Source organism: Takifugu flavidus, chromosome 2 (assembly GCF_003711565.1).
Source record: "Takifugu flavidus isolate HTHZ2018 chromosome 2, ASM371156v2, whole genome shotgun sequence".
NCBI lineage: Eukaryota > Metazoa > Chordata > Actinopteri > Tetraodontiformes > Tetraodontidae > Takifugu > Takifugu flavidus.
The window spans coordinates 6,839,462-6,911,550 of NC_079521.1; the positions used below are offsets into that span (position 1 = coordinate 6,839,462).

Sequence of the window (72,089 nt, forward strand, 5' to 3'; positions counted from 1 at the left end):
TTGAATAAAATCAAGCCTCCAAAAAACAACAACAGGAAGAGGCCCATTTTTACAATAGCTGTGTTTAAATATGTGCGAGACCTCGGTGATGCCTGTGAGCAGCCAGATACATTGTCAGCAGGCGCTGGTGTAAAACAGAAGTCTGTTTACGCATTAGCATAATTCAGGAGCATAAAAACAATGTCTGTCTTGGACATATATTCTCTCCACAACTGTTAATGAAGTCAGGCCACAAGAAGACTTTATTGTTTAATTGAAGCATGGAAAAAAACCCATCGTTTTGTCATTTTCTTTTTGTGTGTTTTGTTTGTTTTGCCCCAGCACGAGTGCTGAGTGATCGTCCATCCTGCACATGGACACATGAAGCTGGTCAATCATTAGCCAACAGCAGCATCTGCTTCACCTGAGGCACTTTAGCACCTGCAGGTTGTTCTGAGAGTTTGCTTCCCTTCATGGACACATGACCGTTTTCATGACTGTGTTCATGTGTCCATGAAGGAAAAACCAAAACATGTCAATTTATGCCAAAAACTCCCCTTTAAAAAGGGCTGATGCATAAAAAAACGATAAAGAGCATTTAACATTTTTATAAATTAGACTATTTTCCACTTTCATAGTCCCACTCTTGTTTGTGAGCCAGTGACTGATGATGGGAGAAGGAGAAAGCTCCATTTTTATGATGTAATTTATTCTATAAACCAGACAAAAAGCTCAACGTCCTCAGAAGGACGTATCAATCCTCTTGTTTTTGCCATCTCTGATTTCCATTTTACCGTCCTTCATTTATCTTCGGGAAATTCAACTTCAGAGACGAGACTTTGACATGGAAAAAGCTGCAGGTAACTGGGGTAAATAATCCCCGTCAGTCTCCACGCCGCGTTAAACATGTTTAAAAACGTCTCAGCGTCACCCTGAAATGTTTACACGAGCAACTGGGCGCGCAGAATAAATCTGAGGGGCTCACAATTAAGACATTGAGGAATTTCCATCGACATGAGATGAGGCTGGCAACCTCATTCTCCTCGACCAGGAGCCTTGAGAAAATGTGTGTACATAAACGTCCCCGTGGTTACTCAAACGTTGTAAACTGTATAACTAAAGCTTAGGCCTCATTCATAAGCTGTTTACCTTGTCAATAAATCACGACGTCCCTCCAGCGACATGCAACGACAGGAGGCTCAGCTGCAGGCGGAAAGCTGGATACTTTAAGTCAGAGGCAACAAATAAGAATGACCTGTTCAAATAATGAGGACAAAGGTTGAGATACAGGTGCAGCTCCGGATCTGCTGCTGGCAATCAGGAGTGGGTGCTTTAAACAGCAGATTCAAATATTTACTTCACCTTTTTCTGAAAAAAACAAACAAAAAAAAACAGTAACTCCACAACTGATAAAGATGCAAAAATCAAAAAGACCGGAAAAGGATGAAAAGACACAATCATAAAACCAAAACAGATGAAATGTGCTGAAATTTAGTCCTAATCAGCATGAAATTGTTTTATAACACACATTTTCAGACACACACACACACACACACACACACACACACACGCACACACACGTACAGTTGTGTTCAGACAGTGAGGATCTCCTCTCTGCCACACACCACTACAACATTCCTCATAACCGCGATGATGATGTCCGCTTCCAAAGATGCACCTCGGCCACGTGGCACTCCAGTGATGGATGGTCTCAAACATTTTAAATGCACTCAGATGTCTGCAAGTCAATTCCTAAACCAGATCAGAGCTGTGTGTGTGTGTTCTGATTTATGAACCTCGCAGGGAGAGAAATATCTGCGTGCACTGATGGTCAGCAGTATCATGTCTGTGTATGGAGCTGCTTCAGTTTCAGCTGTGAGCAGAAACACCTGCTGCCAGGTGAGGACATGTGTCACATACAGGACGCATTGCACGTCAGCCTGCTATTCACGCCGCCAACTTTATTACAGTGTCTCTCCTTTAATAACAATAAATCATTATTAGTGATAAAATTGCTACGAAATCAAAGCAGGTTAAAACATAACTGCTAAACAATTATTGATAATAATAGAATGAAATTTGTTTTAGAAAAACCTTCATAAATTATTTCAATTGCTGCAGATAAATAACAAATAATCCAAAACCTCTTACTCCCACAGTTATATCTTTCAGCAGTGCTCAGATAAACAACATCCAATATGTTATCACTATTATGTTAATGCTATCAGTATAAATCAATAGAGTCAGGAACAAACCCAACATTCTATCCAATAATACACTGTTAAAAATTAAAGGGTTTGGGTAGAGTGTAAATATGAAATTGCTTGTTTTGTATCAAACTGATAAAATGCGTCACTTAATCAAAAATTAAAATGTAATTATTAATACATACTAATTCATTTGTTACTGTCAGCGGAGAAGAAACCGCGTCCACGTCCACATCGGCATCATTAGCCTTTGATTTTAGTCTGTCTCTAATCTACGACTCAAAAGTAGCTTTGTGAAATACAAGCGTAAGGCTGTTTCCATGGGCATAAAAAGAGATAAAACTTGTTCAGCCACCCAGATTTCAGACTTTAACAGCAGATGTGCTGCACAGCTGCCGCCATGTGTCTTTTACACAGGCAGTAATATTGTTTTCACCTGGTAGGATCACCCTGCAGCCCAGTCTGCCCAGTCTGAAACACCGGACACCTAGGCGGTCCAGTTTACGACAGTTCAGCTCCACAAAGCTGGAGTTAGTCTGCAAGTGGAGGGTGGAATAAGGAGTTTCTCAGCTTCAGGAGGCCCAGCTGAAAGTATTGAGGCCCTGTCGCACTGAGATCCAGTCCTGTGGCCGCACTGCCCAGTTCAACCATAAAATATGTGACACACATCTGCTGCGAAAGAGTCATTTCACTCTTCACATGAATCAAACGTTAGAAAAAGTGTGCTTCAGCATTAATTTTGGATGTATCCAACCATTCCAGTTAGTGTTTACCCATAAACACACATATGGGATCACAGGGATTAGTTAACAAGCAAAAGTGCTTACAGACACGCTTTCATTATGGATGATATCACAGAGAAAGTATGTAAGTGGAAACGACTAGTTTTACATTTTTGGTCATGGAACCGTGTGGTGGCACATGGCCCCTTTGTCAGAGCGGGATTATCATCAGGCCGGCGCTCACAAAAGGAAATGCTTGTGGAGCTACAGTAACAGAAGGATAAAATCAGCCGTGTGATGATTGGGGTGACACATTTGTTTGGCTGTAATGAAAATAAGCCCATTGATGGTGCATTCAGTCATCGTCCAGAGCTCCGTCCCCCAGCCCGCTCCACATCCTGTCTCTTTATCCTACACACGAGTGGCAGACAGATAGCAGCTCGGGGATATTGTGTGTGTGTGTGTGTGTGTGTGTGTGTGTCACTTTTCATATACTGCTGATGTGTATAGCCAAACTGCCTTGACTATTATACACCAGCTAATTTGTGTTAATAAAGACACTTCCTGCATAGTGAACTGAACGACATGAAAATTATAGAATATATTTAAAAAAAAATTGCTTCCCCAATTGAGCTTTTGTTAAATATTGTTTGATTATCTAATTAAACAAAAAGTATTGACTATAAAAGGATGTCAGAGGCTAACATGCTACACACACAGCAAAGTTAAAGGGAAAGGATGCTGTCCAGTTTTTCTGGAGCGTTCTCTCTCACGGATGACCGCAGAGCTGATAAAACATCAGGCCTGCTGGTGAAGTCAGAGCCCGCTCTGTTGACTCACCCCTCTGGGTGTGTGTTTCAGCCACCGAGTGCATGAAAACACAAACGTGCCGAGAAAGTCTCCGCTCCGCGTCTGTCCACCACAGACCTATGCAACACTGATCTCTGGGTGAATGAAGACAGAAAAATATATCATAAATAAACCACATCAATATGTTTGAGAACCATAGAAGCACATCTCCATCGTCCCTTCAACTGTTTACCAGAAGGAGCGGATGGCTTTCTTTGCGGGAACAAGGAGTGATAGTTTGCGGAGTTGATTTTGGGAGCTGAAGTTTGCTTCCACTTCAGGGTCTAAACTGCAACAATAACAAAGTAATTGTACACTAGCTGGTCAATCATGTGACACAACAACGTCTGCTATTTGTTAAAGGCTCTGAGAATTTACATTTAACCACAAACATGTAAATAAAGCAGAACAGTAACGAAGGGAACAATAGCCAAAGTCCAGACAGCAATAAATACACCACCAACCATCGCACACACCACCAGGAGGTCCATTTGGCCCCTTTCAACTACTCGGTGCAAAAGTGACCAGTAAAATCCAAAACCACCTCCAGACCGGCGGCCCCCACCTCTCCCTCCCTGCTCTGACACGGTGCTGGTGGTATTAGGTGTTACACAGGGGCGCATTTCCCTTGCAGTTGTCTGGGGAACACACGCGCTGCGACAGGAACCTCCCTCAGCTCCATCTGCGACAGTAATTTTACACAGCCGGGGCCCTGGGTCCCAGAGGTGGGCTATTACAGTTCAGGTGAGGTTAATTACAGAGAATTGTTCAACTTGCTGCTGTGTGCTGGACGGGTGGGAGGGTCTCGACGCCTCCAGTGATGACACGACCTCACGGCCTCCACGGGTGTTCAGCGGCAAATTTACACACGACACCTACAAGCGCCAATCATTCACTGAAACAGCTTGAAATTAAAGCCCACAGCTCAGCCCCTCAGACATTCGGCAGCTTGTTATTAGCCTTGATGCATGTGCGTGTAATTGTCCACATGCGATAGGCTGACCTGAACTACCTTAACATAAAAAGCTAAGTTTAGGGAAGCCATTTTTAAAATACAGAAAGCAATCTCAAATTTCTCCCAAGAGGCTGCATTTAACGGTGGGACAAGCTAGCCGCAGGAGCTGGAAAACAAGCAGAAAAAGAGTGACGCAGTCTGCTGTGTGAGTAAGGATGAGATTATATTGGATTAAAGGGGATTTTTGCAATGCAAATGAATGCACCTCAAATCAATAAGGCCTGTTCTACTCAATATACAAACTAATTAAGAGGTAATACAATCAAACCCGAATAAAATAGATTGTGCGGCTTTCTAAGAAAGAAATCCAATCAAACCTTTTTATGTGAAAAGATAAAATCTAAAGCGATCTTTCTTTGTACGAATAATGACCTCGGCTTTGTGTCCATTTAATAAGGAAAACTTGTCTTAAGAGGTTACACTCAATGTGCATATTCTAATCAATATGAATTACATAGGGTTTTATCTATGTTATCTGCTCCAGACTGCTAAGCTAATTAATGTTTTATCGAGTGTTTTAACTCAATTATTTCGCAAAGTCAAAGAGGTTCAACGCAATTTTCTATGAGCAGCAGGAACATCTTCAGTGTGGTGAAGGTGGACGAGTTCTTGAGCCTTTAACTAAACTGGATGTTCAAACATTTGATTTGACTGAAGCTCTGGAGGGAAACTCATGTCGTAAATGCATGGTTGATAGGGGTGAACTGACATGCTCTTACATTTTCCTTTGATTCTGCAGTATCATTTCAAAAAGTTTGGGTGCCTCCCTAACACCCCCCCCCCCCCCCCACACACACACACACATTTCATTCCAGCTGATTGCTCATTTTCTAATGCTAATGGTGCTAGTCTCGGGCTTGGGTTTCTCCCCTGTCAGCTGGCCACTGGGGCTGTGGGACGGATCTAATGGGCTCTGACAGGAGGGAACTGATCTCATTCAAAGGGGATTTGATATGTGGCATGAATGTGGTGACCCTCAATAGACATATTAATGACCGTTATCATTCACAGACTTTGTGCCATTCATAAAGCTCCTTTCTGCTGAATGCACTGTTGTCATGACTTATGGATGAGCTGGCCATATATTGTTTTCACTGCCTTTTAGGTAACACGTCAACGTGACTCAGAGCTCAGGCGGAGGCAGGTCAATTGGTTTGAGCAACAGTAAATAATAACATGGTGGGTGTTGTTTACAATTTAATTACGACCACACGCTGGCAGAGACACAGACAAAGGCTTGCAGTCACCGGAGACATCGGTATGGAGTCGCACAGTCAATATTTAACTTTGCCTCTGCTCTTTTATGGTTTCTCTTGATGCACTAAAAGCAGTGTTTGTGTTCACTACTCATTATTACGTCTCAAATCTTGGAGGGGTTCTGTGGCAAATCGTGGCGGCTAGATCAAAATTTAGCATCAAAAGCTAAGAAAGGCGTCCAAAATGATCTAGCCGTGAAAGAAATGATTCTATCATCCATCACAAGATGTTTCATGAACGCCTTCAAAACACAACCGTGCCAGAGGAAGGAAAAATTCAGAGTTACAATCAGCATGTGGATGCTTTTGCATAAACAAGCCTTTAAAAGGCAGAGCGCCGCATGTGCACAAAATGAAACAGCCACAATTAAATGCCTCTGGCCGGATGTTCATCAGAGTGTGGTTTTCTGAAAAATCCTAAACAAATCTAACCGTGCTATAAGTGGGAGAACCAGCAAGAGGAAGTCACATTCGACCATGTGTCCAGTGAGAAAATGGAGGAGAGACACCGTATTATATGCAGAAGCTGGAGCAACACGTGTGTACTGTGCGGCTGCAATCTGAGCTCTGTGTCCTGAAACATGGTTTTGATATTTGTCAGATCACTTAATGAACGCTAGAATCACCAACAATAAGAGAAAATATACTCATTTGTCAGATGAAACATCACATTAATGTTTCTCATTTAACCAATGAAAACAAAGAAAGTTAAATTCTGGTTTGACATGAAAGCATGTGTGTATTCCGAACAATTCTGAATGTTACAAATGGTTGCCATTATAAAAGTGTATCATTAACCTCCGATTTCTGGGTTCCTGTGATTAATTGTGAGCCTATTCCAACAGTTTCCCTCTGATTTCGCCTGCATGCCCTATTAGCAGTGCTGAAGTGCAGATAGCAGCACGGCAGCAGCTGAGAAGTGTTGGTTAGCAGCTGTGCAGGAAGTTCCATCTGTCTGTGCGTAGAGGTGTGACCAGCAGTCTTTCAACATTTCCAGTTTTATCCTCAAAGTTGTTACGTACGTGTCACTTTCATATTAAAGAGGGGGCTGCTTGTGTCCTTGCTGCCTTCTGATGGCACCCTGTTTGCCAACAAACATGTTTGACTCACTGCGTTGTTCTTCTGTTCATTTCCAGTAACTTTTGTAACAATTATTTTGGTGCAGTGCAGCCTCTGAATGAAGCGGTACCGAGACACATGGAAATGCCCCATGGCCATTCACAAACACAGGGCATGTGCCAGCCAGCATAAACAGGAAGATGACCATTAGGCTTATTTTGGGAAAAAAAAAAAAAAAACCCTCAAAAAAACAGACTCCAACTAACAATGACAAACCAAATTTCCCAAGATTTCCTTCGTTTTTGCTGGCGCTCTTATAATAATTGAATAAACAGAAATAAAGCAAAATGAAGTTGCACATAAACAGAGTGTTTTATCTCTGTGCTCGCATTTGCCAAAACTTTAGCATTAATGTAGATTACACAGAAATTTAGCAAATGATGCATTTTAAAACGCAAAAATGTATTGTGGGTGTAGCTATGGGACCTTTTTAACAGCACCCCTGCAGCTGAATTTAATAATAAATAGTTCCACCTTAATTTTTTTTTCTCAGGACTGAAAGATACTTTCCAAGAAATACAGAATAAAAGCAGTCCAAGCAAGGTCCAGCTGATGAACAGTGACACAGAACATCCACCGAGCAGCAATCACTGATTAAACATCCTGAACAAAAGAGCAAAGGGAGCACCATCCGCATTAGCAAAGTGCTGTTCTTCCCTCCGAGGCCGAGGCAGGGGGACATTTTTGCCCAGCTTCCTCCGCAGCCTGGAAAATCCTCCCCACATTACTAACCATTGTGAGAGCAACTTTGCTTTCACAGTCCAAAGATCAAAACAGCAGCCATGTTTCCAGGGAACAAATGTCTTACCATCTGGGCTGGTGTGAACACAGATATAATGCTGACAGGAAGCCGAAGCAGTCACTTGTAGAGCCAATTATGGGCTGAGCCGTGGGGGCAGGTTTACAAACACCGCTTTTTCTGTGTCGCACTACCCCAAGGTGTATGATTAACTTCCTCGCCGACAGTACCCAGGCAGCCAGGAGTCTACCCTCTCTGTAGGTGGCAGAGCTGGCGAGTCGTGGCACCACCAGTCAAAACAGATCCTGGCTGCCACCAGGAGGCTTCCGTTCATCCTTTTTTGCTTTTTTCACACTGACTGTACTTCTAAATTCTTCAGGTTTTTAATGGTCCTTCTTCAGGATATGTTTATGTGTTTGGTTACATTTTATAGTGTCGCCATCACAGGGAGAAGGCGAGTTATTGGACTCTCCTGATGCCACAGAGTCTGTGCCGTCTCCTGTGGAGTCGGGAAGAATTCAGCCAGACCATCTCATAGAAAATACCTTTACTTCTGGAGGACTAATTACAGACCTTTTAAGATGGAAGGAGCAACTTAATTAACCAGCATCCAGATTATATGGCATTATTCCAATTCTTCATCTCCCAATCAAGGGTTTTATTTTTTTCCTCTCCCGTGAAAAAAGATAAACAGAGATGTAATTCCTTGGTGTTCATTCTTTTAAAGGGGTGCCCACAGCTGATTTTTCCACCCATGTGAAACTGCGCGAAGCAGAGTTACCATCAAATAACCATCTTAACAGGGCTCCCTTCTTGCCGAATTTCAACACATCTCCCCCATTTATACTGCCTTTTTTCACCTGGGTTGCTTTATCTTAAAGGTCACTACATTCAACTGGCCCACAAACAGAAGTGAATATAACTGTCCCTAATCTTTACCTCGCAGAAGTCATGCTTCACTTACCCTGAATAAAGAAGGTCCCTGCCAGCAAGAAGAAGGAGCTCCATAGGGGCAGCTCTATAGAAAAGACTCCCTGTATGGCACAGTCCCCCCCTTTACAAGTCTATATTTGCATTTAATGACACCCTACATATTAACCCCGGTCAGCATCCAATTACACAGAATAAGTGAATTTCAAAATGTTTTTCATCAGTCCAGCGTTCTTTAAAGTGTAAGCGTCTGTTATTTCAAATCCATTAACTCTAAATACAGGTGATTCGCGGCCCCCTTTATGCTCAGGACCACTGAGATTCCATGTCATGGGGTGTTATAGGGGGTGTAGAATGACACCAAAACAACTGATTTGATGAGCTTTCCTCCCTAGGCCAGCACTCGACCAAACAAACTGGCCGGGCAACCAACAGCGCTCCATTCATATTTAATTACACCCCACTAACAGAGCTGGAGGATAACGTTACACCCGGGATAAAAAAATAAAAAAACGGTGGGAAGATCTGCTGGTAAATAAAAAAAGAAAAAGTAGGATCACCACGATGCCTCGTAGACCTGCATTCAAAGAAGAATTGTGATTTCTATTTTTTCCTAAATCACACTGATAAGGAGCCTGTTCTTATTTAATGGCATGTAAATAACGCCAGGTGGTGAATATTAAGTATAAAACACAGCAGCCTGCTTCACAGGACCCACCTCTGCTCGTGTGACGTCACCGCTGGCCTCCCAGGCGACAGCCGTGTGTGTTTCTGTGTCTGTGTGCATACACACATAAGAGAGCTATCAGAGATGAGCAGCAGTTAGAAGCCCAGCTACACCCCGTCAGCCAAAAATGCTGTAGGAAAAGTTCCCATTGTCAGGCTGAGACTCCGAACAGGGCTCAGACACAGAAAGATCTACTGTAAAAGCTAATTTTACTTAGCAAAATCAATACAAGACTTTAAACCATATATAAAATATATCACACCGGATGGAAGGGGGGGGGGGGGGGGGGGGGGGACAAAAAGAAAAGACTGTGAAAAAAAACTCTCCAGATGGGAGAACAACCAAACTTAGTATCAACAATAAAAACACTCCTTTTAAAATGGAATCTCAACAAAACGTGTGTGAAAACTTTCTATAAATAATAATCGCTCTCAGCTTCACTCTGCAGCCTGGACAAGGACAAAAGGCTGGGGAGCAGGACAGGACAAGGGAAGACAGAAAAATGCATGAGGGAACTGGTGGAAACAATCAGGAATCAGGAAGACAAGAGGCAGGTGACACATGAGGGTAGAGCAAGTGACCTGAAACAAGAGGAGAGTTGCTTTTCAAAATAAAACAGGAAATGAGGAGACAAAGGACAAAACCTGACAGGTTTTGCTGGGCTTTTACACATAATGTGATATCTGAGTGTGTATTGAACAAAAACAGAAAAAAAAGATCATCATCCTGTTTCTAATATAACCAACAAATTAGGCATTTACCATTCAGCTTTTGGCATTGCTGTGATTGAACAAGCAGATGATGTAACCTCCATTTCCATGGAGACTCTCACCTTTCCTACACTGGACTCTCCTAGCTGAATGTGGAGGAAGTCGTCAAACCAAACAATTCAGTCATCCAGTTTCTGACACTTCATTTCAACTTATCACATATCTCATGTTGCTGAAAATTATGTCAAATGCGGAGATTTTATGTGGATCTTAGGTTTGCAAAAACCCAATGACCCTGATTAGGAACAAGCAGCGGCTAAGCTAAAATGGATTACAGATGATAAGTGTTCACATGGCCACATTGAACTGCACCATGGGATGGATCCTCTCAGCCGCTGGCTGATACCGTTGAATACTTATTAATCATCTTAGAAGACCTGAACACAGACACATGGTAAGGATAGTGCTCAATAACAACCTAACATGCATTACAGACAGACAGACACACACACACACACTGTGTCACTGTCTCTTGGTGCTGGCGCCTGTCACTCAGGGGGGTCCTGGGATATGCACCGGGGCCATCGACAGGCGTCTGTGTCAATGTCTGACAAACCTCAAGGCACCAGGCTGTAATTGGAATGACTGGCTTAATCCTCAGATCAAGACAGACTCATTGACAACCAAAGCGGGTGGCAATCCCAACAGTGCCTTATTAGTGGAGCTGGCCTCTTCGCTGGGGGAGCGCTGATGTCATCACTGCCAACCAGAGGACAGTGTGTGGCCCAGACTGGGCTGCAGAGACACACAGGAGTTGTTGTGGCAATAAAGAGTTGTGTGGAAGTACAGATAGATACAAGCGACACTGTCGTTCACCAACATGAGCACTGAAGTGGTGCGATTATGCAAACTCTGTTCCCTTGGAAGCGCTGCTTATATATTTATGTTTTTTGATGATTACTTTCTTCTCAGTGGAGATGGTGTCTTTTGTGCTAATCAAGACTGTCATTGTTCGACTATTACTTCTGAAAAGAGGAAAGAATCAGGATAAGCTAAGCAGACAGACGAAAAATAGAAATATCCACCATTCTCTCTGTGCTCTGACACCTTTTTGGCACATTAACCGGTGCTGGCTCCTTGTCCCACTCTTTAAAGCCAATATGGTGACAACCTTCTGTAGCGCGTGCTTCTCTGTGGTTTTTCTGGCTGCCTCAACTTTCCTGTCAATGAGTAGGTTTGACACAGTTTACTGAGACAGGCAGGATGTACAGGCAGATCTCTCAATGAAAGTTTAGGCTGGAAAGTACAGTTTCCAAACTGCACATGAGAAAAAGGTCCCTTTTCCTTCACCAGAGATTAAATATCCTCATTCGAACCTGTACTTGACATCAAAACAGGTGTAGAAATGTTCATGCTATACTGAAATTCGTGCAACTCTGTGTGTATTTCTCTCAACATGCGAAGTGGACTTTGGCAGCGCTTGAAAGCTATCGGTCTCATGCAGAGCATGGCATGTGTGTTTCTGGCTATGTGTGTGTGTGTGTGTGTGTGTGAGAGAGAGAGAGAGAGAGAGAGAGAGAGAGAGAAGGAGAGAGAGGGGGAGAGAGCAGTTCCTGGCTTTTGTAAAGGCACTGAGAAGCGTGAGCCATCCACCCAGGCATGCCTGTGCAGTGTAAGCGAGGCTGACTGGCTGACCTCAGACTGTGTGGGCCCTTCAGCAGAAGATGAAGGAGCTTTTTTACTGATGCAGGAACAGGACGTATCGCCTTCCTTCTGTAGCAGCACTCATTCATGCCAGACACAATGTGTTATTATTGGTTTTGAATTGAAATGTAAATTTTGGGAACTGGGTGCCTGCGCTTCCTTCACTGATTTCTCATTTTTCACATGGCCGAGGTGGAACGTTAACCCTTCAATCTCCTTGTGTTACCACACCTTGGAAGCTTAAGTGCAGACCTCTGTCATACGAGAGGTGAAAGTTTAGCAGTGGAACCTGGGAGGCGCCGGTCCTTACCTGGGGAGCTCTCACCATTGATCCAGGGAACAGAGGCAAAGCCGACACTTTCAGGGCAGTTAGTGTGAGCTGGGCAGGTCAGCACTCTGCTGTACAGCCTCACAGAAATGAATGCATCAGCAGACCTGGCAGATCTATATGACAGGAATTAAAAAGAGTGATCAAGTTGTTTGCGCATCCATTTAGCATCTCAATCCCCTCTGCCAGTTTGACGTCAGTATCGCAGTAGGATCATAACTACCTGTGATTAAAGGAATATTGATGGGCTGTAAAATGAGGCTTCCTGCAAAAAATAAGCTATTTTCTCAAACAGCCACAATAATTAAATATATGAGGATCAGTCAAATTTATCTGCTGCTTTTATTTTGATCGATTTTTTCGTTAACTGGCTAAGCCTAAGAGGGCATTATTGCTGACTGGGGTGTTGATTTTGTAGCTCAAGTGGAGGCTCACAAAGTGGCAGCAGATGAGTAACAAATATTGCTAATATAAAACATTGTCCGCAAAAGAGCAGGAGCGTTTTCAGAGCTGAAAATGCTATCAATCTTTTTTGCCCCATGACATCTGGTGAAAATCACCAGTGATTCATAACTGGGAGCAGAAAAAAAGAGTTGCGGCTGCGTAAAAGCTCAAAGCATTAAATGTGATGCTTTGGTTATAAATGAACCAGGCCATTTAGAGCCTTCTGTTCTCTCTTCTTCTTTCCTGGTTGATTGATTAAACATTAACCTGTGGAATCATGGGATATTCCTTATTAATCACAGGTGGCACAAGCTTAACTGAACATGGGGGAGGCACACGGAAAAGGATCACACCCCGACACCCACGAGTGCATGAAGGGACGTAGATGTGAGAGATGTGAGAGAGGCTTTTATTTGATTAGTGACGGAGTTTCTGGGCTGGTGGAGTTAAACCTGGACCCTGGCAGTGAGTTATATGCACATATGTGCACTTAAGTCTCGATATCAAAAGGCAGATTGTGAGAATTGCCATGACCTAACTGCATTCCTTATCTTATGTTTGATTACGCATTTCACAGAGGAAACCGTTGCCAGACAACAACATGTCCAGTGAGAAACTCCAACCTTGTCTGCAGAGGCGAGTATTCGGTGAGTGGGTGGAAGATCTGTGATCTCGACCTGGAAGATACACATTACAAGAGCCCCCGAACTCATGAAAGACTGAACAGTCTCTATCCTGATTTTCCCACAGTCCGTGTGTATTTGAACCTATCACATTCGAATGACATCATTGAATATTCAGCGCTGCAGCAGGACACGGCTTTGATCCAAGACTGACGTGGGTGGCCAGAGCTGCTAGAGTCTTCAGTGTGTCTTTGACAAAGGTGAGACCTGCCCCTGAAATAGCCACATTTTTATTGTGTAGCTATGGGTGACATTTTTGTGCCAAGGAGGCTTTTATGAGAAAATTGACAAAACAAATATCCTTTGAGCTGTTTTCCCGTTGAATAATCTACACAGAGGCTGATGGACTGCTTTCAAAACTGAAAAAAAAATATTCAACAGCTTCAGGGTTGTCCCTGTACATCAGCTGTCATCTTGTGATGTGGGTAGCGGTTCTGGCGTGAGGGCTTACGGCAGCGCACAGGTGCCCTTTTCACTCCCAGGCCGAAAATGACAAATTCAATAAACTCAAGACACCTCTTCAGAGCACCTATGGATCCCAACGCACCTGACAAGCGGCTGAAGGGCTTCTTCCTAGTCGCCCTGACACCCGATGTTGACATTCAATATCAATATCTCGGGAGCCGCGGAATAACTTTCCATCTCACTAGCATGCTTTGATGCTGTGGAAAGGAATAAGAGTGTGTGTCAGAGGTGGTGGGACTGGAGGTGAGGCTGGGATGCTGTGACAAGGAAACCGAATCTCTGAGATGACATTAGCAGAGAGCGTCCCCGACTCTGTTTGTGCTTGAGCCCTCGAGCAGACGAGCCTGGCTAAGGTTACCAACCGTAATTCTGATGGTGAAAAGGGGCCACAATCAGCCTACTTAATCTTAAAGCTGTTCTTTAAAACCCAGGAAAGATGATCTCTCTCCATTCTACTGTATATAACAAGGAAACATGTGATTCACTGTAAAATGGAAATAGACATCAAATTAAATTTGCCCTCGGGGGCAATGAGGACGATGCTTGCCTGCAGGTACTTGTGAGATAACAAAATAGCACTTGTATTCTGTCAAAAGACTTTTTCCAATGAATCCTCCCTGACCCGAATCACATTTTAACAATTACCATGACAATGGCTTAAATGCCCCCCCACCGGTCAAAAGGCCTCACAGTTTGGATGGTGATGATAAACAGGGAGATGAGTTCTGTGCAGCAGACCCTCACTCTAGGTTCATCGGCATCCCTCTAGGTCTCTTTCTAATGAGGGAAACAGTAGAGTATTATGCCTGGTCAGCTTGGGAGCTTCAAGTTTGGCGTGTCTGGTCCATGAGGAGCTCACATCAGGGCTGCCACCTGTTTGTCTGGGTGCTCCTTTGACACAATAGCTCATGAAATGCAATATGGGTCTGGGCCTTTCTTTCTTGCTGCACAAAAGCCAAGGAACGGATGGATCGCAAGATAAGGACCTTCACATTCGGACATTCTAAATTGCTGCGGCGTAAAAATAAGCTAGACAAAGACTATCTCATAAGAGCAAAGCACAACATCATTGTAAAACAGGAGCATTAAGATCAAGAGAACATGTCTGCTTTCAGGCAGGATAGATATTTCCTCGCAGATGGTGAAAGTGCACAGGCCTGTTCCGTGTTTGTACTTACAATCTGGAGGTCATCTCCTTCACTGAGCTGCGTACGCACCGCGGAAAGGACTTCATTTTCCACAGGAAGCCAGAGGGTGAGGGCCATGAGAAGATAAAACCTGCATGAGACAGCAGGGAGAACATGACAAGACCAATTAAAATAAGGCTCATGCATGGCATATAACACAAATGACACATTTTGTACTTTCACAATAAAAGCAGAGGCAGCACAAGTTAAGTGATCAAAATCATTAATGAGATTAAATGAGAGAAACCTCAATTGTCTAGAAAATATTTGTTATTTTACACTTTTAGAGGTAAAGGCCCCAAAGAAAGGAAAAGGCCTTTTGAGCCCGTTTACCACCTGAAAGTGACTGACAGTGATGGGCAGGTGTGGCCGAGTATCTGGGGAAAGTGAACCGTGGATGGCTAAATGAGGCTTGCCATTGTTCTCTGCAGGTCTTTGATCTCCCAGTGGTGGGCCGGAACATCAGTGGGGAGTCCACGCCGGGCCCCAGGCTACAGTTTGTATTGACTCCAGAGGGCTGACAGCGGCAGGCAGAAGAAGTGGGAGGATTTGAATTATTATTTGAATTACCGGTATCTGAACCTGACCTGAAGACTGGAGGAGCAGAGCAACGATGCCCCTCCTGAATGGAAGTGTGTATTGCCTTCTTTTGCTGTTGCTGTCTTTTCTTGTTTTTTTCATACAAATTTGATTAAAAACACACACACACACAAACACACACACACACAGTAACCTTGGACTGTCTGAAATTTACAAATTGAATCAACAAACTTGATTAAGTTCAATCATTAAAGTATGCCAGCCCTTCACAAAGCTCTTAAAATAGGGGGAAAAAAAGGTAAAATGAAGCAATGTCTCGTTCCCAAACAACCAAATAAGCAGGTTCTGGATGATGATGTATGCAGGAACTGCCGTTAATGTGCCTTCAATGTTTAGTTTATAGGTTACAGCTAAGCTGCAATGTTTTGTATGGGTCTCGTCCTCTCTGGACCATGCTGCAATCAGCCATCAAGCCATTTAACTAAGATAAAAGACAAAAATACATAGTAATAATCTAAGAATAAAGCACAAATATCTGAGAGAATGTTTGAAGGTGGACAGACCAAATCTTTCCTGCGAGCATGTTTAGAATATAAGGTGTTCGCTCTGAAAACACACTGTCAATGCAGCTGCAGAACACTGTCAACACGAGACCTGCAGCACTACAACAAATTGTGACAGCAGACAGGACAGACTGGGACAGCGCCTCGATTGTGTTTCAGTGTGTTCTCTGGGCCCTTCCTGTGGTGCTTCTGTGTTGGGGAGCACAGAGCCACTGCTGGAAGCCACAGTGGAAGAGATCAATTGTACACATTCCTGCCACCTGAGATTCAAGTGTTTCTGTAATGCTACACTGCCTGATCGATACCTTCACTGAAGAGACAGGAGGGAAGAGCCCAGGCCATGGTCACACCATGATGGAACATGGATTTAAACACACAGACACAGACACCTACATTTGCTGCAGTTTCTTTAGGTTTTAAACTACGAAATTCAGTAATAGTTTCTCCAATAGGCTGGACTACAGGAATTAAAATATTATTTAAAAGAATCATATCAGTCAGTATAAATTATTGTTGTTACTAATATTTATTATAAATAATAGGAATGTTTTATTTTATTTAGTATGAATAAACACTGAATTAGAAAATAAATACAATCGAGTTAAATGAATTAATTTATTTAAAGATCGCTAAGGCTGGGTATTAATATAATTAAAAAATAATATAATAATTATATAATTCGGCCAAAACGTGTTTGCGCAAATGGAGGAAAAGTACATCATAGGCACTTGGGCAAGGATCATTTAGCAGCGAAATATAAAACCTAAATATTGCGGATTACATCAGGCTTTTGTGGAGAGGAGGGCAGCTCTGCGACGATGCCGAGCAGAAATGAACAGATCCTGTATTGCAGGATGTGCAACGATGTGTTAAATTAAATGCAGCTGTTGAAATACAAAAGAGGACAAATGGAACAAAAAGAAAAAGAAAATGCCGGGCAAATCCGTCAAAGGGTTTATTCGTATAACCGTGATGGTTTTGACGACTTCCTTTAAAGCTTTGTGACAATTAATTATGCTGGATCGTCGCGCTGTTAATGAAAGCCGCTTTTCATGTGCGTCAGTGCGGGCCCACACCTTTCAAGTGTTAATGCAGAATTTAGCCTGCTTTAACAGAGGCGAACATGCCCAATTACAAGAGACTTTTTTTCTCTTTTTTTATCATTGCAGTCTGGTGAACGTGGAAATAAATGCCAGGAGGGAAACTTTGCGCGTAAAAATGCAGCGCTGTTGTGGATCCGCAGAATATGATCGGCGACTCGCAATTCTGCATCGGAGAGCCCGATGTGTAAAAGTGCGATTATAATTTCAATTAAAAGGCAGAAAAGCTGACATCAATGGCTCCATCTCTGTCTCAGCCTCTGCTTAAAAAAATGTATTTAAAACATTTAATCAAAGATACTGGCTTTTCTATTATTATTTCTGCTCGATTTCTATATATAAATATTTTCTTTAAAAAATATGGATTTTTGATGACATTTTGGAGAGCTTTTAAGAAGGAATGATGCAGACAAACACAATAATTCTTTTGGAAAACTGATGTATTTGATTAATAGAGTAAAGAATTACAGTATCTTAGTTGTTAGTAGGTATTAAAGTGTAGAGAAACTGGACCCATAAAGATCTTCCAACTTTCCAAGAAAGTGCATGTAACAGTCCGAAGGTTTTCAAACCCAATATATATTTATATTTATAAAAACACTATCAGTTTGTCCCCTGGCCATTATGGACTTCTCTTGTAGAAGGTACAGTATATGTACATTTACTTCCAAAGGAGTTTGTATTTCCACATCTGAATCTATTTACAGAAGCTTCAACACATAACTTTGTACTCAAATGTCAATAAGAATGCTGGGAGATAGCAGCAATGTGGAAATCCAGCGGCAAATCCAACAACTAAAGGAGATTCCTGCTCATCTGATTGGCTGTCTCGGTTCCAAGAAAACAGGAAACAGGCCAGGCCGAGTGCTCCCTTCTGTCTTGCTTTCAATAATAATAAAGTACGAGCAAAAACAAAAGTGGAAGGAGGGCAAAGAGGAAAATATGAAAGTAAGCAACTAAATACTTCATTCAGAAAAACAGTAACATAATAGTTTAACACTAAAGATCTTAGAAATGTAGCAAACTTCAATTTTTTGTCTTAAATAAAACAAAAGGTAAATAGGAATGGAAAGAAAGGAACTACCACACAGAGTCCCTCTTACACTGTTTTCATTTAGATGAATGGAGAAGGGCGCGAACACAGATGTTAGACTATCTACTAAAGATCAGTGTACATTATTTACAACACGTCTGTTTGCTTATTACAGGGTTAACGCATCACATGAACATCAACAGTTTGGTTATAGCTACAACAGACAGAAAATAACTTAATGCCAAAGTAAGGTTATCTACCCAGTTTCTACTTTTCAAAGCACATTTTAAGCACCCATACATACTCACTGTGGCTTTCAAACCAACAAAAGTCTAACTGTTAATGCTTCAACTTGGTTTCAAGCAAAGTTATACTCACTAATAAATAAGCTCCTTAAAACTATAACATGTACATTGTACAAAAAAGCCATTTGTCTTCACACATAAGTCCGTAAAGATTTTAAGATGCGCAAAGCAGTTCACCACTTTGGCCCTGTCTTGTTCAAAGTCTCTTTCTCTTCTTTTGTGTGTCTACATACAGTTTGTTTATAACATGCCATCAGGCGTCGTCATGAGTCAGAGCACAACGGGGCACATATGTTTTAACTGGTGACTATTTCTTTGTTGTCCTCCATGAAACGTGTGAAGCGGAAGTGGGCCCCATTCTCCGAGTTGGCCATTTTCTCCAAACCAGCTAGGGCGGCGTTGGGCTCCATGCTGTGAAGCTTGTCTAGGCTGCCGGTGAGGCCGCCGATAGGAGAGCTTCCTCCATTTCCCACACTGCCAGAGATGGGTGGCATGCCTCCGTTCTGGATGACGGAGATTTCATTTGTCTTCATTGCCAGGCCATTGGAGAACGCCGCACCGTACTGGTTCCAGAAACTGGATGGGTCCCCGTTGCTTGCTCTCGATGTTAAGTCCTTGTGGAAGATCTCTGGGAATTTGACTGGATTGGTGCCAAGGAAGGCCATTGGTCCGTCTACGGACAGCCTGCGGCCACGTCTGGCAGGGGCACTGTTCCACATGTGTGTGCCCATATGAACCTACAGATAGAGTGAGACAGAGAGAGAGAGAGAGAGAGAGAGAGAGAGGAGGAGAGACAGAGCAATGAAAGGGGTAGAAATTGGTGATGTTTACAAATTTGCCCACAAGAGCTGCACATGAGATGATGCAATGGAAAAAAAAAAAATAATGCTTGACTCCAAATTAAAATAGCTTCACACCCTGTGTACTGCACACCAGTAAGCTGCCTGTGCCGTGAGAAGTACCGGCATGGCGTAAACATCCTATTTTGGCAGGACTGACACATGCTGTTTAATCTAAACCTAAATTTGCTCATCTCACAAGAGGAGCACAAGGCTCTGGATAGAATTGCACTGTCCACTTTCATTCAGCTGGCTGGGATTGCATGTGACATTCCACTTCGGCCAAGACATTTTCTAAGATTTCTTTCCCATGATAAAAGTTGAAAATACTTTCATGTATGTTTATTTCAGACTTTTCTATACTTCAGACTGCTAGGCAACAGTATTACTGGAGAGGCTGAATTTCTTAGTAACAGACTGTATTTTGTGGTCACAGGAAACGGACATCAAGTAAAGCAATTTTGAAAATATTCCAATTTGATCAAGTGCAGAATGATTTATGGCAAATAACAACTCTGTATTATTTTCTTCTTCAAACATTAGCCCACAACAATCTTGTGTGATTGTGCCATTATTCCAAAAGGCTCCCCCACCCACCCAGATATAAAAGATATGACTCCAGGGCCTCTCAGTGACTCGTTTGCTCATGTGACAGTTTTCTGACGTTACAACATTTACCTTGAGGTTTCCTTTGGTGGTGAATGCCCGACCACAGATACTGCAGGCAAAAGGTTTTTCCCCTGTGTGGGTTCTCTCGTGGATCTGTAGAGCACTGGCAGATGAGAAGCACTTCCCACAGGCATTGCAGAAGTGTTGCTTCGGTGTCCTGCGTGTCGGCGCACCCGAGAGCACTGGGGATGTAGAGGCAGATGAAGTGACCAGGCTTGGAGGTGTGTCTTTGATCTCTTGATGGGAGGCATGGAGGAAGCCGTTGATCTCTGATTTGCTAAGAGAGCCCACAGAGATCAGGGAAGGTGCTGGACTGGAGGAGAGGCTTGCATTTGAGGGTTCAAAGAGCTGGGAAGGCAGATCTCTCATTTGATGGGTCAGCATGTGTTGCTTCAGATTGCCCTTAGTGGAGAAACCTCTGTTGCAGGCCGTGCATATGAACGGTCGCTCTTTGGTATGGCTTCGATAGTGAATATCCAAGGCACTCTGACAAGCAAAAGTCTTCCCACAGATTTCACATGATGTATTCTTGATGGTGCTTCGCTCACGGAATGCAAACAATGCGCCCATTGGTTCTTTAGAGGGATTGACAGATGTCAGGTCCAGGGCTCCTATGCTGGATGGGTGAGAGGGGTGCAACAGACTGGTACTGGTGTGCTCAAACGATAAGGCCCTCTGGTGCCTTTCTTCGAGGGTGGGAGATTTATGTGGTTGCGGTAGCAAGTTGATAGGGGATGGCGCCTGCATGGAGGAGGTAGATTCTGACACAGCTGGACTCCCGGCGCTTTGGCTTTCAACATCCCCTCCAAGAGATGAGGAATCATTGGTGAGGCAATCACCCTCAACCAAACCATTCACCATAGCCTTCACTTGCAGCTCCCGTGTCTCGTAAATGTGTGCAATTTCTTGGTCACTTTTCTCTTGTCCCTCCTGGCAAACTATTCTGGCAGGAGATGGTGAGTTACATAGACTGTCATGAGAGGCATCAGCTGACCTGGGTGTGTCAGGCACACTACTATCTGGGCCCTCATCCATTCCTTCCATATTATCATCAGACAAGTTCTCTAGATCGTCAAAGTTTCTCTCCTCGAATGAGCCAGTGTCCGAGGTCATGGATTCTGGGTAACTATCTGGCAGAGGGGTGTTGGGGATGTGCCCACCCATGTGCATGCGGATGTGTTGCTGTAAAACGACAGCATTTGTGAACTTCTTTTGACAAATAGGGCAGGAGTGTTGGACTCTAAGAGGAGGCATCGCTCTGTGCACACTGTAGTGAGTCTTGAGATTTCCCTTGGTGGTGAAGGCCCTGCCACAGATTTTACATTTAAATGGCCTTTCCCCCGTGTGAGTACGATAGTGCATTTTCAAAGCACTTTGGCAGCTCAGCACCCGGTGACAAATGACACATTCATTTGGGTCTGTCACCTTCCTGTCAATGTTCTCAACAAGCTGCTGAAGTTTGGACGTTTCTGACCCTTGGAGAGGATCCAGGATGCCTCCAAAGGGAAATTTAGCCTTGAATTGATCAGACATAAGCGGCATGAGTGGATTGGTCATCATGGGTGGGCTGTTAGATGTTGTGTATTCAGCAATTCTCTCTGAAGCAGAGCTCACATTTGTCACTAAGCATGAGGATTGGCTACCTTCTTCAATTCTCCCATTTGAGGTAGGCAGAGTTGCACTCTCACCCTCTTCAGACATGCCTTCATTACCTTTAGCTGAAGACTCGGCAGCACCCGAGTCACTCTTTGCAGTGACAGAAGGGTTTGTTATGGCAACTGAATGATCCTCCTTTTTGATGAAATGCGGCAGGCTTGGCATGGTTGGTGGCAACAGCATGCCAACCGAAGAGGTCAGAGTGGGCAAAACTGGTTTGCTGTCCAGCCAACTGGTGACAGGTTTCTCAGGAGGAACAGACATGCCATATGGAATGCCAGTGCTTGTTGGTATGTTGTCCAAATGCTCAGGAACTGGGTAGGGATTCATCTGGATGTGTGGATATTTTTCTTTATGACGCTGGAAATGCACCTTCAGATTTCCACGAGTGGAGAAGCGGTTGCCACAGATATTACACTTGTATGGTCTTTCACCAGTGTGAGAGCGCAGGTGGATTTGCAAGGCACTGTCGCTCCCAAAGACCTTGCCACAAAACCTGCACTTATGCTTAAAGAATGCATCGTCAGAGGTGCTCTTATGTTCAAATGATGTAACATTAGGTGGCTTACTTTTTGTCCGCTGGGCCAATGCTGCTAAAGAGTTGAGGTCCTCGACTGTGGTGCCGATGCTGGGCAGAGAGCTGGAAAACATGGAGTTTCCAGATGGGGGCTGAGGTAGAAGGGGATTCACGGCAGAGCTCAACAAGCTACGCATTTCAAATGCAGGTGTGGATGACTTAGCTAGCGAGGAGCTGCTGAGCTGAGAGTGGAGGTTACTCATATGATTGGTCCTCTTTTCAGACTGGGCATTGACTGTCGATGGCCCCAGTGTGCTAATGCTCTGAGATGTCTCACTGCTGCTTGAGTTGGACTGAGGTAGCTGTGCCGCTGCAGCCAGCTGCTTTAGGCTGCTAATACTTGCTGACTGGCTAGCGAGGTTCTGTGCTAGGCCTGCGGCTGCAGCCAGCTGTTGGGAGAGATGTGAGCTGAGTGTGGCCAGTGGGCTGGCTGCAGGCCCCATTGTGCCTGGAGCAGAATTTGGGGGTACCTGCATTTCTGGGGACTGGGAAGCCAGTAGCAATATCTGATGACGTATTTGCTCAATAAGTTGCAACTGATGGATCTGCTGCTGTTGAAGGGCTAGGAGCTGCTCCATCAGAGCTGGAACTGCCACTCTGGTGCCCCCAGTGGAACGGGCCTCTTGGGAGAACTGGGCCACAGCCACTTTGGTGCTCTGAAGATTTTCAATTATAACATTGCTGTTAATCATGGAGAAGTTTCCCAGTTCAGCCAGGCTACTCAGCTGAGGTAGAGGGATAGAGACAGCTGAGGTACCTACTGCAGGGCCGGTGCTCCTGCCGCCATGACCACTGGAGGCATTGATGGGGCTCCCACTCTCTATATGGCTACTTTCCTCCTCATGACCACTACTCATACCAGAAATATCCACATCCATGGACTCTTCTTTGTCAAGACTGCTTGGTTCCAGAAGGTCGCTACACTCTGTTTGATCAATGTTATTAGCCGTGTTATTTATTAGGTCATCTGGATTATGGTGGGGAGACCCCGGTGAGAAAGTTCCAGTGGGGGAAGTGGGATTTTCATTCACGATAAGAACTAGCTGATTCTTAGTGCAATTCTTCTGGTGCTCCTCAAGATCTGATAGTTCAAAGAATTCAGCGCAACATCTGCTACAGACATGAACGTCTGACTCCTTGCAAGGAGGGTTCTCAGAGCAAAGTTCTGCGTCCCCTGAAAAAAGAGGAAACAGGGGATTAGTGATTAGAAATGTTTTGCAGCTGAAGAAGCCGCCTTATCTCCACAAATTCCACTCTTTTTAATCTTAAATTAATCAGGTTTACACTTATCCTCCCTGATGCGTTCACAAAAACAATGATTGAAAAGCAGCAATACGCTAACAAAAATGAGAAAAAAAGCCTCATTTAGTTCTGTGGCCTCTGATACAAGATAAGTCAGGGGAAAAAATCAATTGGAACTACTCAAATATTGCTTAAACGTGATCTTTGAAGATGCACATCTGGGTTTCATCAACACAACCAAAGGCAATCATTTTCCTCAGATAATCCATCATAATATAGAATAGAGCAGAGCTCGGACACTGGGCCTTAATGAAATTTCATAGAAAGGCATTGATTTCCTATATTCCATGCCTTTCAAAGTCTACTTGTCCACTTGGCGCAAACCAGGCATTTGAAGGACTTATTAGACTTTCAATTTGCTGTCAACTTTGCTCATTTTCAGCCGAATATGGACATCTTGGACAGGTTATCTATGTGACTAAACTAATTCATATCCACTAATGCTGCAGCCACAAAGAGACACATAGGCGCTGCAGCCCTCGACATGTTGGCTTTCAACTGTGCCGTAAAGGCAACTTGTTCACAGGAAAAACAAATAAATAAATAAAAAGAAAAATGGGAGTAAGAAATGTAAACTGGGAATTTTCCAAAGTAAATAGTGATACTTTTCTTACATAATTTCAAGAAGGTTGCCGGCAAGTGAATAACAATGCCTTTACAAAGAACTTATTGTGGTGAAAAGTAAGTGTATATATATATATGTGTGTGTGTGTGTGTGTGTGTGTGTGTGTGTGTGTGTGTGTGTGTAAAAACTTAGCAAACTATTTAAAGCACATATTTATTGTTTTACATCACAATTCACGCATCAAAAACTTCACATCCAGTGCTGATGCAGCCAACTGATGTTAAAAAACTCAATGTCCTTTGAAAAGTAAAACTGCATAGTTATTTACTTATTTTTTAATTCTGCAGTCCAGCAAACTGAAAGAGTTAAGCAAGCGGAGAGGTGCGGACAAGCCGCGGCCCCCAGAGCCACTGCTGGGCTCCGAACTTTCTGAATTCTTTGTCTTTGTCTCAGTAAAATCTCGCTGTTTAACATACAAGTTGGTTTACAAATTGCATTTTTCTATGAATGTCTTTCATTGTGGCTATGGCCCTTCCACACTTTCATCATGGCCAAGAATTCATTTGCAAATGAAACCCAGAGAAGGGCAGCCCTGCCCCACAGAGAGACAGGATGCCTTCCCATTGTTCGCGCAGCATGGGAGCGGCGGGGATCGTCGGCACAGCCTGGCCCTGCTCATCTCATTCGACTCAAAGCAGATCCTGTTTAATTCAGGGATTATCTCCCTCAATGTTTCTCTGCTCAGAGACATCAGATAACACAAAGTTGCCATGACAGTAAACCCTGGCCCTCACACCACCAAACCATGCAAACAGGGAAGCTTCAACTTTAATGATAACTTTTCATGTTAAACTCCCCCTTCTACTCACCCGTCTGCTGAAAGCCCTAATTTGGAGGGGGGGGGGGGGGGAGGTTGATTCATCGTGTGAGAAATGTGTGGATTAAATAAACACATTTAACACAGAAATTAGCAAAGGGAATTCTATTTATTTTTAAATATATTCTATTTATTTATCCTGAATTTTAAAAATAGAAAAAAGAAGAAAAGTGTTCGTTCCTGTTGGTAATTTCTTTCCAAAAAATAGGACAGAGTTTTAAAATAAATAATTAAAAAAAATGAACAAACTTCAGCTACTCTCGACATTTGCCTTGTGATGATTATGGAGATTAAATTGAATAAAAATGTGCAGTTCAACGCGCTTCTGCCTGTTTTTCACTAACTCTTATGTTTGGAAACAAAATAGTTCCTGATTATCAGAAGTGACCAATGACTCAACATTTGCTGTTTTAAATCACACAAAAGTATGTTTTAAGCAGAACAGTTACAAAAAAGGATTAAACCAATACATGACCACAAATCCACTCTTCACGTAAGACTGGTACAGCAAACAGGGCAGATCGCAGTATGAGGATTAATTCCCAAAATGGCAAGGATTAACTCAGAATTAAAATTAAGATGAAGTCAAGCAGGAATAAAGATGGAGTCCCTAAAACATCCATCTTTATTAAAAGCACATTGTAAGTGATGCTGAAGGTTAAAGGGCAGCAGAAGAGACAGAAAACAGCGAAACAAAGTCTGAATATGAAAGACAGGAAAGTGAGGGTTAGTCAAAAACAGTTGAGAGCTTTGATAGAGCCTACATTATTTTTTCGCAGGGGCCCTCTGTTAGCCTCTTGACACTTGTAACTTCAGGAGCCTTTCTGCTCTCATCGTCTCCAGCCCACAGGTCTCATCCCACTGAGCACTAGATGGGGTTCCACTAACGTGCCTTGGTCCAGAACAAAAGTCCAGTTGAAGAAGCTCGGCCCTGGTGACATGCTTAAAGCTTAAGGGGAGGGCGGAAAAGCCAAAACAAGTCCTTCAGGCTACACCTTGACTCACAACGCACAAACACTGGCAACAGGACAAGCGAACGCACTGTCTGTTTGCATTGGAACAACGGGACAAAGGGGTGCTGCCCTGCCAATCTGGCCTCTAGGGGGGCCATGCAGATAGGGCAAAGGGGATGGACAGAACATTGATAAGGCCTCATGCTCACACTTAAATAAAAAAGCGGAGGCCTTGCTGGGCCGTCTGCAGCTCTGATCACTAGGGTCACTGGCGAGGCAGAGGGAAACACACTGAGTCCTGAACTCTCTTCACCTCTGCTCAGAGGGACACTTGCAAAGGTTAAAACAGCTCAACATCCCACCCTCTGGGGCTCTCACTCCGACCTCCCAGGAGCCACGGCCCCCTGCATCACCCATTTGCAACTACAAATACAACGATTCTCTTTTTTTCTCCGCGTCCAGCTTGCACAGCTCTATCACACCGCCTCCGCTGAAGAAACATCATCCAGATCCAGAAAAGGACATTCTAAGGCTGCATGACAGAGAAAGTTTGTCCCCTGCAGGCCAGCACTGCTGGTAAAAGCATCTCTTCATTTGCTTGATAAGATTAATGGAAAATACAGGAAAATGAAAAAAGAGAGATGGGAGATGGTTCTTAAAATCATGTCAATTCGACCACAAATGCACAAATGCAATTCTATGACATCCTTCTGAGATGTGTTTAATTCAAATTACCTGCACCTTTTTGTGTTTTTGTTTATTGCAGGAGGCTAACAAACAAAATGGCTTTAAGAAGACTGCATTTATTCAATTTAGAGGCCTTGTTCAACAGGTCAGACCAATGCAACCGAATAAAAACATGTATAAAGATTTTGTTTTAGTTATTGATGGAGTAGAATATTTTTTAAAAAATAGAGCTAAATTCGATCAAACTGCAGGACCAAAGATAAGCCTTATTTTACATCAAATGCTCGTTTTTGTTTCTCCAGAAAAATAAACACACGCTATTTATTTTCCTGGTATTGACTAATGGGTTGGGAAGTCCAAAAGTCGGTCATCAAGAAAATACACGTTACACGCAAAGTCCTTCTACAACCAACATTTACGTCCTACCAACACATCACATTACGTGCTTCGGTTTTTGGTGGATTTCTTCAGTAAAACGACGTTACATCAGATTTAAATTCAGATCAAGTAGTCTGTGAAACCTTGGACGTCTTTATTTTTTACCAACATAATACTGACAATACCGACAACAACATCCTTCACTTCCTTTTTGGTAATTAAAGAACATTTTAACAAAATGTTTTTGCGAGTGTCAGCGGTTCTAAAAGCTCAAAAGTAAAAGCGAACTGTGTTGTATTAAAACGGTTCATTTAAAGAAGAAAATGATAAAATAATTTCGTACGTTTTTCAAAAGAAACTAGACCTCTATGCGAGTCAGTGAGAAATTAGTTTTTGTTCTGCCGATTCAACAGAAAGTCACGGACGAGCAGCCGAGGCAGAGAGGATGTGTTCGGTGTCTGGGAGGGATGAACGATCGTTACACCACTTTGTCTTCCTTTCATCCAACTTTTCCCACCGAGAAGAAACATTAGTTTCCAAACCGGGGAACGGTTGTTTAGACTAATAATTTTTATTTATTTATTGGGTGGGGGTGCAATATGTCCGATTTGCAGAGCTGGACATGAACACTTCTATGTCCGACACGGACGGCTCCGGCACCGAGGCACAGTTAAGTGTCCCGGCTCGGTGATCCATCTCGGCGCACCGAGCTCGACCAGAGGGCGCACAGAAGAACCAAAAAGCACGACGTTTGCTCGCTTCAAAAGAGGGAAAAAGTTGCTTTAAACAACGTTTGAATCTAATATTATCTACGGAAAAAGTTTTTTAAAAAACTTTTTTTTTTACAACACATTAATAATGAGACCAGTATTTCATTTACCCAGCTACCGATTTTAGTAGTTACCTTTACGAAATATAAAGTTAGAAAAAAAAAAAACCAACAAAACCTAAACTGTTTTAAATTCTATTGGGCACAAATTTAAGTAAACGTGGAACGTTTGAATCTGTGAAAAGTTACAAAATTGTATCACCAAAACGCCGGAAAAGAAAGTTTTGAAATAAAGTCCAAATGACACTGCTATTAGGTGTTGTTGATCCAGACACACGGAAGCGACAAAACAGCCCAAAACGTCTGATATTCGGGGCTCCTTGATAAACAAGAGATCGGTTTGACTCACCATTGTGTTCCGATAAGGGCAGATGAGGGTCGGATTGGAAGTGTTGCGGCTTCGCTTGTTTCCTCCGCGACATGCTGGCTGGCACATCAGCAGGCAAAGAATAAAAAAATGACTACAAAACCTTCTCAAAAATTACGTAAATCGAGCCCATCCACCGCGCATGTGCCCCGTTATGATTATCAATAATGCTCTGTGATTAATCATACGAGGGAGGAGGAGGAGGAGGGGGGTTCTTTGAAAGGCGATTGGCAATTCGCCAGCCCCCCTCCTATTCAAACGAAGTCTCTTTAATCAATTAGCTCCTGATTTGCTGGGGACTCTTGTCTCTCTCTCAGCTCCTACCCAATGAGTTGATCCGTATGGGAAGAAAGGCTGGGTTTTCCAAACTCCCTTTAGATATGGTTTAACCCCTTCTGTTAGTCAAGTCACAGTTTATCTTGACTACAGGGGAATGTCAGCGGCTGCGACACTAGAGTTCAATCTTTCACAATGATCAAGCAGCGCCGGCAGGTTTCCTCCGCTTTAATTTTCCTCCAACATAGATGTTGAGTGACCGGACGATCGCAGCTCAAACCTCCGCGATCTCCCAACAACTTTCTCTTCTGTCCAGCCGCAGTCCGTCCTCCGCTCTTGTATTGAGAGCGCTGTAATTTGGCTCTTGTTGCGCCGATCACCGACACCTAGTCTCTTTAGAGTTTCACTCGCGGCTCCCGGTGCGCCGTGAGCGTGTCCCATGCGTAAATGGCACCGCAACGCGTCCCCAAAAGTCCACAGAGTGCTCTTACGTCCAAAACTGTTTCATTTGATTTTTAGTAGTCGAAGAGGGGGATTACTAAGTAACACGTTTTCATCACACACAGCATTCCGCGAATAAACAAACTTTGAGGGCCCGTGTAGCGGTGGGACGAACGCGGAGCCCGGCCCACCGACCACCTGATTGGTCACAGGGCTATTCAGTCAGGATGCCATTCATCCCCACCTCCTCCCTCGACTCAACGTGCTCTCTCTCTCTCTCTCTCTCTCTCTCTCTCTCTCTCTCTCTCTCTCTCTCTCTCTCTCTCTCTCTCTCTCCTCTCTCTCTCGTTCTTTCTGGTTGCGCGCAGCAGCAGACCCAAACGCCTTGTGCGCGCTGGGATGATCACTGCTAAAGACAACAGAGACAAGTCTTTTTACCCGGACAAGGAAAAATCCGTCTATTAATTTCAGTTTTTTAATTTTTTTAAAACGCCTGCTCGAGGACGTATCAGCGTATTATAATGTCAACATCAATTAAAGTTTTGGAACGTCTCAATTCGTTAATGACGTTATTCGGTTAAATTGGAAAAAAACAAGCCTCTGCAATCGCATGTCAAATATTGTGAAAGTGTTTTGTTGTACAGAAAGATAGATATAATTTATTGATCCCAAACTGGGATGTTTGCTAACTCATTCAAAGGATCATTTTATTTAAATCAGAGCAAATTTATAAACAATGAAATGCTTCAAATCTCAGCAAAAAAGAAGAAAGCAGTTGCTCTCTTATTATTATTATTATTATATTATTATTATTATTATTATTATTATTATATTATTATTATTATTATTATTAATGCACTTACAGAAGTGCACCTTCGCTGGGGATGTTTTTAGAGGGCAAGAGGTCCCGGGGGAGTCTCATGTGAGCGCTGAGTCGAGCAGATTTATTACACGAAAAAGATAAACGAAGCTCTCAGTCGAGCTGATTTTGAGAAATGAAGATAATAACGTTACTATAGGTGATGCCTCAGATGCCATTATTTTTCACTGAATATTTAAAGAGCGGCTGCAGGCTAGATGGATCCGCTCCTCTCTTGTGTCAGCTATCTTTTAGTTTCGACTAGCCTTACTATTTACTTATTCATGAAAAAAGGCAAAGAACGAGGGAAATCAAATACTTCTGATGGCCGCTGCAGTGATCACCCTTATTGATGAGTTATGTCAAAATATGTAAAACAATAATATTTCTTAAAATCCGGCCTGGAAGGCGAGTACAAGTGCTTCTCAGGTAAATATAATTGTGACTAAAAATGAGCAAATTACTTTTATAGGGGGAAGTTACCGTGTGGAAGTGTGTGTAAGAGTGGGTGCGCGCACAGACGGCTGAAAAGCTAGAGAAATGATGTGGACTAAACCTGAAACTGCTGGGAGAGGGAAAAAAGGGGTCTGCAATATTGTAATGTCCCGGGCGGGGAAATCAATAGGCAGTTAATTGATGTGAGTGTTGGTGTGAGATTGTAAACAGGGTGATTTGCAGCCCAGCCGAGCAGGAGACATTTTAAATGGGATTCACTCGGGACGGCAAGGATACAGTGTTAACAATCATGAGCTAAATGACACACAGGCAGCCAGCAAATGTTAGGGGATGAAAAGTTTGTAGCTCTGTCCTCTTTAAAAATATGGAATATTTATGATTTGGATATGTGTTATTGTTCTGGACAATTCGACAGTCTCGGAATATTAATTACAGTCTGAATCCCAATTATGTCGATTTTTTAAACTCAAATCTTTACACAGAATATGTAATCTTAATTGGGAGTAATAATAACAAACTTAATAAAAATATGATAATAATTCCGAGTGTCGTCTGCAGCATTCATTCAGGCCCTTGTTATTCCTCAAAGCCTCCATGAATATGAGTGACTTGGCTCTGCAGCAGAAAATGACATTTTAAAAAAAAGTGCACTGCCGTTTGCGCAATCGATGTTGTGCGCAGCACAGGACAGGAGGTCGGGCGCGGGTGTCATCATTCACTATTATCACTGGCACCCCATGATTGATCCTATAGCTCAGAATCACTTGGGCGCATAATGTGATAGTTACAGCCGGAATGTCCCAAACCGGAGCCGTTAGTGATGCCGGAGCCGCGTTCAACACGTGGTACCTTTAAACGACACCGCTGCTCCTGCTTCTCCCCAAGAATTACAACTAGTTGGATCGGACTGCGTGTATGTGTATGTGCGCGCGTGTGTGCCCGCGCGAGCGCGCGTGTCTGTGTATGAGATAATCCCACTGGATCAGCAGCACCAACTATCAGTACACGTGTTATTAAACATGGGTTCTTTTTTCTTTCTTTTTTTTTAAAAAAACAAACAATTTTATTTATGGTCCGACAATAAGAAAATAAGAATTTGTGAAAATAAGAGCTACAAATTAAAGAATCCTGAGGCATTCACTGGGACTGAAATGTTATTTATCACTGACAATACATATGAGGCAGTCCACAATCTTCGTGTGGCTGGCTAAAGTATCGTACGTGAGGGTAGTTGTGACAGGAACTGCTGGATCCTTTGACCCCCCCCATCCTGCCGTAACACAAATATCAAGAAGCGCAAAGCCTTATTAATGGCATGCTGACGTCTTTCAAAAGGATTAGGAGCTTGATTAAAGGGATTGTTCTAAGCTGGCCTCATGCTCAAAGAAATAAATATTTTCCTCGTGTAGAGTTGCAGCGTAGCTCAGATGGTGTGTGAGACATGAAAGGTTGGAGAGCTGTAATAAGAATGACAAAAAAAGTCTAAATATATAAGTATATTCTCCAAATCAGCACAAAAACACAGTCCATCATTTAAAAGTTGAACTGCATATTGAGGTTATATGTTTCTATGAGAATTCTAAGAAAATGATCATTGGGTGTTGGATGATATTTCGGTGGTGAAGCTGCCCAAACTCGCTCAGTTTTGCCACTGAAGAAACCAGTTTGATAAATGATCTGCATTAACATTCAGTACCTGCAGCAGCAGAGAATGGCCTCCATTAATTAAGAGATCAAACCCTCTCTATTGTCCTGCAGCAGCCCTGCCACCACTTGTCCCACGGATCCCCCCCACCCCCCCCAACTTCCTGCAGAATGACAGATATCAAAGGGCCTCGTTTGTTTTTACATTATCTCAGCTGCAGTTACAGATGAACCCTTTCAGCTCTGCTGTCTGTGGGGAAACAAGCAAACAGTTGAGAGTGTCAGAGAGGTGCTGGAGGTCATCAGCACACACACACACACACACACGCACACACACACACACACACGCACGCACGCACGCACGCGCACACACACACCGCCGAACATTAATGCTTTTGATATCATTTTGATGACCTTTGATAATTTGATGATCTGAATCTGATAATCTGATCTGAATCTCGATTTATAAAAATATTTATAATGTTTTTAATAAAAATTGATTATTTTACGTGTGTACATTAAAAGGTTAAATAGTAAAATGAAAAACAGGCACACAGTTTAGTCAAAATTTTGAAAATCAATCAGATGACACCTTTTGGTTAAACTATAACCTGTGTTTTGTGTTTTTTAGCGAACACATTTAAATGCTTAAACTGTCAAATCTATTTGATTGTATGTAATTAAACGCTCGCCCCAGTTGCATTAACATGAAACGCCACGGTATCCAAAGAACACCGAGGCTCCTGCTTTAGCTCTTTCAAACTGTTGCGAAAGCTGCTCTGCCTTCACATGACATTGACTAATGATATTTAACTTGTTAGATGTTTCACCAAAATGGAGCCGGACTGACTCGAGGTTACGGAGCAACCAAACTCCCCAAACATCTTGAATAAATTAGAGACAACATCCTGGAAAGCTGAGTGTTTATACATTTTTAGGAAGCTGGATGCAAAACTAAAGCTTAGACACTGAATTATCCTGAGCTGACTAGTGCGACTCCTCGCCGCAGAACTTACTTTGATGGAGACGTCAGCATCTGGGCCCACGAAGCCGCAGCATCAGCGCGTGGCAACATGGCACGCAGGTAGATGACAGATGCAACAGATAAAATAACAGTAAATACAACAGAAAGTTCAAACACATGAAGCACTTCATTCACCGCTATTCTGGGCACAAGTTGTTTATCAAGTGCTGTCAGACAGCTGTGCTGGTTGGCCGGCAGTTAACCGTGTCTCCGACAGGCCTTTATTACTATTGATAGTTAGCATCAGTGTCCCGGCTGAGAAATGGGACTGCTGTGGGCAAACGTAAGCTATTGATCTCCAGCTTGTCGGTGACCTGCCTGGAGCTACAGCGGAGGACTGGGAGTGGAGACCCGGGCGGAGCTCTCACGACACTCCCAGACTCCCTGTCTGGCACCAGAGCCCGAAGAGCATCTGGTGCCGCCGGTGTTCATTTTATTTTTGATTTAAAACTCACAAACCTGCGATCTTACATTTCTTAATGTCTTGAATGATACCAGCTGCTGATTAATTAAACAGGCTCTTTGCTTCTGCCTTCTTCATGTTTCCATACAGAAATCAACCCTAAATATAATGTTTTCCTGCACTTTATTGCTCTTTAAAACTCGCACAAACACACATTAGACTGGCTTTGGTGGTTTGAAATCAGCATTCTTTTGGAACGAAAAGTGCTGCAGGCTCTATGTGAGGTCCTCTCATGTGTTTCCATGTGTTCTTTAGTGACCACACAAGCTTTGAATGTATGTCTGTGGGTCAGAGGGAGAGTATACATGCCCCCATAAGTTTTGGTGAGCTGTGTTATTCTGCTACTCACCGACCACACAGTAAAAGTTGGAGGTTAAAAAAAAGAATCTATAAAAATGTGCAGAGCTTTCAGAAGACGGATAAAATAGGAAACTGTTTTGGTCAGGCTGCATTGTTGGGGAGAGAAAAAGAGGGGTGAGACTTGCCTACAGGTGAAACAGGAGGAGAGCGGGGGGGGGGGGGGGGTGATTTGGGCTTTGTCATTCTTTATTTGCCCCACTTGTGGGACACAGAACATCAGAGAAGTCAGGTCCCTGGTGACAAGCCAAAAGACTACCTTGGGCGGTTGGACTTGTGAAGTTGCTCTGACACCACTTCCCCAAATGTACTTCTTGCGCTCCATGTCTCTGTCCTGCCGCCTTCTCTCTTCACAGCTGAGAGCCCCCCACTTGTCCTCCAGGCCTTTTTTTTAAGCCTAATTCACCTCAACATAGAGAAGGTACATATGTGATGGGTCCAGACGCTGCAGCACCCACTTGTGTGTTCCTGTATATTCAGGCTCTCGTGTAGCTCATGTAGGCAGCACATCAGACAGACCAGGATCAGACTCTCTCATCGGACTCCTCTGGCCCTTTTCCGAATCCTCCCACACTTTAGCTCATCTCATCTGGTGAGTCGCCGCTTGAATTCCAGTTGACAACATGGCAATAAAAGAATTGAACTTGAATGTGAATATTCCCTGCTGGGGTCTGTGGGATGATGATGTTACAGCATCGGATGTTGCGTTTACATGATTCAGGCTGATACTTCTGTGACGTGCAGGTCGACCATTTATGCTCATCGCTCACTCAGGCAGCTGCAAACACTGCCGAGCATACACATGGACACACACGCACACACACACACACACACACACACACACACACACACACACACACAAGCACAGGACTCTTTTCAAAGAAGTTTGCTTTTTTATTACTTCCTTTCCCATTCAGTGGCCTCCACACATTTCCAGAGTGCCCAGGGTGTGCAGTGAAAGAGCTGTGCTTATTATGTGCTCCAATAGCTCTCTCTCTCTCTCTCTACCTATCTCTGTCTCCTTTTCCCTCCCTCTCTTTCTCTCTCTCTCTCTCTCTCTGTCTTGGTCTTTAATATTCACAGTAAGAGTCTTGGCTCTCACAAGACGGCTGTTTTCCCAGTTTTTCCTCCCGTTAACAGCCAAGTGTGGCCCCTGTGAGTGTAAACACACAGAAGGGAGGGACATCTCCTGACAAACATCTCCAAGGATGTGCCACCCGGCCCCATGTTGTTCATTGTCTACCTGGCACCGAAGCGGAACTGTTAACACCGGCGTGTGAGTGCCCAGACCCTGAGGGCTGCCAGCGGCTGCACACGGCTGCTCCACCTGCATCCGTACTTACATCCCATTTCCATGCAAAAAGCAGATAAATTACAGTGGTTTCTCAAACTTTAGAATTATATATTTGCATACATTTATATATGTTTCTGTAAAACCATAAACATTTATTACCCCATTATCTGTAATGATATATATAATATATAATCATATATAATATTTGTGTTAGTGTTTGTGTCAGCTGCAGGTATCTGTAAAGTTCACTTAATTATTTGCTCTCTTTTCCGTACTAAATAGATGTTTCTATCTTGATAACATTGAAGCATTTTGTGACTGTGTTTCACCTGGTTTCAGTTGGTGCTTGGGGCAATTTTTCTTTGTTTAAACAGGTGGCTGATCAAGAGAAATCCCTTGCACCCACGGCAGAAAAGTGACATCGCGGTGTAGTGCAGAATCTGCCAGCCGGGGAACCACGCGAGCAAACAAAATAATTGCAGATGCGGAGGCTCGCTTTAAAACGAGAGGATCGGTCCAAACATTGATAAGGCTGCACACTCAGGCTGTCAGACCCCCGCTGACGGTAACAGCACTCTGCTATTATCGCAGGTGCAATCGTTCCTCGGCCCACCGCTGCATTTACATCTTAATTATAAGCCTAATCAATGAGGTTGCACTTTGACTTCATTTGTGACATTCAGGAAACCTCATTTAAGATTTAAGAATAGGCCATCGGAACTATCGGTGACACCAGAAAAGCGGCTCAAGACAAAGGAATGAAAGGAAGAAATTTCAAAGGTCCCTCCCCTTGACAAATGCAACCTTGGGACGTATTGATGATAATTGCATACCCCTCCAAAAATGACAAAGCAAATCGGCCAGACGTGCTGCGTATGACAGAAATCAGATGGCTCGCAGGACTTGATTTAAATGGCAAGTGATTGAACAACAAACTCGCATTAAGGCCGCATTGATGAGTCCAGTGTTTCATTTGGGATCAATAAGGTGATTGGTAGAGGCTGATGCCAATACAGGCAGAAGGGAGAGGCTGCAGAGATGAGAGAGTATTGAACTGCTTCACTCCAGAGCAGAGAAGGTGCTGTGATCTGTGGTGGAACGTACAGGCGGAGGAGCAGGAGTGATACGTCATTCAGCTGTGGTCTTTGATGGGTTTCATTATTTCCAGAAATTCTTTCTTCAATATTTCCTGATTAATCCCACAAAGTAACTATTCCACAGATCCTGGGGCGATTTCCCTAACATTCAGGACGGAGGAACAGGTTTATAACTATAGAACTATTTTCAGCATCACAGGCTCAATGTTTAAATGGCTCACATACATCATGACCTCTGGGGAGAACCAGCTGCAGAATAAAGGGTTCCTGTGCTGTACGCTAACGTGATGCTTCATGGTAGAAGATGAATTCAGACTGAGATGGGAACATTTCAAGCAAAAGTTGCCATTGTAGGTCTGCGGGCTACTTTCTGTAACTTTGCTTTAAAGTAAGATTCCTCATGAGTCTTCTGCTCGAAGGGGCCACAGAAATGCATTTTGTTGCCTTGTTTGGGTGATTTGGAAGCTGGTGGAACAGAGAGCAGAAGGGAACTAATGAGTCATGATTATTAATCCGGTTTGATGAAGGCGGGCTGCTTGGGTCGCGTGTCTGCCACTGTAAAGCTCAGGCAAATCACAGCTGTGTCATCGCTCTGCCCCCACAGTGTGACAGATGATGTTAACAATGAACATTTCATCTTCGGCTGCACCGCGAGCTCCTTGGTGACAGAGATGAAGCACGCCGGACGGGATGAATTACGGCTCGGGCTTTTATCATGACAGGCCAATAGGAAAAATCCAAATGAACAATTAGCAAATTTAGCCTTAATTAAGCACTCCCAGACAATAGAGGAGCTTGTAGCGCGTGTAAGAACATGTTTTAAACCAGTCAAAGCACATGTCTGATCTTCATGCAGTTTGTAGAATATTAAGAGTGTTAATTAGGGTTAATTGAATAATTCACCACACTGTATGCTAATTATGCATGTCAGCCAAAGAGTGGCTATCTTGATTAAAGAGGATGTTCTCAGTAGAGAATGTGCTCCTGATGAGCCACCAGCTGAAATTCCTGCACAGCTCAGACAGAATTACATTTTAGGTTTCAAATGTGAGAACGATTGATGACTGCAGAGAGGACCGAGGTGCAACGATTACAATGTATTACGTGAAATAAAACGTGTCCGTGTGGGTCGGAACCTTTAGAACCTCGCATGTGCTTTGTTGCCCATCTGAAAACCGCTTTCCAGACACACCTGCTCATGAGCACTAATGTCATTTAGAAGGCAGCACAAGGACATGTGACACCTGGACGCCATGAATCCTCCCCTTGTCAACATTGGCTTAAGAATTAAGGGCCACAAGATCCCCCCACCCCCACCCCCGGGCGCGCGCGCACACACACACACACAGAGGTGCAGCAACCACAAATTAAGAGTCTGCAATGTCTGCAAATTCAATTGCAAGAACTCAATTTGTCCAGATCCACTGAAATAATGAGTTGATTTAGGTAGAGTTTCTAAAAATATTAAGTGTTGCTAACTAAAGCATTTTCCTGTTTTGACATAATGTAAATAAGTGGGAGTGCAGTAATGTAGGCCACTAATGCTGGTATAGCATCTAACTGAGCGCATCATTACTGGAGAAAGGAGCAGGATGTCCATTCTGCACCATCTGAGAAATGTTGAGTTCCTGCTCAAAGACCGAAGAATTCCAGTGCAACGACTGAGAAAATGTAGTTTTCCCTTACCATAAGTTTGACTTCATATCATCTGGGATGCTGCTCGATTCATCTCTGCGTTTCTGCTCGCAGCGTGTGGAAATGTGACGATGCCATCATGCTGGGAGCTGGCAGCAAATATCAGCCTAATAAATGATCATGTGGATTGGTGGGCTCATAAGCCTATAAATCAGACGCCAGCCCTACAAAATAATAGCGCTCACAGCTGACACTGACGAACCCTAAAAATCATACATCACATTTGGCACAGAGAAATGACACCAGAGGAATAAAAATCCTGTTTTTTTAATTTTGTTTTTATAAGAGCCAAACAGTTAAAGCTGCTTTGATCCATGCTAGGAACTGAGCAACTACTTGATATTGAGATAATAAATATCCTTGTATTAAATCATTAAATATGGTGCAGGGAAGGCTACATTTCTTATTATTTATCAGATGATTTGTTTCGAAAGCTTTCAAATATATTTTACACACGTCCGTGTTGAGCTGAAAGTCATCGGTGTGAACAGGTGGAGCTGACTGACTGTTGGACAGCCTCATGATGAAGGTGAGGGAAGAAAAAAGGAAGAGGCATAAAAAAGAGACAACGGGAAAAACAAAGGAGAAAGTAAGTGGAGGGCGGGAGGAGGGCCAAGTACCAGGGAGGTGTCAATGTGGGGGGCTAATGGTAGGGGTGCCAAGCTCGCAAGCAATTTCTCTTTGTTATCAAGTGAAATGACTCTGCAAATATGACAATAAATCACAGTGGAAATCAATCTGAGAGGAGGCGACTGTGAGCCACTGATAATGCATCAATCAATATTTAATGTTTAGACTTTAATTAATCCACAGGCACCACGCATTCTTTAAGTGACAAAGGGAGAGGGAGGAGGTGCCTTTGCATAGAATGGCTCTTATATCAAACAGACAGTGCTGCTGTTGATTTGATACGGCTTCGCAGAGCTGCTTTTGTTCCCTTTTGTCGTATTTGCAAGAAGTTTGAAGCTTAATGTCAAAATACACAAATACAGTTTTTTTTTCATTTTTGTGGTCACCTTTAAAAGATCTTTAAGAAATTGTGAGACATCTGAGGTTGACAGTTGTTCCGTCACTAATCATAAAAACTGTGATGTGTAGAAGGATAACCAGTGCGCACGAGTCTGGATGTTGATGGAACTTAGGATGGGATGGGATGGGATTTCAAAGTCCGTGTGAATGAGACCTTTTCTCTCTTGGTGCAACCTGGCAAATAAATGGAATGTTGTCCACCGCGGACCCACATGGGCCCTCCGCTACACACCTGCTTTCAACATTTCAAAAATCCCACTCTGCCCATTTCAGGAAGTGTGGGAATTCAACTGTTAAGACTGTGAGAAATCCCAGACCCAACTCATCACGTCCCCCACCCTGTCCATCCATACCTGGACACCGCTGACACGGCTCTGGCATCCGATCGAACAAAAATCCCTGTCTGAACAATCCAACTACAGAACCGTTCCGAGGACCTCTGAGCTGGGAGCCCTAGCCCTGTGATCACACATCCCCCAGGTACTAATTACTGAATCTACTTCACAGAGGAGTTGGTCCGAGCAGGAACGCGATAGATACTTGGCATTTGGATGATTTACTGGGATAATTGGGACACAACTGAGAGGGAGGTCTGCCAAGTCTGTTTTCGAAGATAAAATGTCTTTAGGTAGATCCCCAAGTAAAGCACATGACCAAAAAGATGACCTCAGGAGAGCACAGAGTGGGTCAGCACCAGAATCACCTCAGCTTTAAAAATATTTACAGCTGGTGGACAATTATGTGAAGAATGTGGATAAAAGGCTTAGCCACAGCGATATTCTTGACCCAAAATATAGCGTTTGATCCACAGCACCATTGTCAGTTATCTTCAAAGAGGACACATCTGGCGCAGCCTGGCAAGTGCTACAAAGTGTACGAGGAACATACCATCCTAGACAAAAATGTTTAAAGAGCAGTGGAAAGGGCAAATTTGAGTTGAACGATAACATCTTTGGATGCCTTTGCAGGTGTTTGCTTAACAAAGACTACAAGCATCTCTGTGCAGGAACCCAACAGCTTTTTCTGAGCACATAAAAAAAAAGATCCAGATATTGATCGCGAAAGAAGTGTGGGGCTGGATGTGAATAGTATTTAACTGACTTTTATGACAGTTGTTAAGTCATTTCCTGCAGCAGTGGTTTATGCCTTTGCAATAACCTCCATGAATGATGTAATGAGAGATTATGATACTTCCTCCACGTTTATGATTTCTACCATTCGCGCTATGTCAACACGTTAGTGTGTGTGTGTGTGTGTGTGTGTGTGTGTGTGTGTGTGTGTGTGTGTGTGTGTGTGTGTGGCTAAGATCTGATTAAAGCAACATCGGCCCAGTATTACATTTCCTTCACTAATCAGGTGTGATGCCTCATCAAATAATGTCTCAAAAAATAAAATACCCCCCCTGGCATTCAACTTCTAGACATGTTATGTGGGGAGTCACATGAGACACATCCGACTGTCACACACAGCTTAAGAAAAGAGGCCCACTTTTATTAAGAGCCTCTGATTCACAATGGGCCAGTGTAGACGAACAAGACAGTTGCCAGCCGAACATATCCAATTTGTCAGGGTTATTTCAGGAAGAGGAGTAAAACAAGCTGCGCCGAAAACCACATACTCCACACGGAAGACAGTTCAGGAGCTACTGGCTGATTTATCGGTGTGAAACACAAAGCGCGTAATAAACTAATCTGCAGTGTGAAATGGATCAAGCCCTGGACGGGCAGGGCTGGAACCTGTCAGAGGCCAAGTATGACAGCGGCAGGGGAAGGCGGCACCGCTACATACCACTCAATTCCCTGTGACACATGTGAACATGTGAAACTATATAATCAAATCCCTCAAATACCCCCGGCTGACATCTACATCCAAGACCGTGTCTGAGAAAAGAAAGCAGCGGCAGCCTCCTGTCATCCGTCAGTCTTCACATGTCAACAGACGGCGGTATTTCAAATCTGACGGAACACAACCGTCTCGTGTGGCGTAATCAGAGAAGATGCGGCTTTTCCTTCACACCTGTCCTCATCTGTAGGAGACCACCACCACTGAAGGTAAAGCAGCTCGTCCCATATTTAGGATTCCCCCTCCTTATCTTTTAGCTATAACGTTAGCATTCCCATTCCCATACGGATTCCTTCTGCACATGAAAAGGTGAGCTGTTTTTTATTTGTGCTTTCTTGAAGAAAAGATGAGGACGTGGTGGAAGATTTAAATCAGCAGCTGATTGGAGCTGCATTGATGAGCTGGAGTTCTAATCCGGAGCTGCGGTGATGATGTCACCTTCTTCATTAATCCCTCTTATCAATTTGAAGCCCAAATTTTCTGCCACAGATTTCAGAATGCATCCAAGCAACATACAAGCTGATTGCACATGTAGCAGTGTGTGTGTGTGTGTGTGTGTGTGTCTAGTTCAAGTAACTTTAGGAATGCACTGCCCTTTTGTGCAGACTTGCTCCTGTGCCAGGTCGAGGGCCCTCTCTTTAATCCATACTGATTTGGTAAACAGTGACGTAAAAGCCACTGCAGGCCAACATCTAATTCTGTTGTTTTCTCTGAAGAAAATGTGTATTTCTTTGGAGATGTCTTAAGGCAGATGGAAATGTGGGGGGGAGGGGGGAAGGGGGGGTAAATTTAATCTGACTAAGGCTCATGCTTTGATTGGAACCCAGATTAGGATTGCAGCCTAGTATTTCCAATAATTATTCTTGAATTAAAGTTGAATTAAACGCATCCTCTTAACACGAAAAACATACGCTTGTCGTGCATGTCTGCCTGAACATCTGCAGGATCACTGCTTATAATCTGAAAATATTTATTGAGCGTAGGCAGAGCCAAGCAGGCGCAGATAGCTCATAAACGGAATTCATTTTACAGTAGCTGCCTTTAGCCAGTGTGACCAAACCTCCACGGTCAATCTGAGCAACATGTCATCATCCTCTTCTAAAACTGTGACATTCAGGACACTTGCGTGCACATCTATTGCACGCTGCTTTTCCCTGTAAACAGGGCTGAGATGAACACATGTCGGGCCAATATAATCCCTGGAGGATCCATTATCTGGTAGTTTATGTTAGCTAGCAGGAAGATGTGGACAATTTACAGTTTCACATTTCAACTGACACCACACTTGGATGCATTCAGTCATTTTGTTTCATCTCAGATTTTTTTTAGTGAATTTGTAAATTTCAATAGGCTGTTTACAAGCATTGTTAAAATCTGGCTTTATTCAGATTAATGCAAAAAATATCGTTTGTATCAGATGAAAGGATTTTACAGAACAAGCACTTGATTTATGTCACCCAAAAACAAGTTGTCTCTTCTGTTTCCTGAAGTCACCTGGACACGACCTTAAAAGTGCATCTCTTAGCACACTTCTCCCCACTGTCCCACATAAGTCATGCATTGTTTTTCCACTTTTTTGTCCCTGGGACAATGCAACCACTGAGCTTGTTTGCTAATTGATGGCAAAGTGGCTGAGGCATTCATCCTCAGAGTCCTCTGTTTGCAGGTGTGGGCCTTTTCTTCCTGTGGTGAATTAGGACCACTCACCCTACACGCTTAAGCCCCATTGTTCTTTTTATCATTGACCATTTTAATAAATCTTATGTAATCTCCCAGTGCCGCCCAGCAGATACTCTTCAAGCCGTGTTTAAAAGCGCTTACCTGCCATAACAATGGCCCATCTTTATCTGAGGTGTATTGACAAAGAAGGCAGCTGTCCCACAGAATATAAGGTCAACCTACTTGCCCCCACCTCCATCCTTCTCTGCTTCTTCCAGTCTGAAATGTATGGAAGGTAAGCTTAGACAGGCTGGGGGGTGTTTGCTGAATCTCCTTCCTCTGATTTTATCAGGACAGAGGAGGATCAGCTCTTGCCTTATCATTGTGGAAATTACACTGCACAATTCCGTGAGCGTGTGCATGTGTGTCTGCATGCACAAATTTAATAAAGGGCAAAAGAAGCCCAGAACAGCAATGAAGGAGCAAAAAAAGGGAAAGATTAAAAAAGCATATGTTTTAGAAGTCATTAAGAGGGACTCAGTAGAGCCTGCTGTGGACTTGATTTACACTGAGCGGTAAGCTGCTAGTGGGTGTAAATAATGTATTAATTTTTAAAGAGACTTTTTTTCCTCCTCTCTCGTCTTTAAATGATAAAAAAATCTCCATCTGGTCAAGTGTGAAGTAGGACAGAGCTAGATTAGAGAATGTTCTGCGTTATCTTATCTGAGGCTTAATGTCTGCACAATCAATGCTGCTCCAACAAGTGGTTCATTAAAATAGAATGACCATGTTTAATTCCATCTATTACAAATGTGTGCTGGCACAAAAACTGACAGGAGACGAAGCAAAGCGCGGTGTCGGATATGGATTTACAAAGAGTGTGATTGGAAATATATTCAGGGTGACTGTGAGTGAAGAGGAGGCGTTAGAAAGAGGAAGAAGAGCTGAGAAAGAGAGAGAGCCGACAGACGACTCTATTTTGATATTGCAAATGTACTCTTAAATCTTTCCTCATAACATAAGAAAAGAAAAGAAAGAAAACTTTTTCTGTTAGCTATGCAAGTGTTCTGTGTGTGTGTTCTTGTACTTGCTACAAACAGAGTACCAAAATCTGCATTCAACTAGCAAAGTGAGGACATTTTGGCCGGTCCTCAACATGTCTTAAACTTTGAGGTTTAAGACATGATTTTAAGGTTGAGGTTAGAATTGGGTATAGGTTAGAGTTAGTGTAATAGGTCTCCTGCCTCCCCTAGTCGGAATAAGGGATTTATACCCTCCCTTTCATTGTTGTGATGGTCTGTAAGGGTGCAGAGAAACAGACAGATGTGTTCACAGAGGTCTCACCTCTCCAGATGTGAAGGGAGTGAGACGTCGGGGCCGACTTCCACAGATGTCTTTATTGAGTTGCTCATTTCATGGTAACATGTTTAGCTCACTATTCTGACGGCCTCGCGGTTTACAGGCAATGAACTGCAGTGACACGGCGCCTGTTTTATTAAGCATCATTAATCAACGTGAGCACTCTATCCAGCCACGTCCTGTCACATTTGTCCATCGCTCACATGGCCACAGTCCCACTCATTCAACCTCATATCCATAATTCATGAAGGTCCCCTGGCTTTTCCTTCTCAATGCTACCATCCACAGAGGTAGGGCTGTCTGCTGCGATGACTCCGTCATGCTCAGAATCGCAATGGCTTGATCGGGTCTTCATTCATCACATGGGCAAGACAGGACCTGCCATGATATTACCCAAATATTTCTAAAACTCTGATCTGCTCACTCCCATAAATTAGGAGCGAATCACCAGTGATGCCACTGCACGAGGAGAATGTGTGAGCGGCAGTAGCCGGGGAGTAATTACACACTTCAAGGGGGAACGTGGCCGAGCATTCAGCTTTAAACCCACTGGACACAACATGTGAAGAGAATGGGCCACAGCAGGAATGTATGAGTGTATAAGAGTCTCAGTGGGCTGCACCAAAAAAGATCATCCGGGTGACCAAAGACTGGTTTGTTTAGGTCAGTGAAATAGTAACATGGTTTCATTTTTCTGAAACATGACTTGTGAAAAATACCCTCAGGAGGAGCACCGTGAGAGCTTCAAAACCAGTTTTAAAAATAAGAACAAGCAAGCATCAAATATGCAGTGTATTAATAAGAAAATATCATTGGCTGGGTCAGACCAACCTGGACGGGTAACCATTACCGGAGACTGAGAAACCAAACATCTGTTGCTAAACGCAAGCAGGCTGCAGAGTGACATGTTTGCAGTCTTGTCCTCTTCAGATGTTTGGCCTAAAGTGATCCACATCAAACACTTGGCCTGCGTGCTCTCTCCTTCTCCTGCTCGGGGTCTTTTTTCGATCATTCTTAGCCCCAGCTGAGCTGCACAGGCTGATACCCTCTTCTCCTTGACTCCTTCATTCCACTCTCCTCTATCCATGAACTGTTTTTCTTTTTGCTGCTCTCTCTCTTCCCTCACATCTGCGATTTCTCTCTGCCTCTCTCGGTCACTGTCACTTCAATCCCTTGTTCCACTTCCTGTATGTATTAGCATTTCTGGACTTGCGTGCTTGGAGATGATTAGATTTGATCCCTCATGCTGGATGATCCTCACCTGATTTCCCACGTCAGAGAGATTCTTAAGCAGGTTAACCTTCCTCTCTTAAGAGGAAAGGACACACCACTCCATTTTTTACCCTCTGGGATTCAATGTGACATAAGCTGAGCTGGCATTAAAGTTGAGTAACACGTCCATCAACCAGCGCTAAGCGACACTCTGCCTCTCTGAGGTGTTAATGTTGGGTTTTTACCAAGAATGTTGCCGCAGCAAAGTGTTAGCAAACGGACAAAATAAGAATTGCTGAAAACCCCAAGTTGAAAGTGGGGGAGCGAGCTGCACGTGTTCCTCGATAAATTACTGGTGCCACATTTCAGGAAGCAAGAACGTGTGCTGGGCGAGGCTGGCGAGGAAGCGACAGTGATAATAGATGGGGCATCTGCTGAACTGCAGGTGTGACTTCACTTCTCTCAGGAGAGTTAACAGATGACTTCACTCTGTAGCACAATGCTGTTTAAGGCTGCACAACATCATTAGCTGGAACACACGTATACTTCCATTATACAGTATAGGAAGCCAAGAATCATTTATTTTTAAATATATCATAAAATTCCAGCACCCTTTATTGAAAATGAAAAAGCTTAGCTTTGCTTAATCACATAATCAAGACTCTGAAACAATCGGCTGGAACAATTTTTACACCAAAAACCCAAAAGATCTGGCATGATGATGCAACGGAAACCAAAAGATATTTATGTTGACTTGACTCGTTTTGCTCCAATCAGGAAATCATACCACATCAAGAGCTGTGTGGTACTGTCTGATAGCTGACAGATTTGACACAGCATGTCCTCTACTCATGTGTTGACTCACATCTCATGCCCAGACAAACAGATCTAATGCCGTGTCGTGACTTCAGAAGAAAGACATCAGCAGTGCTTACACGAGAAGGAACCTCAGTGCTGCTGCATTTGCCCACAGATGAAGAAGACATTATTTCCTTTTTGCAAATACAGCTGGCAGGCAACTTAAAAGGGCCATTAGACTGCCCTTGTAATTGTTGAAAGATAAGAGAACAGAGAAGGGAGAAAAATGCAGCCTGGACAGAGATGGGATGGGGGGCGGGCGGGGTGGTGGTGGTGGTGGGAGGGGGCATTCTTCAAAGCAATATAAGTTATGCCATTAATCCAATTTGGATTGACATTCGTCCCTCGCACACAGTAAAAAACAAAGCTAAGTTGCTTCTCCTTACAGTGGGTGCAGATGTAAACGGGCAGAAAAATAAAGATTGGGAGAGAAGTGGAGAGAAGGGCACGGAAAAGAAGGAGAGATCATGCCGCCCAGCATCTGTGTGATTGCTATCTTGGGGCTACAGTGAACAATTACTGGCTGAAACCTTGAAGGAGCTGATTACAGGCAGTCACAGTGTCCACCAGACAGACAGACAGACAGACAGACAGGCAGGCAGACAGACAGACAGACAGACAAACAGGCAGACAGGCAGGCAGGCAGACAGACCCCAAGTATCATTCAGTTATCCCTGTGCACCTCCACGCAATCTCGGTCGGACTACATAATCACTCTTTACATTTATTTATTAGGTGGTGGCGGGTGAAAAAACGTGCACATCTGAGCTGACGGAGGTTCGTCTTAGTGAAAAAGTTGCTCTGGCAAAGTCTCTAAAGCAGCCAGACCACACACTCCAGACATGCTCCTGCTTTCAGTAATTCAGCCGCTCTTTCATTGTCTTGGACGTCAAAGGAGGTGGACAGAAATGTAAGGTGTTGGAAAGAGGGATGGCGAGAAAAGGGTAGGGGAAGGGGCCGATCATTTGTTTCCAGTTTTCTCACAGCTCCAGGCCTGGCGCTCGCACTTCTGTTGATTTATGGCCTTTCTCAACATGACCACATCTGAGCGAGGAATAATTAGAAGGCCCTAAAACAGTGTAGTTTAGGGTTGTTGTAAGGAAATCTGCCTGTCTTCAGTTTTTGTTTTTAGGGCGGAGTCAGAACGAACAAGTAGATGGGGGACAGGAGGGGTGTCAGTGTCAGCATTTGGTCATGGCAACCACGAAAAAAGGCAGATCCTGCTTTCCACCAGCTCCAATGGTGCTGGTTCAGAGAGTATTGCAGAGCCTTTACAAGATCATTTTATTTCTACCAACTCCTTGTTATGGTGATTAAATACATCCCTTGTGCAAGGCATTAATTACCGGGCAGTGAAGCACCACAAAGAGGCCTGGCTGGGATCTTAGGCTGGGAAGGGGGCTTGCCTGCTTGGCCTGTCTGTTGGCTCGATGAGTGCAGCGCTGGCTGCTATGCGAGGTTGAACTCCAGCAATCGTCAGTCCCCAGTTTAGTTCCAGAGGAGAGCCGAGAAGTGCTGCAGGGCCTGGCTGAGGGGGGACCTGGCTGAGCGCGCAAGCAGCTGCCTCCCTGGCTCTAATCAGTGACTGAGCTCATCAGGGGAAGCTACTGAACCCACAGCAGTTTGGATACTGGACTTAGGATACCCTGTAGATGCTGCATCGACTGTGTTCGCCCAATAACAAAACAACACATGACAACGGCCACAATTGGTCTGCTGGGTTGTTGCATTTCGGTCCTTCCACCTTTGCATTGACTTAATTTCTTTGTGAAATGAATGAATGAATATTTGTACATTTAGTTACATCATTTTTTGAGACACTACTTGATTGTAAATGGCTACCAACATTGGTCTGGGGGGTAATAGAGTTCACAGCAAGAAACACTTATCCACTGGCAATTGTTATACTGACATTGGGGGTTGGTGTTCTGAAAGGTTTGTGTTTTAAATGACACATCTTCCTTATAAATAAATGAAATGAATAGTAACCTGATGCCAGGAAGCAAGGAGGACCTAAATGTGGATCGGTGGTTAACCTGTCTGTTTAGTTTCCTGATTAATTTTAAATTTAACTGACTTCACTCATATTTCAAATTGACAAGGTCTGGCACTTTGAATCATCCGGACACAAATAGTGCATGAAACAGGCCACTGACCTCTGCCATCACCACCAGCACACATGGAATGGCAGCTATGCAGGTTATGCTTCTTTAATGGCACCTACCCTTTATTTACGGTTCCTGCTTTATGCATCATTTCCACTAAAACTGCTGCTTTTTGTCCACCTGTCACTTGACTCCTGGGATGGAAGGCTATTGATATGGTGTTGAAGGTGGGGGGGCAAATAGACCATCAGTCACCCTCAGGTGTCATGTACAATGTAGAAAAACAACTTATGTTACCACTGAATCACTGTTTTTATGTTTATGGAAAAAACATGAAAATGATTTTGTTGACGACTAACTACATAAAGATGTTTAAATAACACAGACACGTCTGACTGTGAAAGACTGAGAAGGAGATTTGGGAGTCCTGACAGAGGACATGTGCAGAGACATGAGGACAGGAGGGGTAGACATATAAAAGATCCACAGAGGTGTTTTATTCTCGCGTGTCGGAACATGAAGACAACAGGAAAGAGCATTTTACTACCGGTTGTTTTGGGATTACCAGATGGCAGAGTTGACTGACAGGACGTACAATAAATCTGATTCCGTTCACTGTTTCCTGAAATAAGCAATGCAGTGGCGGGATTCCTGATAAGACCAGACTGACACGTCTCTCAGCAAGTCTACTCCATACAAGAGTGCAACACTTCATCGGACATGTGTGGACCCTTTTTCTCTACCCACCCAGCCTTTCCCTGCTCACTTTCTAATCAGGGAAGGGGAGGGTTAAGGGGCGGCTGGCCAAGAGGACTGAAGAATCTTATTGGGATGTAATCCCGTCCAAGTGGCACTGGTTCTTTCTTCTCTCTTGTTAGGGCTCCTTTGTGAAGCTGCAGAGCTTGGGGCCCGGAAGGGAGAGGAGGATATGCAATGGTTGTGGCAGCAAGGCCTGGGGAGACGTGATGGGGGGTGGGGGGTCAGGAAAGATAAAACCCTGAAAAACAACAAGAACTAAAAGTTTTAAACTGCTTCCAGTTCTTGAATTTATAATATTGTGTTTAAGTCAATCATCAGCTCAGTTCTATGATACAACACATTGGTAATGCATTGCAAAATTTACAGTTTTGACGCTTTAATGCAGTATTTGAATTTTTCACTTAAATAATTGGTGAATCCTGAGGATTTCTTCTGTTGGAGAAGACCTTATCTCGATTTATCTGACTCAAACAAATGCTGCAAGTCAAATAAACACCAAAAAAATAAATAAATGGTAGCCTGCTGAAAGAAGGTCACCAAAACCCTTTTAATTCTTAATTACTATATGTTTTTAATTTATTCATACAGTAGGCGACAGCATAGCAGTGACACAAACACACAGGGATTTCATCTGGAAATAATTTAAAGACCAAGTGATGTACAAATGAGAACATGCGCAGTAAAAATAAATATTCCGGAACCAAAAATATATATACATTCAAAACATATACAGTAGAGGGCCTTTCAGTACACATCTGTCTCCTCAGGCATGAAAGAGTCCATGAATGGGATTTTCTGTGAAAAGCCTGTGCCGACACGCGAGTGGGTCATTTTATGATTGACGACTGTTTGCATGACAGACGTGTCGCTGGACCATCTGCGCACCCTCTGCATGACAGCTCCGGTCTTTCGGTTCCCCTGAAGTGAAGCTGCCTAGTTAGGCAGACAGTAAAGGGGTGGAGAGGGGAGCTCAGTAGGAATGCAGCACCGTGTGTATTGTTTTTAAAAATAAACCATCTGGTCAAAGATATCTGAAAAGAATTTATATTAAACAGCTGCAAAAGCAAGCTTCTGTGTGTGGACCGGTGATGCAACGAGACCACACCGTAAGTCCAAATCTGGTCATTTTCCAACTTAAGGAAATGAAGAAATCGAAGGGATTTTAAGTGTTGCTTAAGCTGATACCTCCATGGTGGGAAGAAAAGGAGAAGTCTTCTTGAACATTTGAAGGGCTTCTCCAACAAGTACTGTAGTTGAAAATGGGGAGAGGCCTTCTGCAGTAGGGCAAAGAGAAAAGGCCCAAAAGTTGAGACACTTGCCCAGTAGCTGGCACACTGTAAGGAGCAGATGTGGAGAGCTAAGAAGGCGGCCGCATGCGAGCGGCCATCTGGCCAAGCTAAATATTGCCTCAGTGCACCCCCATTCTATTTGCCTTTGGCACATTTGTATTGTCCATGGTCACACATAGGTACACTCCAATCACCGTTGACAGGGTGGGGGATTTATGGAGGTGCCATCAGGGTGATTAGTTCCACTGGTAAACAATGGCCTACCCTTGTTGGATTTGACTCTGTGCACTCCACAGCAGGCGTGAATGGCACGCAGCAGAAGAGCACTCCCACTACTCAATGGTGTCTGTCTCTTTCTGCTAAAGTAACATCAAACAAACACTGCAAACGGGAGGGGGGGACACTAAACGGAGACACAGAATCAAAGGGCTGGTGTATGCACAGAGGGTCTGCATCACTTCACTTGTAGGCTTCGTGGCTCACATTTCGGACGCAACAACAACAAGCAAACAGCAGTGAATAGCTGGGCCAGTTGTATCGTACAAAAGGAAAATAATTGCCACTTGTTGCACATAACTGCAGACATATATAATGAAAAAGGCTTGGCACATACAGTATCCAGGTTTCTGTATTATTATCTAAATTACATATCATAGCTCATCCTGCACATTCGTTCTTTGCTTTGTTTGACTATGATTTCATTGAAAACACAGCATGGAAACACTGAATGTTGCTCATGAAGTTCTCAAATCTTTATAGATAAATAGAATAATAATGTAAATGTTTTGGAAGGTGACATGAACTCTTGTTGCCTTTGTTAACAATGCCAACAGTCTTTTTGGGACGTGACCTTATTTCAAGATGTAAAAGAGCATCTGTCATTAGTCTCACCTTGGTCTGTGTGCATCACAGAGCAGGCATTCCTCCTCTAATCATCTGTGGACCAATATCCTGCAATTAGTTCAGTTTCCACACTGTGCCCCCAGGTCCTGCTTCAGCCTGGGAAATGGGATCCAGTCCCCTCCTAAGCCTTGGCTTTGGAGCTGTGGAGCACGTCACACACTCACAGTGCTGCCTGCCAGCCCATGATGTGGTTGTTATCTCATGTTTGCATGGGAACCACATGTTGTCAGTGTAGTTGGCCCAAACCTGGTTGAAGGATTGGCTGACGGTTTCAGCGTCCTCATTAAGTGTAATGTTCATAGTCCTCAGTCCAAAAGATGGAAAATTCATCTCATTTGAAGTATTTTTTATTGTATTTTACTATAAATGCAAAGACTTTTCCATCCAAACGGGCACAGAAATAGACGCAGACATGATATTCACTCTGAGGAAGAGCCTGAAGAGAATTTCATGTCTAAACAAGGTCAGACAGAGTTAAACTCTGCATTACCTTTTGTCACTAACTGGATTTAGATTATAGAGCTTCACATGATATACACACTGTAACACGGTGGACACATGTACGACGAGCCATTATCACGGATGCACCAGAGGGTCCCTGTTTATTCCATCACCCAGTTAAGATGGCAAGAATAGTGCTCTTCAGAATGTGCTTTTAATTGGTTTATAAATTCTGCCTATTAAACGGTGGCATTCCCCTTCAGGAGTCACCTTCACTAATCTGCTTCAACCCTAAGTGGAATCAAAAAGGTCGGTGTCATAGAGTTTAAAGCTGTGGCAGGAGAAGGGTGCAGACGGCAGCCATGTGTGTCTATCTGATTGCACATATGCAGTGTGTGTATGTCTGCACTGAACTGCCCTGTAGCCTGCTAGATCGTGTGAATACAGGAAGGCAATTGGATTAGCAGATTACCGCAAGATTTGCCCTATGACCTCTGGAAGGCACTCCGACCGCAGTGCATGTGGTCGACTGACATTGGTACAGGCTGGTTCTTCCTCCCACGCATACAGTGTACAGTTCATACGGTGTGCATGCGTGCGTGGCCGAGCACATACACCACACACACACACACACACACACACACACTAACCTTATCCTGTCTGCAAGGGCATAGATAATCTGGACACTATAAGTTAATGTTCCTGCTTCTGGAGGATTACAAGTATGAAGGAGATTAGCTACAATACTACAACAATAAGAAGGGTTAAACCAAGTAGCCTCCAGTGCTAACTCTGTGCACTTCTCTTTGACCATGTGGTGGTATTAGGATATATAAATGGATCCTCTCTTCTGCTTAGCTTGGTTCGAGGTGCAGGTGTTGATTGATTTTTGTTGTAAGCAGTGATGAAAATGCTTGAATAAGAATTGATACATAAATAAAATACATTCACATATAGTGGGTTTTGATTTAGGTAATGTCTGAAAAAAAAAAGTCAAAATCTCTCAGTTGTGTTTCTAACTGTATGTGCGGCATGTCTTGTTTCCCTGTGAGCAGAAATGAACTTGATAGCGAATTGGCAGCTGCAGCATTGACAGGCTAAAACTGCTGGCCTGCAGAACTCCATTGTTGTAGATTACAATGATGGAATTTGAAATATCTGGTGTATTAATCTCTCTGTGTTCATCTATTTGGTTAGTGGGTATTCTATTGGCTTAGACATTAACTTAAAAACAACTTCCTAGATTTCATGTAATTAAATTTGTCATCACACACTCATTACAGCTGACCCTCTACATGGCCTTTAAATCAGAAAATAGCGTCTGCTTTTAAAATAAGTTCCAATCTCCCTTATAATCTTCTCACGACAACATAGAAGGACTGGTGGTTTGGAAGCACTGGGCTGGGTCATGCATGGCTACCTGTGGTTTGAAGCTAACCTTCCCAGGAGAATAAAGCCACCTTGTTTGGCTCCAGCAGCTATGAAGTGTAGACACATTTACTCCGAGTTGGAGACTTTTGCCGGTGGCCTCGTTATACCTGATGACCCTCAGCTCACCCGTGCCCATGTTGATTTCCTACGTCTTGTGGCTGACTGACAAATAGAAGACTATTTGCACATGTTCCTGCTGGTGCTTCTGAACGTGTAACACGTCTGACACGTCCAGCTATTCCAGTAGCTGTTCTCCAAACAAGCAGCAAATATGTAGCACTACTGTTGCCAAAAGCCTTTGATCCAAATTACTTCCTCTCACACTCCCTGGCTTTAATTATGTGTTAAAGGACATAAAAAAGGTTGGCCTATTTGTAATGGGAAATCATATTTCCACTGAAAGCTCTTAGGACGTAACCATTGATTTATAAGAGGAATGTCATAATTATTTTTCTCCACCAGGCCGAGGATCGGGTGTCAGCTAATAGCTGTTGGGTTGAAAGCACTAATTAGGTTTTGTAGTCGACTGACAACAGCACAGAAAGAGAAGGTGCCACAATAAATAAGTTCTCACCGTGTAACTCTAAGCCTGTAATTTGAGTCAATGCTCCGGTATTAGGTTGTGGGAATTATAAACATCTCAACATAATGCAGATAAGTAATTGTGAGGCTGTCGCAGTATGGCGGTGCTCTGACATGTATGATTACTGGAATAAGCTGGTGAAGAAGCTCATTGTTGGCTGTTGTGTGAAACTGAAAACATGATTTTGTTTTATTTTTACATGTCCAGGGCCTCTGCGACAAAAACAACAAACACATTAGTTAAGAATCAACAGAAAAAATGTGACACTTCTGCATTTACGTGACATTTCAACATTACACTTCTACTGACATTTTACAGGAATTAACGTTACATAAAAGATGGATTGTTTATTCTTATCCAGACATGACACAGACTGCTAGCTAGCTGGGAGACAAATTTTATTTTTCTTCTTGCCCGAGTTATAGAGCAATAAAATGATACGGACATGGATTAAGTCCAGCATGAGCAAACAAACAAAAGGTCATGGATGATCTCCAATGAGTCCAATAAATTCTCCAACACTTTGTTTTAGATTTGAACATGACAATAGGAAAGAAGTCACATGACTTGTGTCTAGTCAATCGGTGTACATTTAAACTCACACATTCAACTAACATAATGCCTGGCAACAAGGTGATGTTCACCCCCCCCCCCCCCCCCCCACACACACACACACACACACACAAACACATTAACACATATTATAACTGCTTATCCTGGGAAACGAAAATGAAGCTATTGGGTCTTAAAAGGAATGAAGAGGGTATTTTTCCATTTGATTTTATTCTCCAATCTTTGTTTTTATGAATCTGGCCAGACGACTAGTGTGTTTATTGCTGTGCAGGTGTTACACACGATGTGTCATGTGTTTAATATTTGGCCTTTTTCACAGGAGGAACTACTCAACAATTTCTGGAACTATTTGCCAGAGGAAACACTTCCTGGGTTCTTCACCCAGCAGAAACATGAAAGAGAGTACTTACAGGAATGTTGTATTTGGGGGCTAATTTAGGCGTTGCTTCCAACTTTTAAACCATTACAACTGGAACTACCAGTGGTTTTACTGAAGGTGTACAGCTATTGGCTATATGAAACCCCCTTTTTTAGATATTCAGTGCAGAATATTACAATTACAGGAGGAATAAAACCTTTCAGTTATTTAAATAATTTTGTGACGTACTACTTTGTGGTGTGTTGTGGGATTAGGGCAATGTGCCGAAGGGTACATTAAAGTGGGTCTGCATACAAAATAAACACAGAGTTGAAGAGGAAGCGATGACGTTGGCCGTGAACATCTGCATGATGAGTTCATCCATGGATGACACTTCCTGATCCTTCTTGGATGAAAGGCTGAGACTGCCCAAGCAGCAAAAGCAGAACCAAACTAATCAAGGATCTCAAAGTGCAAAATGTATAAATATTTAGTTTCAATAATCAATCACTTTTATTCTGAAATGTAAGTTTTATATTGAAGGCATAAAGTAAAAAATCAAGTGAAGATTTTCTCAGCGCTTGCAATCGGCTCTGCTTTGACCTGTTGTACATGTGTGTCTACATTTTTTGTTTATTAGCCTTTATCCACACTGCTTCATGTGTTATCCAACTATATAAAGGCTATATAAATAAAGCTGATTTTCACCATGTTGTTAATGTTGTGCATAACTGTAGATGAATCTTGGCCCATTTAAGGGGTATCGTTGACTTTAGACACTGTGTTTTGACCCCGGTAACTGTCATTTCCTGGTCGTTGGCAGCAATACCCCTAGCTTTCAAACCCAGCACAAGGGTTAAGTGTTTGGTGAAATTTGTTCCCAATAGTCTCATCACCCTTGGAATTCACAGATGTTTGCATGCGGCAGTTTATAACAGTAGAAGATACTTTGTAACAGAGAAGCTAATTAATAGAATTACGATTGGCGACGGGCAACGTATGACTCAGAGGGACAACTGAGCCAGACCAACACAAATCACGACTTTTCCCTTGAGATAATGTATGTAAATAGCAAAGACTGTAAATGAATTCTTCAAGAATTTTGAGATGTGAGATTTAGAAGTTTGGACAGGTGACCATGCACACCTTCCCACACATGGTTCCTCCTGGTTTCACCCAATCCCGTCATTCATTAGTTCACACAGGGTAGGGCAGACATGAGGTCACAGTAATTCTTTGAAGATGTGAACACACAGACGGTGTATTAGAGCATCTGACTGGGACCGAGAGAATACTTATTAACCCAGTCAATGAGTGCTGCTTTTGTGTCTCTCCTCACCTTCCTGGCACACAGGATGAAGATACTGTGTGTGTGAAAGGCCACATGGGTCAAAGACATTCCCGTAACAGGTTGAAGAATGTTTCTCTGACACCGTGAACACACATCCCTGCACTGCAGATTGATCAAATATGACCACTGATCTCAAACAATTTGTGAAACTTGGCACAATTGGTTGAGTTTCTGAGAAGATATACACAACTGTAAGCACTTGCTTACCACGAGCACACGCACAGAGACACACACACTCCATGGTTGGTTGCTGAGTCAGTGTGAGGTTGCTGGTGGATGAAATTAGGGGAGTACCTTTCATTTCCTCCCCCAGGTTTTCCTGATCTGCCTACAGCAGTGAGCGTGCCTCCCACTTGGCTGTTTCAGCACGTCAATGCAGTGACTCAGAGCTAAGAGAGCAAACAGGAAGGATGTAAACTAAAGTTAAACACACACACACACACACACACACACACACACACACACACACACACAGAAACACATTCAGAAAATGGTGCCTAAAAGTGGGCACCTAACAGAAGTAAAAACAAACGAATCGTGCAAGAATTGTGCACGAACACAGAGATGCCCTCAAACCAACTGTCAAAGTTGGATGGGAAGAGTTCAAATGTGGCTGTGTGTGATGGCTGGTGAGACAGAGACGTGCAAGGTGGATGGATGGAGAAAGAGGATGAGGATAAGAAAGACAGACAAAGAAGATGAGGCACCAACGGTGATTTGGGCGAGTCGGCCAGTTGCCGTCACTCACTTTCATCCTCACCTGGTAACTTCGCTGTCACCTCATGCCATCACCTTGTCACCCTATGTCCGCGGCACCCCATCACCTCTCCCCTTAGCAACCGGGCCTGTCAGTCGGTTGTCATGTGGCCAGGTTCACCTCTGACCTTTTGTTTCTTTAATACACGCCACAGAGAAAAGAGCTGAGGCACAGGAGGGAGGGCAGTTGTGTCCGGACATGCCTATCTGCCGAGATCACAGGCCGCCATAAATGCTACAGGGGCTGCAGATTTATGACAGCGTGTAATATTGTGTGCACAACACCCCCTCCCCCCTGGCCACAAAAATGACATCACTACTAAGTTCCAGTTTGTACGCATGCTTGCGTGGGTGTTTGAAGATGTGTGCTGGTTATAAGTTACACTGACAGAAACATGACTCAGATTTTGTGAGACAAACACTGAGAATATTTTTTTTAAGTGCTAATGAACGTACGACAGACATAATGACACAAGAGAAAAACACTCTTGAATGTTAATGTGGCTGAGGTGAACAAGGAGCGCAAAGTCTTGTGGAAATTGTGGTCACGGTGGTTGTTTTATAGTTGCACTGGGCCGTGTCATATATGACAGCAGAGGACTGTGAAGCTCAATGCTACTGAAAACAAGTATTTAAAACACGGAGATATGAGTCCCCATACTGTTAAAATAATGATCTCTACATGGTGTAAATGACTGGACACAAGTTTTGAAACTCATTTATGTTTTTTCCTTCTTCTGCTGAAGAAAAAACATGTAAAAACGGACTATATTACGTTATGAGTCATGGATTTTGCGATCAGCAGATATTTTCCGAGGCAGACGGTCTAATCACGGAAGGAGACGACTGAGCCATTTGAGAGAGGAGCCAGCCTGGGTGCATTTAGTCAACAATATAGAACATTTAGCCACGAGGGCTGCCATCCAAGGAATGCATCACGAAAAACAGAGCACGGCGAGCCGCACATGTCCAATCAGACGCCACGGAACATTACCCATAATCCTCTCGACAAATACATGCATCTGGTACCATAACAACGCAAGGAAAGGAGAGTGTGGGACGCATCCGTAGAAACACAGCATAATTACAAAGAGAGCCAGGCCTGACTAAGTTTAGAAGACCCAGTAAGCAACCCCCCCCCCCTCTCAACTCCCCTCTTCACATGCTCCCACACTGATATTTAACAAAACATTAATCTTCTTGCCAGTGGCTCCAAAGAATACTGGTGATGTAGCTTCAGCACAGAGGCTGGGGTAATAGTAATTCCATTGTTCTGTCCTTTTATTTATGCCTTGGCTCCACCAGGCAGATGAGGTAAGTCTCTTTTTTCATGTTATTATTCAGAAGTGGTGATACATAAAGCCAGATTACACAAATGTCTCTCTGTTTCACACTGCTGCCACCTCACACCTCCCTCGCCAATGCTTAATGCGACCCCCCCTCCACACACACACACACACTCATCTCTCCCTACCATCACCCCGTTCCTCACCCCACTCCCCCTTTTGCCCATCCCACCACTGGCTTTCAATAGCACATTTCCCCTTTCTCCCCCTCTTTTCTAAATCACCCTCAACATTTGCATGTGAATCGCTTGTATATCTTCTTTTATATGATGCACCGACAACACTGGCTTTCAAAAAGAGAGAGAGAGAGAGAGGAGGGGAACTACCACAGCCCCTCCACCCCCTCCTGCCACCACATCATTTCTAACAAACACATCAGTACCTCCCACCCAAAAAAATGCTTTAACTCCTCTCTCAGGACTGGCATAGCAGCAGTTTCATTAAAAAATAGGGGAACACTGCAGGTTTTATGATATGGAGACAAGTTCTTTTGTGCTCTCCAGAGACAACCTCTGTGTCTGTCCCTGTTACTGGGGCGATAATCCTGCTGGAATTTCTCCTAAGCACTTTTACTGACATTTTCAATTATCACCATGCCAGGGCCCAGTAAATGGCATTTAAGGGGCCCCGTCATCTGAATGTTCAATCATATTTGTGAATCAGAGTTCGGATTAGCATTACAGTTTATACAAGAGTGAGAAGATAGGTCAAAGACCCTTTAAAGAAATAAAGAACACACACGTCATCGTGTACAAGCACACTCATAAATGCACATACAAGCAGAGGAACAGACACAGACACGCACACATGCTGACTGGCTCCGTGAACCATGCCTGCCTTGTAATTTACGACGTCAGCATGGTCCGTCCCCTTTTCAGAGAGCACATGGTCCAGACTCTGAAAACCAAACAGACACGCTGACCTCCCCAATGTACGGTGCACAGGGTCAGACTTGTTTTCTCTTCACCTCTGACTAGATCCATTTACACAGACTCAAGCAGCACTCCACACATGTGGCTAGGGTTTCATTATTCCATACATCCCTGTAATAATTTAGTATCACAGAGGAAGGTTCTTCCTCCTCTCTCCGCCCCCATGTTTTGTTTTAGTAGAATGGATAGATTCATAGTTTAGTGTCCTTGAAACAGCTTGTTTCAGATCCGATCCCTCAGATGGCTCTTTTGTGGAACTGAGTTATAGAAGCGATATTGTCTTTTTGTTTTTGTTTTTCAGACTTTTGCTGTTAATTGACCCGCAAACTGATAGTAAAGGGGGAAAGCTTCACTGATATGGCATTTTGCTGTGTGATCCTGATCAACATGACAAACACACGACACGCTCGACCTTCTGCAAACAATCCCAGAACAGCTGTTTACATGCCTCTGCCCTCCCTCTCCTCCCCACAAAGCTGACATCATCCTGAGGATCCTGTCTCGCCTTGGGACTGGCGCTGTTATGACAAGTTTAATTGAGGGTTGTCAAGCCATAACATTTCTGTAAATATTAGACAAGCCTAGAGCTTTAATAAGAAGGAAATGGTCTGACTATATCAGAAGAACAATGTGTCTCTTTGTGAGGAAGGTTTCCAAGAAACAGTCCGATATGCATTTTTTTGCCTCGTTATTAAATTGTATCTGTGTTACATGCACATGGAAAACTCTACAAGTAAGCAGCACCAATGAGGAACAGCTAAAATCCTCTCCAGGAGGTGGAGGTGTCAGTTTTTCACATTATTCCTGTGGTACCCTAATAAAACCACATCTATCTGTTTCCTCCTCATTGATCCAGGCGATGACGACATTGACTGTCGATGTTCATGTTATTCTAAAACCTTTTGCTGTTTTTAAAGAGCACCTGGTGCAATGCATGCTGAAGCTTATTTTGGGTTTCAGGGGGTGTTGATGGGGAGGTATGGGGAGTCTAGAGGGGAAAACCACCCTTTGAGTCATTAGTGAGGGCCTGAGCGATTTATGTGCTCGTGTGTTGTGTGTGTGTGTGAGACCTCCATTGTGCTTATGGAGAGTGTTCCAGTAAGTGACATGGAGCCTTACTCACCTGGGGAAGAGGCGGAAAAGGCAGGGTGAGTCAATATGCGTCATCAGTCATGGCTGGCCAGCCAGGGACACCAGCATAACATGCCCATAGCAATATGGAACTTTGAATGCAAAGTAGGGATGTCAATTTTTATGCAAAAAAGGGCATTGTTGGAATTTTGTGGTCAGTAATTTATGATTCCTCTCAGGAGTTTAAGAGGACCACTCCGACAGAAACATTTTTGAACTCATCGTGGACTTTGCCGCTACTTTGCTTTATGTGAATACAAATTGAGTGTCCTGAACTTTGGACAACACAAACTCATTTGAACATTAACTGTGTTTTTATTTTTATTTTTTTAAATGATGTTTTATATGGGCACTGCGTGACTTATTAATCGTCTTGGGTCAAATCAAATAATCCTTATTTTGGGATATTGTTATCCTGGGCCACATACTGCGTATAGAAACATATGGTGAGCTGTAATTCCCTCTAATGAATATTTTACTTGCCTGCTTGGCTAAGAAGTCATCTTTAATAAGATTATGCTGGATGTAGAATTTAGCTCTTGGAAATATGGAAACTGTCAGTAAAGTAAGAATGTCAATGCCACAGATTTATGAACTGTACCATCTCTGTGTTCTCTAACTCATCGTCGAGCAGGTCAGACGAACACTTCCCCCGTTCCCAGCCATAAACACACACACCGTTCTTTACAGGACTGAAAATCTTTGTTTTTACACACGTCACATTTTAAATTAAGAAAAAAGGTTGTTCCTTTACCATAACAAGGTACATCAGTATTTTGCTTAGATGTTGGGGAGGTAACCCTGCTCAGTACTTAAGCAGCCTTATTTATTTTAGAAGAGTTGATATTTTTGGAAACGTCACTTTGGTTGTGCTTTATTGTGCATTTAGCTCTGCCTGTTTTCAAAACTAACTCTTCACAGATTTTTACAAAAAAGACCCTTTTGTGTGATCACAACAACAATTGATGTAACTCCCACATATCTTCCAATTTGGTCCAGCAGATTTTGTTTGCGTTTTTTGTGCTCAGAACGTGGCATTGCCGGTGAGCCGGCCAACGAAAGTGCTGAGGGCAAAGAGCCAGCAGGGACAGAAACTATTACAACAGGGAGGTTGAGGATGAACATTGTACACTGCTGGTCATGGTGCCTCTGGGCTGAGACACAGGGCATCATGACCTGGATCTGAAGCACAGTTAAATCCAAAACTTTGATTTCTCACCCATAACAAGGCAGGAAATACTTTTATTGTGTTTAATGTGTGGGACTTTATTAAATTTGGCTGGGGGAGAAAAAAATCAGAATGGATGGTGAAAATTAGAACAAGGCAGACCGTCCCAGGGTGTAACAAGATCGCGGCTGAGAGAGAAAACACTTGGAGATAAATTGGGCTTTGGTCGGCCTCCAGCTCAGCTAGAGCCTTGTTCTGACTGACATCCATGAAAATCATAACAGAAATGACAGACCAACCCTCCCCACCACCCACCCAGACAGTCAGCCTGCCAGCCAGTTGGCCTGCCAGTCCGACTCACACAACAAGCTGCCCCACCCGTGGTTCCACCCTTGTGCCTCTGTGCACAGACAGACTGGGACAAATTGGGACAATCCCCCCCTCCATTTTCACCCACTCCTCCTCACCACTACGTGCTCCAGCAGCCTCCGCTCAGGGGGCTAATTCCACCTTCAAATCACCATTTGTACTTATTATGCTGACATAATTAATCCCCTGTTGTGATCAGCGGGGGCATGAGGGCCTCTCCGCTCCATTGGCCTAGCCCTAGTATGACACAGTCAACCCCCACAAACTCCTGCTTCTCATAAAGATCTTTTCCTCACACCCTCCTATGCCCATCTTGTCTGGTCTGAGAGGTCTTCTGTCTGTTTTGATATAATCTCCACATATCTGTTTGTGTTATTGTTGTTGTCCCGTAGGAGCCAAAGAAATGCTAATGGTGCTCAGATGGGTCAAACAGTCAAAGCAGGTCCTGTTTACGAACGTGTTGGAACAAAGTGCTTGGATTGTTGTTCCAGTTTAAAATGAGCACACTTGTTAAACCACCAATGTGAGATAGTTACAGCATATTTGTCTGATCTTTGTTCTGTTTGTTCTGCATGACATCAGTCTTCTCTCAACATTCCAAAAGCCTCACTATTCTGGGCCCATGTTCATAGTCACTGCATTGGGCAGAGAGCGGTAGGGTCCTAACGTCTCCTGCTTCTAAACCAGGTTTGAAGATAAAATCAAAGCTAAGGGCACAAAAGCCGCAGGAGGGGAGAGGGAGTAGGGAGGCATCAAGACACACCAGCTGGATTAATAAATCCAACCAGTGACTGTGTCCACATCTTAAAGTGTTGGGCAGATTAAAACACAAGTGTCTCAAGTCGTGAAACATATGTCAGCAAGGCTGAGCAAACACGGTCAGAATAACAACCCAGGAGTCGAGCGCTGCTGTTGGTCCCAAACGACTGCTTAGCGACTCCAACTGCTGCTTCCTAGAAATCACAATTCCCAGCTGCTGAACTTTGAGTCCCTGCTATCTTTGTGAGCCCAAAGCTCTGAGAAATCACTGTCAGGTTCATTTTTCGATTTGTTTTTCTCTGAGTAATGAGTGAAAGAATAGATGAATAACTGATTCCGGGAAATTGAATTTTGCTATTTCAGCCCAAAAATATTTTGTATGAGAGCAACACAAAGAAGCGAAAACTGTCCCAAGTCTTAAATGTGCTAATCTACGTCACGATACGAGCACAACTTAACATGGCGATACACTGACGATGCGCCACGAGCAATATTTTAATTGCAACTTTGTGAAATTTCAAAGACAGAACACCATCAGCGTCATCAGTTGGCACCAAATCAAACTCCTGCACCTGCTCGCTGGGTTGTTGTGGCCAGAGAGGAAAATGTACAGTCAACAACTCTTCATGTACCACTGGAGGAATTTGTTGCAAATACCAAGAAACACATAAAAGGGAGAAAGTTTGTGAAGCCTCTTGTGTTTTATCACTCTGAGGCTTCATATCATCAATGTCAATTTCTTGGAACTTTTACACTCGACACCCCTTCCCCCACTCATCCCCTCAAACCCTCCCCCACCCCCATCTTTACATAAAAGTTCAGGCTGCATATTAAAAGGAGCTAAAATATTCACACTGTCAAAGGTGGTCAAAGGCTTCTGCGTTCACACAGGAGCTGACAAAGAGGAGGCACCCAGTGCTTGGCCGAAAGGGAACTGTTGAAATAAATCAGCACATACAAAGACACTGAGAGATAATGGGGCTGGATCTGGGCCTGATCCAGAAACAGAAACACACTGTGCACCAGAGAGTACACACACACACACACAAACACACACACACACACACTCACACACACGCACACACACACACACACACACACACACACACACACACACACAGCGCTCTGCTGGGAACAAAGTCTGAACATAGATTAATATTTATTTTTTGGAGCACACATTGTTCAGGACATACAGTATCAGAAGACAAAAAAAACATCATAACTTCCCTCCTCCTGTGTGCAACCTTGCCGTGAATCCCAGGCCTGAAATCAAACAAATACAAACGCGCGCACACACACACGCACAAAGGACCGCAGATGGTCTCTCGTGGGGGAGTGCAAGAAGGGAACCAGGTCTCTCAGAAACATCTGTTGAAACCTTCTGCAAAGGTGATAGTGTGTAGTAATGTGTCAGATCTGGGCATCTGCCTTTCACTGCTGTTCAACGAAAGGGCAACATAATCGGTGGATTGTATTTGGTTATGGAGCCCAAATGTTTTCAACTCAGCAGGCCGGCCCCACACTCACTGGGCCCATCTAATATATTTAATGTGTGAAACATGATACCGTTACCTGGAAGATTGGATGAATCTCTGGAAAATGCAACAATGCCTTCTCTTCAATCTTTGGCCCCACTCTTAGCTGACGTATCTTCAGAGGTCGACTTGTGTTGTTTTGCTGGCTCCAAGAATATAAAAATGGCAGAAGAAATATGAATAATACACACTTGGCCTTGAGCTTGAGCACTGGCTGTTCACCTTGCTGGGATAAGTGACAGAGCCAGGCTCCGCATTCACGCAGTTTTTTATTTGCCCCTATATCAACAGAGAGAGGAAACCGAGGCCTCCCTGAACTAATTTCACTCATGAACACTCAGTCATTTGTTGAGCACCACACAGCAGGCCCTGCTGTCGGAGGCCCGAGGATTAGGGCTCAATATTTGTAAACCTCAGTTGGCTTCAGTGCGGAAATGGGGAGTGGAGGAGAAAAAAAACTGGGAAGCCTTGGCAAAGCAAAGTGTGAAAAACTATCAAATTGTCAGCCATGACAGAAACAGTTACACACACTGGCTTCTGGCTGACACAGAAACAATGCACAGTTAAAACTGCCAAACACTATGGCCTTGTTTGCTTGAACGTGGGTGGGTGTGAATTTATGGGTTATTGGGTGCAGCAAAAACCAAATATATGCACTTAATAAATTTATGTAGCATTTATGACATAACAAACTTGCTTTTTACTTTGATGAATGCTTACTTGCTTCCCTGACTAATAAGCTCTATGCTTAGAGCTATTTACATGAAGGCCCTTAAACTCGACCCTCCTCTTTTAACCTGTTCCAGGAATATTCTCCTATCACGCACACTGCCCGGCTGCCCTACAACACACTCAAAAACTCCTAAAAATTCCAAAACCTAATTTCCAGCTGTGACACACAACACAGAACTTTTTAAGTCCTCGACTTTGACCTTTGTCTGAAAAGCCCCCTTCAGCCCGAGGCCCCAGCAGTAAATTCATACAGCTATGAAATTTATGTGCCAGAGAGCCTATCAAGTTGTTCATTATGAGCAAGAAAATGAGTTTTAAATCCTTTTTTAAGGCAAATTATGTAAAGATAGACATTAATATCAACTGCGCTCTGCCTGACATCCTGAAACTTGTGAATTAAAGGAAATACGGTGTCATTCTAACACATCTGTCTTCAATAAGATCTGCACAGCCTAAATGCTTTAACCTTCAGCACCTATAAAATGCACACATATGCACATGCAAGGAGACATCCTGAAAGACTTCATTAATACACTGAACTTTTCAGCACTGACAGGACAACATAAGTTCAGTCGTCCTCAGTGTTCCAATGCTCGGCCTCTGATTGATGGTTCACGTAGTGAGAAGGAGGCAGAAGTACGTTGTCGCTGTAAAGGCGACGCGAGGCGTAGCTTGCTGGATAATTGAACAGGCACTGAACCATAGCGTCATCGTGGAGGTCGACTCTGGCACCATTGACTGTGTGGTGGGCCGCTCTAAGGTGCAGCACTCTATTCAATAAGACCTGTCCTGAATTGTTGGTGCTCGGATCGGGGGAAATATATCGAAGTTCATTTCTATAAAGGAGCTTTTTAAAAAGACGTAACATCTCGGGTTGATTGTCGACTCTGAACCAGGCAGCGTGGGTGAATCCTGCGTGTGGCCCCAAGGATGAGTTCCAGTGAACTCCACAATCGGGAGCAGGTGAGTCTTTGAATTGACCACTTTTGTACCCCTTTAACAGGGGTCTCAAAGTTGAACCTGCCGATAAGGTTAAGATCAAAATGGTCTGTTTGTTTTTTCTGCTATTTTGCAAGAAACAAGTCAACCCTTAAACCTGTACCTCTTAAAATGCTGACTTTTAAAGACCACTTTAATTTTAAGCCATATTTATATGAATACAGTAAAAGGCTATGTCATTTTAAACAGATTATTTCGACTTTAAAGCAGGAAGGTGTGTTTAAAAGGCTTTAATTCAGCTGTTTTGTATGTGAATGTGGGTGTGGTACAAGATCTAATAAACACTTGACTGGTTGGATGCTGCACCGACTTCAGGGATCGTTTTAAGTGAAACATTTAGTCCCAGTGACCCATGAGTCAGTGCACACACACACACACACACACACATACACACACCAACTTTCACACGTCCCCACACATAAGCATACATGAACATAAACAAAGTCTCTTTTTTCTGTGTGAAACACACTCCACTCCTTCTTAGATGGCCTTCTAAAGCACAATAGGCCTGCTGTGCTGACAACTCAACTGGAAGAGAGCTTAACCTTTCACCCCTGAGGTCATCTCATTAACACAAACACCCGGGATGCAAATGATCAACATATGAATAATATGATACACATGTTTTATGGATGATTGATCCACTAAAAACACACTTTTTGATTTTTTTTTTTTTTAATTCCGGTCACAAATATGGTTTTGTTTTAAAAATAGGGGATAAAAATAGAGATCTTTTTTTTTTTCCTGACATGGTTAGGGATGAATATCAGCCACTGTCTTGTGGTTCATGATTAATATTTTTGCACTGCCTCAGCAGCTCAGGGGTTGCACAGCAGTTACAGAACCTCATAATTTGAAGAGCCTTAAGTGTTGGTATAATGTAATGTCAAGAGTGAGGGGGAAGGCGGTCCTAATGTTTGGTTGCATGTAATTGGGCAAAAGTGTCAGGGGCAGGTGTGCAGCCATTGTTCACTTTGATGGGATTATTTGCACCTCTCAGGGCTAAAAGAACAGGTACCATCAAAAGGCAGCAACCTGAATTTACAAGGGCTGGATTTAGGTTTTCTTTCTTTTTTCCTCCATCCAGGTTCTGTAATTACAGCTGCTCTGTAATTAGGGGCAGAGACTTCAGGACCAAGGCAACTACTATGAGTTGGCATCATGAGTTTGGGGTGCAGCGATCACTTTGGCTCTGAAACAAATGATTTTTTTTTTTACAAGTCAGATAATTTTATGAAATTATGATGGTTGAGGCTTATTAGATATTTAAATGGTCAATCATTTTCACCAATTCCTCTGATAGCCTTTTAAACATGCCCTGTAAGATGGAGCATCAGAAAAGGATCAAAAAGAATGATTAGATTTACCATAAATGGGTTCAAACAGTTAACAAATCACAAACCAGGAGGTCACTTTGAAGCCAGGATGATGAAGGAAAACTACAGATTCAGCAGTGTTTCAACATTTCTCTGTTTTTACTCTGTCCCCACAGAGCAGCAGCCCTGTAAGAAGAGATGCCACAGTGAGTGAAAACTCATGAGAAACTTTACCCAGATGACACCTGCAGAAAGAGGGAAACCCCAAACACGTATCCGAGCCAGGTGAGATGAGAGTGTTGAGGCAGAGGTGACAGATTGTGGAGCAGAGATTTCACATCATTTACACGTTCCAGAAATAAATAACACAATAGAAACCTTCATTTGCCAGCAATGGTCGTCTTTCTGCTTTTGCTGTAATTATATGAACTTGTGCTTGATAAATGCAGTTTCATAATTAACCTTTAGAAGCTTGGGCCTGAACATTGGTGTGCATTAGAAGGAAAAAATGAATGTTACTCAACTTCTTCACATTGCTCTTGACACGTCTGAATGTGAGAATTTACTTTCAAGCAAATTTCCATTGAATTACAGTTGTCATCCATCCACTTAATGAGCTGAACTAAATAAATAAATAAAGTCGACAGCGCTATCGTGGTGGGTCGGTGGGTTCTCCGTAGCTGCTCCCAGCAGCTCGTCTGTGTGGACTCTCACGTTCGTGCCATCACCTAAGAAATGTTCATGGCAAAAAGGAACATATGCTTGAGTCAGATGCCTTTACTGCTGACCTTCCCTGCCAAAGTGCTCTCCAGCTAAGCTGCAAGGATTTGCAGCAACTCAACATTTACACCATATGGATGTTTATCACACAGTAATGATGTCTCGATCTCTCGCTCGCTCCTCTAACTAGAGATGATCTAAGCAACCAAGCAGTCTCTCGTGGAAGCAGGTGATCATTGAGGATTTCATAGACTTCTGCCGAGGAACATGGAGTCATAATTGTAATTCAGATTTATAAACACCAACACCATTCAATAAAGACATGCAAGATGAACAAATTTACTGTTCTAGAGAAAAAAAACAAGCAAACTGCATGTCAATCCATTTCCTTGCCAATTTCTTCAGTGTTAGAAATGGTAAAAATTGGATTAATATTGAAATGGGGGCTTATTGACTGAGGCTAATGCATAAATAGCAGTGAATAATCAATAAAGCAGATTCAGTGCATATTAAACTGGGATGACCTTTTTGTCTTTTGTAAGCCAATGAGTGTTAAAGTCATTACTGCTCAGGGTAATGCATATGTCCTATAGGAAGCATATTACTATGTTATTGATGATGGTTGGTCAAAGTACAGCAGTGGCCTTAATTTGGTTTGTAAATGTATAAACTCATAACCAAGTATGTCCTAAAGTTCCCAGGAAATAGTGGATAATTACACCATTGTGTATTTCCTGTCACTACACTTCAAATTATAATAAATGAGGGTGTTTTCAACTCTTTTCTCCATGGTGATTAAAGTTTACGCTTTCCAAACAGGACAAAGGTGCTAACCATAATTGACTTTTAAAATTTTTTGGGGGGGAAAAAAAAGCCAAACAGAAAACAAGAATTTAGGGAAATAATGTCAGGCTAAATTACAGCTGGGCTTTTCTTTATCAGCCTCTTTGAAAATCTGTCTCAAGGAACTAATTGTAAGGGGGCTGATTTGCAAATGAATGCAATTTCAGTTGAACATATGACTGTTGGGCTGATTCAAGACATCGGAGCAAACGGTTCAGGGACAGAAGAAAGAGAACATCTTAATTTATTAGCAATCTGCAACATTTTTCACTTGGATGCCAGGGCAACTGCTCCGTCCAGACTGAAATTAAATTAGCGCTCTTCTTGAACAGGACACACAAAAGAATCTCCCCCCCAAAAACGAAGGCGAGGTCCTGGTCTGGCACAGTTAGGTCGGCAGGCTGAGGTCTAGAGCCAACTCGGAGCTGAGCTGTAATGCTGTGTGCAAATCAGCTGCTTTTCTCCCATTTCATTTCTCATGCACAGCGTTTGAGCTCCTTTTCATGAATGTAGGGCCCTATCTTCAGCCCTCCCCTCTGAAAGGGCCTTCCCGGTGACGAAGGTGACCTGCCACTGAGAAAAAGGAGGACCTGCCATGAACTGAGTGTCAGCCATTAAATATGATTTCGCCCCTGAATGGCGCACAAACACATTCAACCAGTGAAACTCATTAAGTCTGCATAATCTCTCTTTTCTTAAGCATAACAATGATTTCAGCTGGAAAGTACGATGGTTTTGGGCAACTGAGCCATTGATTTGAGTTGCATTCAAAGTAATAAATCAAGTCCAACTTCACATCCTGAGCCCATTTGCCTAATTCAGTGCCTCTCACCATACTGGTCAATTAGTTTAGAGCAAATATATTCAATACAGAGCGCAATTCACTGACATGGCATAATAAATCCTGCGGCTTGGACACTGTCCCAAATAAGCTTTTGCTGCTATTCAGCTTCTTTCCTACATCTACAAAGGTTCCAAAAAGAGACTCTGGGGATAAATTGTAACATTACCTACCGCATTTGGCATCAGTTTGTCACTGGTTTAAGGCTAAAAATGAGTGTTGTCATTTACTCATCTACATAGTAAATCCATAGCTTAAACTACAAGGGCGACATAGAAGTTGATCCTCCTTAAGCTCGAACAAGGCCACTGGCAACCGGAGGCAAAGAAGTGTGAAGGTGCCAACTCCTGACTGAAGAAGTAAGTTGCCCATTTGATTCCACTCAGAGCTGCCCCTATCTCACTCTAAAGCACATTCCTCTGAAGGTCTGTATTTTTCTTAATTATTATTTTGTCTCCCTCCTGCTTAACAAAGTTTTAGTCCAGCTTTTATTGACTTTGTTTCAAAGTCTGCAGGAGAGAGAGTCAGCATCCCAGTTACATTACTGCCGTGTGTTTTTTGAGAGGTGCGAGCAGCTGGGGGGAAGAGAGAGACTATTTTTACCTGCATTAACTATACTATAATGCATCAGGGCTCAAACTCTGTGACAACTGTGAAGTGTTGCCTGTTTTTGGCCAAAGATGATTTACACAAGACTCAGTAAGAGAGGGCAACGGCTAATATTTTTAATGTCTTTGGTTAGAGGGGCAGCAGACCTCATATTTATTACAGGCACACATTTCCTGCAGGTGCAGAAGAACAAGGAAGACATGGAAAATGATGCGTATTGTTAATAATCACTTTAATTTGTACCCATGTCATGTCAACAGGAAGCATGCATAATCAATTCTCAGTAATGCTGACCAGATTAAGCGTGTTTCCTGGAAGGTGTGCTGGAATAGATCTGGCACAAGATGATCTGTCTGGAGCAGGACTGATGCTCTAACAGTGGAGAAACGTTATGGCCTTCCTATTAGTTTATGGCTTTGACTAGCTTTTGTGGAGATGAGCAGAGGAAGGTTAAACAAATGTTTTAAAAAAATGAGCACAGGGTTTGTTTTTATCAGATCACATGAATAATTTATAGTGACTTCTCACTGTGTTTGAAATTGTGAGCTGATCTTACTACCCTCTCTAATGGTGAAAATTAGAGCATGTGTCTTGGCAAATGTTTGATAGGCTCCAACGTAGAGCTGATGAGAGCAGATGTAATGCACGCTATAGCGCACGGGGTTATATAGATGTGTCTGGGTCTGCAGAGGAACGACAGAAAGCTGAATGAGGTGTCTGTCTCCCAGCCTGACACCCTGTCCGGTCCCGCCGCATACACCTCACAGACTGTGATGAATGCATGCACGCCCCTCTTTGCCCCACATTGTCTGACATTATTAACATAATATAAAAAGTGTCAAACACTCCTCTGTTCTGCTCACTGCTGTGATTTATTCCTGTGACGTGAAAAAGTGAGCGTGCCATTAAAACCACAGGTGTTGCTGGGTCTCATGGCTCGCTGGGCACGCTCACTCGATAATGTGGCTCTTTTACATGGTTCATCCTGAGGCTGCGGCAGCATTATATGCCATTAGCCAAGCCTTGATCTATGGAGAGCTTGCTTCTGTCTGCCTCCAAAGCTACAGACATGCACAGATACAAGCTAACCAGCTGCATGTGCATGCATCCTCATCTAGTCCAAAACACACACACGCACGTGCAAACACACACACACACACGCTCACAAAGAGCTATTGTTTACAGTGGTTCCACCTGTGCTCACACATCAGTCAATGGAGCTAATGTAGGAGATAATGTACTTTAAATGGCAACAGCTCTGATTGATACATGCACTTAGAACAATTACTTGGGTTAAAACTTTGGGAAAAGAAAGAAAAAACTTTGAGCTACTTACCATAAGGTCAGTCGTGGTGGCCCAGGAAAGTGATTTGTTAGTGTTTGTTGAGCGTGTTCCCAAAGCTGTAAAGTGGGACACAGGCAACAAATAAGAACTAATGCTCCTGTTCCTGCGAATGAATACTTAGCACAAGCTGTAAAGAATGTGCTGTGTCGTCCTCTCATGATCAACAAATTATCTGTTGTTCAGCAAAAGCATCAGCCTCCTCCTTTGCTGCAAGGTAATCCATAAAAAAATGGGTATCTTCACTTCACTTCTCAAAAAACAACAGCTACAGGCGAACAATTACATAATACTACAATTGTAAATATTACAAAAAAAAAAAATGTGTGAAACAATGGAGTTGTTTTTCATATAAATTGTTAAATTCTGTGAAAGACATTAAATTTGTTAAATCTATGTCTCATGGGTCGGTTTGGTGAAGGGATAAACATGTTTTTAGGTCTGTGCTAATTCTAATATATTCAGCAAAGGTATGCAAAACATTTTAGAAAAGGAAGAACATTGTTTCTGCAGCAGTTCCCTGATAAATGAAACCAGAGATTATGTGAAAGCCAGGATGGGGAAGTAGTGCTCCTCAACTGTCCTGTCCCTGGGACACACTTGAACAACAGCGTAAGTCAAAAAACAATAAAGTCCATTAAATGATATATGGTGTTTATCCTAAAGCAAATGATTTCATGGCTTTATCCTGAGCAGAGCTCATTTAACATAGTTTTAAATTTGAAAATGTGCAAAACAAGGTCATTTAAATACAAGCCTGTTTTCTCTTTTACCTCATTCATCTCTCTCTCGCTCAGCTTCCTTTCATTCACTCTAAATTCAGCTGCCATGAAAATGAACTATTAATCTGTTTCCCAAAGGAATTCCTGATGCCATGCAGGCCTGACAGCCGCAATACGACGGTTGTTGTGTGGTCAACAAACAATTTTCCTGGGCTTCACTGCCTTTCAAAGGCACTTTTTCATCCGGCCCTGATCATGGGAAAAATGTCGTTGTCAAAGGTTTCTCTGCTTTTATTCTTGCACAAAG

The 72,089-nt window shown here is 43.2% G+C and overlaps 1 protein-coding gene and 2 long non-coding RNA genes across 4 annotated transcripts; 2 read left to right on the top strand and 1 right to left on the bottom strand.

The window, feature by feature from the left end:
* Nucleotides 1-13,083: 13,083 nt before the first annotated feature.
* On the top strand, nt 13,084-17,512 carry LOC130513641 (uncharacterized). Its single transcript, XR_008946792.1, has 5 exons — nt 13,084-13,194; nt 13,307-13,376; nt 13,480-13,612; nt 15,496-15,696; nt 17,337-17,512. It is a non-coding gene; the product is annotated as an uncharacterized LOC130513641 (long non-coding RNA).
* A 177-nt stretch (nt 17,513-17,689) lies between these two features.
* Nucleotides 17,690-29,166, bottom strand: sall1a (spalt-like transcription factor 1a). Of its 2 annotated transcripts, none has more exons than XM_057012411.1 (3): nt 28,287-29,166; nt 20,123-23,520; nt 17,690-19,342 (listed from the first exon to the last, which is right to left on the bottom strand). In XM_057012411.1, the coding sequence occupies exons 1-3, from the start codon at nt 28,357-28,359 to the stop codon at nt 18,902-18,904; spliced, it is 3,912 nt and encodes a 1,303-aa protein (XP_056868391.1). In that variant the 5' UTR covers nt 28,360-29,166; the 3' UTR covers nt 17,690-18,901. The 2 variants fall into 2 exon arrangements, with proteins under 2 accessions (XP_056868391.1, XP_056868398.1); XM_057012418.1 differs by lacking the exon at nt 28,287-29,166 and adding an exon at nt 25,855-26,039.
* On the top strand, nt 26,115-26,913 carry LOC130513645 (uncharacterized). The gene is made up of 2 exons (XR_008946793.1): nt 26,115-26,619; nt 26,810-26,913. It is a non-coding gene; the product is annotated as an uncharacterized LOC130513645 (long non-coding RNA).
* Nucleotides 29,167-72,089: the final 42,923 nt, after the last annotated feature.

Excerpts from the sequence above, each read along its gene's own strand:
- sall1a (XM_057012411.1), bottom strand. The coding sequence starts at position 28,359 with ATGTCGCGGAGGAAACAAGCGAAGCCGCAACACTTCCAATCCGACCCT. Across the intron at positions 23,521-28,286 it reads GCCCTTATCGGAACACAATG|GGGACGCAGAACTTTGCTCT; the intron begins GTGAGTCAAACC and ends CTCTTTTTTCAG. Across the intron at positions 19,343-20,122 it reads CCACCAAAGGAAACCTCAAG|GTTCATATGGGCACACACAT; the intron begins GTAAATGTTGTA and ends CTCTATCTGTAG.